The 72,089-nt window shown below is 39.7% G+C and overlaps 1 protein-coding gene and 1 long non-coding RNA gene across 3 annotated transcripts in view; one reads left to right on the forward strand and one right to left on the reverse strand.

Moving 5' to 3' along the window:
• Positions 1–6,331: 6,331 nt before the first annotated feature.
• On the reverse strand, positions 6,332–54,752 carry CA8 (carbonic anhydrase 8). The gene is made up of 9 exons (XM_061995646.1): positions 54,472–54,752; positions 53,933–54,124; positions 50,039–50,163; positions 28,529–28,624; positions 26,067–26,129; positions 24,554–24,602; positions 21,856–21,968; positions 16,947–17,119; positions 6,332–7,002 (listed from the first exon to the last, which is right to left on the reverse strand). The coding sequence occupies exons 1-8, from the start codon at positions 54,548–54,550 to the stop codon at positions 16,985–16,987; spliced, it is 852 nt and encodes a 283-aa protein (XP_061851630.1). The 5' UTR covers positions 54,551–54,752; the 3' UTR covers positions 6,332–7,002; positions 16,947–16,984.
• Positions 54,753–63,811: 9,059 nt separating this feature from the next.
• Positions 63,812–72,089, forward strand: part of LOC133625353 (uncharacterized) — a 12,157-nt gene continuing 3,879 nt past the window's right edge. Inside the window, exons 1-2 of one of the 2 annotated variants that reach the window (XR_009818679.1) lie at positions 63,812–63,890; positions 71,202–71,689. This is a non-coding gene — a long non-coding RNA (uncharacterized LOC133625353). Of the gene's footprint in view, positions 63,891–71,108; positions 71,690–72,089 lie in introns of both variants that reach the window. The other variant, XR_009818678.1, reaches the window with a different exon arrangement.

Here is a 72,089-nt window from a genome sequence, read left to right on the forward strand (position 1 = left end):
GGGAGATCTCTGACACGACTGCAGCGATGCCAGGAGAGCTGTGCCCTGAGGCCATGGGCAAGGTGAGAACCTGCTGGGGCTGCAGGACTGACCCTTACTCCTAGGGACATCACCACTGCAGACTGACTTACCCCTCTCTTTGTTGCAGGTTACTGCTGTTTCATGGTGCCACATGACCTGCTTAACTGGAAGCCATGGTGGTATCTAGTGGTAATTTGTTTATGTGTGAATTTTATCTCAGTAGATGTGATCTCGACAAATGGCTTAACCTACAGTTTTCTTACCGTTTTTAGTAGAAAACCTACAGTTTTCATACCATTTTTCTTGTAGAGTACCCCATTGCCCACAGATCCCTTCTTGAGCAAGGGGCATAAGGCAGAAAAAACAGATGCCAACTTATGATAGAGAGAGAGATATCTGCAGATATAAATTTTCTTTGCCTTTTATGCTGAGGAACAAACACTGCCTGAAGCTCTATAGTTTGCAGACATCTAGTGGTCAGACAATATAGTGCAATTAAACATCTTTACAGGACACTTGTGAAAATTCTGCAGAGTTACATCAACATCTGAAGGCCAGGTATCTTGGGTCCTGTTGAAAATGGATTCTTTGGCCTTGTAAGTCCTTTTTTCATTCATTACAGCCTAAGTCATGGGTAATTTGAGATGCTCTGGCTTTGTGTGTTTCTCAGACTTCATTTTGAATTGCGTGGAGCTGGGGCGGTCAAATATAAAATGCCAAGAAACCAGGAAGATTCAAAATGCTGCAGCACAACTGCTAAATCACAGCCTATAATTTCACACTGAGACTCATGCACTTGGTAATCACTACTGGCTTCCCTGCCAAGAGCACACAGTTCTCCAGGTCTTTTGTGATTGTTTTTTATTTCTCTCTTGAGTAAACATCTCCTTATGTATGTGAATCACTACATGTTTCTAAGCCATGAATAAATCTTTCCATTACCTTCAGTTTGCATTTTTTTCTTTTTGCTCAGCCACACAATTATCCAAATAAAGAGACCAAGCCTTTTTCTAATTACAATTTAATATAATGAAATTCACTACTAGCTGACCTATAATGCATCCAAAAAAACCCTGACATCTTCACAACATGAGGTTAAACACACATTTTCCATAGTTGCTTTATACCTGCTATTTAAAATACTGCCGACACATGGTGTATCAGATGCAGTTGCATGTGTTTCACTGACTTATCATAGCTTTCATTTGTTTCATGCTCACCACTATCAGATGTTTATATGACAGGCACTTCAGAAAGCACTGTTTTTAGTGTATATTTATATTGAGCCTAAGGAAGGCAAAGAGTTTATGTCTGTGTAAGATCAAGATGTTTTCTCTCAATCCTAAGACCCAAATATCACCTTAAATATTATGCACAAGAGTTGTTTCCATGCTTGAAACTTCAACCTTCTCAAGTGCTTTACTTTTTAAAAGCACAGAGTTTGCGTTATGACTTAATTTCTTTATAGTCTTCCAGAGGCAGGGGAAAGGTAATCCAACACAGGGAATATGGTGAATAATTAGGATCTGCAACAAGAGTTAGTGCCCAAGGACATGCAGCCAATTCCCTAGCACTGGTGGGAGAGCAACAGGACAGCAGCAGTGTTGGGGAACAAGGTTTGCTGGACAAAGTTTACAGTCACTGTTTTGGGAGCTTGTTGTAAATGAGTCAAGTCAGTTTTATTCAACCCAGAATGGACCACTTCCAACATAAGCGAGATCAAACAGAGAAGGAATATTTTGAAACACACCTCTGCTAGAGAAAAGGACACCTAAACACAGTTCTTTATGCTGGTCTTGTTTTATGTTATCTTTAAATGAGGTTTTTTTCTTTGTTGTTCAAAGCTTAAATGGCTCATTGCGTACTTTATAGGGCAAGTTCTTTTCAAGTTTATCTAATATTTCTTCTCATTCCTTCTTATTCCTTCTTATACCCCATCTTCCCTCATTTGCCTGACATTTAGGGAGGAGGAGGGACTCTTTGCATCAAGACAGCTCTGGGAAATGCCAACTAGAAATGAAGAGCTTTCCTTGCTCCCATACACAGCATAGTAAGAACATTGGACAGAAGTGCCACAGATATTGACCCAGTGCTTAAAAACAAACCCTGTGATAGAAGTCACCCAAATTTATGAGAGCAAAGACTTAAAAGACGACCTGACTACTGAGTCAATGTTGGGTTTTTGACTTCACAGATAAGGTTATAACAAGTTCTCCTGGACAAGGACCACATATGTCAGTGGTTAATATGAAGTCTCTAACATGGCTGATTGCCAAGTCGTCTCTCATGCCTGGCATCATATGGATAGCCAGTCTGTGATCAGAATTTTCATGTCATATAGGGGAGAATGTATTTGCAGAGTGTAAAGATAAGTGTATTAATATGTCTGAAGCATTCAAGCAAATACTGTAAGTCCCATGAGGAAATGAATGATTACATTTTCAGAGCGAGTCTCAAACAGCACTCGGTATAAAAGACTTGGGGTGGAATAATGAATAATAGGAGAGAAGAGAAGGGAACTGGACTTTAACACATGTTGATGAAGTAAAGGGAGAAATGCTCAATTATGCAAATATCAACATGCACAATGCTAATGAACTGATGTTAAACACATAGTCTCCATAATGGAATTTATTAACTTTAATTAGACGTTCTAAAATTCATTTTTAATTGTCCTGGTTTCAAAAATATGTATGGCATTCTAAAGATTTGTGTACACACAGATATCTGTGCTTACAATGACAGGTACAACTTCATAAATAATTGTGCACATAAACACTTCCAAACACATACTGCATGGTCCAGCCTCAAGATATGTGGTGAATGGTTCTCCGGCTGCCTGACATTTCAGCAGGCAGCACCAGCGTTGAAAGGAAGAACACAGCTCTAAGCTAACTCCATGGTTGATGATGTCTCTGTGAAACCCAGCCAAGGAGGAAAAGGCAGGACAAAATTTGTCCTCTTTCCACAGTTTTCACAGACTATTTTCTCCTTTTCCTCTGCAGTCATCATTCACCATGGGGTTCCCCCACTTCTACAAGAATGGCAGCTTCTCTTTGTCCTCACTGGAATTGATGTGACAACGATGAAAGGATTAATTTGCACAAGGCCATTACTGCACCACTGCTCTGCCCACTAGTCAGCCTTAGTGCAGGCGAGTGCTGAGCTTTCAGCAGATGCACCCTGGCAGTCTCCGGAGAATGCTGAAGTGAGAAGCTGCCTGTGCTCCCCCTCCCCATTGTTTCTGCCGTCTCAGCAAAAATCAGGTGGAATTTCTCAGTAAATTTTTTTCTTACTTTACATTGCCCTGTTACTAAGATCTTTTACCTCTTCAGCAACAGTAGCCTTCAGTTATCCTCTGGAATTCAGGAACAACAATGACTCAACCTTTAGGAGACAGAGAGGGATGCTGGCCAGGGACCACTCTTGTTTCTTCTTAGTGTCTAACCTATCTCTTGCTTGTTACCATACCATGCTTGCCACTGTAAAGTCTGGGATCAAGCATATCCTTTAAGCCACAGCAATTTATGTCTCCTCACCTTCCAGGTGTATTTTAGAAACAGGTTTAGTTTTTGTTATTGCTCCACCTATGCCTTGAATTTCAGGTGAAGGAAATGTGGAGGCCAGGGCAGGAGGCAGCCATAGATAGGGAGGCATAGTACTCTTCAAGAGGCTCTTCTGATCTGAACAGGCAGGAGCCCAAGATCACAGCTCAGGAGGGAAAAGTGTATAGCATCATAGTTTGAAGTCAAGCTGAGAACTTAAAACCTCCAAGTTTTCCTGGGAGCTCCAGAAAGCTACAGAGGAACCTAAAGAACATGTTGCCTGCAGAGGGAAGATAATCAACAGTAGACATCCTGTCCCAACTCACCTGCCTTCTCTCAAGAGCTGGATTTTTTCCCATTCAAAATACCTCCCTGAAGTTTACCAGAAGGCTGCAAAGACAGTTTTTGCCTCATGATGCACATAGCTGATTTTATTTATTGATTTCCTGATCAAGAATTGTGTAACTGCTCAACACTTCTTGGAAACTCATAATTCAAATTTCTAATAAATCTTCAAAATTACATGGAGCATCACACACATTAATACTTACCTTTAGACGTACTTCCAGTGCAGACAGCAATCTGATTCAGGATAATTTTAGCAGCTGTAGGCTCAAAGAGGAAATTATTAATTTAGGGCCTTACACTAGCCTCAGAACACCTTTACCAGTTTTTACAATTTCTTAAAAATGTTAATACCTAAGCAAGCATGTGGAACTCTGGAGTGGCAGAGCCTCAGCACACTCTATAAAACCTTTCATAGCTGCAGTGTAACTGAAATAAAACCCAGACAGACTATTCTGAAAATCCCCACCAAAACAAGACAGACTAACTTAACTTGTCCCAACACACCAGGAATGTGGGTTGACCAACTTGTAATTTGAATTAGTACATTTTGTGAATGATTTTGTTGTCAGAATTAGAACTAGTTCTCAAGATAAAGTAGTTACAAGTATTTTTACCACTGTATTTTTTTTTCTTTCAAAGCCAAGCCCAGAAAAAACAAAAAATCTGACAAAATGCTGTGACAAATTTACTAACCTCAGTTCCTCAGCAGCAGTATTTACATGTCTAGAAGGTCACTGCAGAAAGCGATGCAGGAAAGCATAGCAAACACAGGAAGTGAGCACAGGAAGGGGAATAATGGACTTTTTGGTGGAGACATTACATCATTTGCTTTGCAATGCATCTGTATTTCACAGTCAGAATAATATCAACTAGCTCCAAGATAAGGAACATGTTTATTTAGAGAATAAATCTAATTCAGATTTCATCATAATGTCAATATTTGCCATATTAGTACTACAGTTCCTCTCAGTTAATACTCAGTAGTTAATAATGTCGTGCGCAAAGGGAAAATATCTTCCGAATTAACTGTGCACATAACTTGGGAATTGCCAGGTTCAGAACATGGTTCACTTCACTTTTGAGAGGTTCCTTCATTCCTAGGTGCAAGGAGGTGGGAATAGGTCTTCAGCTGGCAGATTCCAGTTGACTTCCACCTCACAGGGCTTTGGTTTGGGGTGCTTTTTTTCAAGCTTTTAGTAACAAACCTGACAACTACGACAAATTACCAGGCTCCTGACAAACCCTGCAGGCAGTCCAGCCTTGCTATTGTAGGTCACTGCAGTAGACTTTATGGAGAGAGTGCTCCCAGCCTTATGGTGAGCTGTGGACCAGCAGGAGGCCAGGCTCTGGTGGCCACCACATCAGGATTGGGCTCATGCTGCAGCTGCTTGAGGTGTCCTTGCTGAAGGAAGAGGGGCAGCAGCCGGGACAGCTGCTACATGGACATGATGGGAGTGCTGGGTGTCAGAGGGGATGCATGGTTTTGGCCAGCACTGAAATCTCAAACCCCTTGACTAGATAACGGGGTTATACTTCATTAACTGTGGGTAGAAGGTGGAGAGACCTCCTTAAAACATAATCCTAACAAATACAAGTTTTTATAGGCCCGAGGAGCAATTTTCCCACCTGCCATTCTGCAAGACCAAAATAAACAGATGACTTCATGGTGAGCTGGTGGCTGTACATTTCCTATGCATTTATTGCAATGCATGCTGTCAAGGGCACCTGTGTAGCTCCAGAGGAAGGATGTCTTTCATCAGTACATGGAGTTATGAACACATGAGGTAGCCAAAAGTATCTACTATGCCTCACCCAGCTCAGTGTGGTGTGTGCTTTTGTCCTGTTGTTTCCACTGTCCCTAATATACACTTAAATGACTCAGAGAATTCATAACTGATAATTCAGCAGCAGCTCTGCCCATAATCCCTGATAAATTGGATTAAGCTTGCCTTCAGATTGCATTTACTGTTGCCTAATGATGACTTTGTGACTGATGACTCACGGACCCTCTTCAAGGAAGTAACCTCCAGTTTGTGAACCCTCAGTTTGCATCTCCCTTGTGCCCTGGCCTGGAGCTTATGATCTGTGCCTCCAGCATTCTGCCACTCACAGAGGTTTCCGTGTAAATCTGTTCTTCTTGTGCTAATAAACCAGACCTCACCAGCACTACCAGGAATCAGAAGCTATGAGCTTAGACTACTATTCCCTCATCTGTCCTCTCAGATGTATCATGTGTGGCCCAGTGTGGCAATCCCCATGCTGTGCAGCAAGCTCAGGACATGCAGAGCACGTCCCCAGATCTCCATCCTCAGCAATGTACAAAACAAATGGATCTGTCATAATTCACAGGAGGACAAAGGCTGACCATTTTCTGCCTGAACTGAACATTCCTTCACAAAGTCCCGTGACTCATCAAGTGGAAAATAATACAGATGATTCTGTTTATTTTTATATCAGGTAATGTTCCTTATTTCAAAATTCTTCTTTATTTCAGTAAGTTTCCTAGTAATGCAAATGTCATTCAGTTTTATCCACATAAACCGTGTTAAGTGCACAGGTTTCACAGAAAAGTGCTCCTTTCTGCCCAAAAATTAATCCTGAATTTGTATAATACTCTCTGTGAATAAACAACATTATTAGCTTTATAGAACACATTTCCCCTCTACAGAAAGGATGGTTATTGAATGCACAAGAGATGATATGGAATACAGTTAAATCTAACATTCAAAAAACAATGATGAGTATTTGTACATATTAACATTCATACAAAGCTTAACATTGGTACTATTTGGATCACAGACCACTACTGAATGCTACGGCAAAGAAACTATATAAGCAATGATAATTACCATTTTAAAATAGCTAACAGGGTGAATAGGAAGATTTAATGTGTTTTCTTCTCTTAATGCACAGCCCCATTCCCAGAATCTCACTGGACCGTGTGGACAGGCCAACTGTCACAACTGTCTGTCAAGGCTGAATTAGATGGAGACAAACAATACAGGCTTTGTGGTTCAACTGAAGCAGCAGCCTCAAAAGTTTCCATTTCTCATCTGAGGGCACTGTGGGAGCATTGTCTTCCCCCTCTCTGAAAAGAGAATGGAACAATTATGTTACTGAAATTCCTCCACAGTGGGTCTGAAAGACTGTTTATGTCCAGCCAGGGAGACAGGGAAAACTAAAAGCTGGGATTTCATGACAGCAGGTGGGGGCAGTTTCAGGGTATATACTTCAGTGACATAATGGCCCTAATTCTTGTCTTTTAGGGAAAAGCCAGTGCTGGAAGATTTACTAGCAATGGAGGAAATGGCAATAAAAATGCAGAGTTAAATGCAGTGGTAAACTTAATAACTTGAAACAAAGCTTTACAATTGGCTTTCCGAATCAATCAGGTAATTGATTCTAACATGGAGAGCAGGGCAGTAAAGTAGAAACAAAAATACACTAGTCACAGAGAATTTTTTACCACTTACTATTTTAGGGGCCCTATCAAGTTAAGTGCTGAGTACGCAGCTCTCATGGGAGTCAAGTGGGCTTGGGAGACAGAAAGCAATCCATCCAATTTGACCCTCCTAATAGCAGTAATATTCTTATTCACTAGCAGCAGAAATAAATCAGTACTTGGTTTCATGCAAACACATATTCATGTCCTTCAGCGTAACATTAGGAAATCAGCTGCTCAGGTTGCCCCAGTGCTCTCAGTTCAGAAGTGGTACATATGAAAGCACCAAACCACTTCATTCTGTTGTACTAATAATCTCTTTTTTCCTGAGGTTATTTTAGTGTTTACTATTTATCAGTACGTACACACAGAAAATGCATAAAGGAATCTGTAAATGCAAATGGTCACCTGGGGCTACAACTGCTTGCAGGAAGAGTTAACAAATCTCTAGAGTCCCCACTCTTCTTCTTAAAGAGGAAGGGAGTGTAGAGACTGTCAGTCACCAGCAGTGTTGTTAAGAAGTCAGTGTCTACCTATGAGACAATCTGTGCCATCATTTTCACTTGCTCCCTGGTTATCATCCAATACCCCCAGAAGACAGGATGCCTGGCAGAAGGACCATTTGAAGAACCTTCTACCAGCTGCCTTCTAAGGGAGGCTATAAGCCCTCGATAGAGCAGCTTGGTTTAGCCATGGTTACATTCTATGTAATAGCACTGAGGGTTCTCAGTTCTTCCTGAGGTTTGGTATAAAGGTGTAAAAATAAAATAAAATAAAATAAAATAAACCCAAACATAGTAAGAAGCAGCCATCTGGAAAAACTCTTGTCATGTTTTCCAGTGGGCCACTGACATGAGAGTGCAGGAACCAACTCCTCCCTGAAGTGAACAGAAAGGTTCCTCTTGCATGGACAGAAGATAGTGGAAGTAAGACTGAAAATTGGAGAGAGGAAGTCCAAAAGAAGCCAAAAATGTTTTAAGGTTCCATGCACGGAAACTAATGCTGTGACACAGTGACACTTTCTCAATCTCAATTAGTGCTAGACTAATTAAGAAAACTGTTTTATACACTGCAGTGAGTACTATGTCTCTTCGTTCTTGGATAATCCCTAGTGTGGTGTAAGGGTGATTGAGTATCTAATTACTCCTTAATTGAATGCACATTTTGTACATTTTTCACTAGCTCAAGCTTAATGCTTTTAGTCCAAAAATCAAAGTCAATGAAACTAAGTTGAACTGGGATTTGGGCAGCTATTGTATTAATGTATTACTTTTGGAAAGGAGTCTAATTACGAGCCAGTCTGAAGATTTCCGATGGGTTTGCTACAGAAATATCTAACGTACTGTCTGAAAAAAAGACTGACTGTATATGTTGGTAGTATTGTTATTCATGTTTACCTTTTATTCCTGTTTAAGGGTAATTTTTCTACTACATAAATCAATAGCACTATTCTATAATATATGTGGTCAAGTAACACATTGTTCAGGCTAAAGGCTTATGTAGCTACAATACCTGCTTCTCTCGCTCTTCCAAGTTTTTGGAAACGCAGTATTTGAGCTACACTCATACAAACGGGCATGTGTATTATAATGAGAAATTTGCTAGACAACCTGCTTGTTTACAGATTATATTTCTGCCTCTGAAATTTCCTTTGCTTGGGTCAAATCCTACGTATATTAAATAGAGTCCCACTTCTTCTGTCAGAGTCCTCTACAGATCAGACAGTCATCATCAAAAAAAGCTTTCAGGATCAGTGCTATAAAGTGTAAAAATCTTAGAATTCTGAGAGCTATTAGTAGAATAATCGTGTTTTTTAAAAAAATAAAAAATATTCACAAGGTCAAGAAAAATTCAGAAATCATCCTCAGAATGTAAAAAAATCACTGTGTTTCCAAGAATACTTATTTCTAATTCTCTCCTATAATAATTGTATGTACTTAGAATCTTCCCAGAGAATAAATTTTATTGTACAAAACTGAGATAAATGCAAGACTGTAACTTTAACTCACAAACGAGGCGCAGTGTCAGAAGCAAAGACAGGGCAAAGCTGGTACATTTTTCAGACAAAAGGTCTCAATGTTCCCATAGTAATAGATAGAACACATTTAAAAAAGAAGATATAAGAAAATTTTGGTGAAAAGGATTACATTTCCAAGTCTTCCAAAAGTGTTGAGAAAGTTCAAATAAACGGACTATGAAGAAACAAAATAGGATGGCCATTATAATATGCTTTTCCATCTTGATAGGGAGGAAATAAGATGCCCCACTGCAGCAACCTGGGGTCAAAATCACTACACAAGATCTAAAACTTTCTTCTACTAAGTTAAAAGTAATCATCAAGAGATTAAAAAAATCAAAGGATGTGTGTGGCAAAATCAGTTTAACAATGACTACACATTAGCATTGTCCTATACCTTTCTAAAAACAGCTGCTGAAAGTACGGTTGGGCCTGGATTCAGAGTGTATCTGAAAGGAGTACTGACTGCCTTATGAATCCTTAGCTTTCCTGGAATCCTTTGCATTTTTTTCCATGAAAAGGTCACAACTTATTGAGTCTACATCTAGTTCTGTGAGCATTTGACAACATCTAGCTAGGTGAATCTTTGTTTCTCTTAAGCTCTGCATAAAAATCTTTTACATTAAGCTTCAATTAATAGCACTGCTCTGTTAAGAACTGTGATGTTAGTCAGAAAATGTTCTAGCAACAGACACTGCTGGTATTCTCCTCAAGTGACAACTGTCAGTGGTAAAAATGTTTGCATACATTCATTGTATTGTTTTCATCCATATGAAATAATTAGAATTACAAATTCCAGTAAGAGTAAGGATCTGTGACTACTTAGATCTTCAGTCTCAATGGAGTAATAATGTTTTGCTTCACACACTCTGTGTGATTTCATCTAGGTAACACAGTGCATTTCCACTGCCTAACACGGGTAACCACTGAAGGAGGAATGCGTATTGGAGGCTTCTTTCTCGGTCTGTGTTTGTCTTTCTAAAATCCTTGACATTCCACATGTATTATTCTGGAGTTTTAAAAAACAGATGTCGCTTTGCCAAAGATGATTTAAGCCTCCTACCATTTTGCCTGCCTCACTACCGATTTGCAGCATTTTCCCCATAAGTGAAAATAACATGGTAGAGATTCAGTGTGTGTTCAGACTCTTGACTTTTCCCTGTGAGGGGCACTGCTGGCTACAGTATCACTTCCCAAGTAGCAGTGTACAAACCATACATGGTTTATGGCAAGAAGCTCAAAATAACAAAAAGCTGATGATAACAATCATCAACCCTCAGCAGCAGGAAAACAAGTTAGGCTGACATCACAGGGTTCACTTACAACCTCAGTGCACACCTCCCTGCTATTGCAACAAAGCACTGGGAAGCAACCTGAAAAGGCATCATCTTTCACCCATTCCAGAAACTCTTGGTCACCTGAATGCTACAAAAGTTCTGGCATACTTCCAGTAGGTCTCCAATAACGGCTGACAAGCCACAGGTGTCTGGCCCTCTGTCCTACAGTCAAGTACTCAAATGTAAGAACATTCTCAAGTACTCTGAAGTGGCAGCAGAGTGTTGAGCATTATAATAAGCTCTTAAAAACAGGAGAACAATAGTTGGTTTCGTTGATAACATGAAGTTGATTTTCTTTCAAAGACTGAAACTTCACAATTAAACCAACCACCTCTTAAGCACAAAACCTCAACTTTGCTGGAGACAAACAACTGTTGAAAAACCACTTGCTTAAAAGCAGCATAAATACTCAATTTCACCAAATATAGGAAACCGATGTTTGCATTTTTGAAGAACTAGTGTTAATAAACTTTATGTTGTTTTGTTGTTTGGTTTTTTTTTAAAACCAGGAAAAACAGAAGAAGGATTGTAGTAGCCTAATGGTGCACAGCTGCCGAAAGCTCACTCAAGCTCTGGAGCTACACAGTAGAGAAGCATAGAGTCCCCAAGTGTTGGAACTTCTGCAGAACAACATTTTCGTGAACTTCAAGAACTGCAAAGCCTGCTAGCAAGCTGAGAGTAAAGACATATATTGATTGGTCACATAAACCTCCATTCAAATGCAAAGCTCACTGAGATCTTCTTAGGCAAAGAAATAAGAGACCACAGCAGCGTGCCACTCTAACTTCCACTTCTGAAAGGCAACGCACAGTTTCTTACTCACTCTGTATTCAAATTCCCTTTGTATTCTATAATCTAGTTACCATAAAATGTGCAATGCCACAAAGATGGGGGTGCACCACCACCTCTTTAGCAATAGCTCATTCCCACTGGCAACACTGACCCCCTGTTCAGTGCCCTACAGAAAGGGCAACACAGTTTTGCTTCAGCCACTCACTAAGCACACTAGATACAGTCACCACATTGCCCTCTCTCCCTACTATGAATATTGGTATTGAATATGTCTCAATATCATGCAGTCAGTCTCTGGAATGCAGTCACTGTTCCTCCCACCCTAAATTACTCCTTCCTGTTCCTCAGGCCTAGCACAACCTTGCTGTTTTAATGATGTCATTTATTTTTCTTCCTCTAATATTCAATGTAGAACTAGGAAAATGGTAATTATATTAAGAATGGTTCTCAATTCAAATTAATTTCTGCTATCATAATTCACAGGACACTGGATAAACTTGCAGCTACTTACAATATGAGGTCTACCAAGGGTGTATGTGCATGTACAAATGTGTACTTGCATCTGTGTATAGAAAACGCAATGCTTTTCCAGGAGTTTCTGAATCGTTCAGGAGAACCAGACTAATGTATATGGGCAGATGGAGGAGGTATAAGCCATCATCACACTTGGAGGACAATTTTTTATTTACAGATAAAAAATAAACTGTGTCTCTGATGTGTATTTTTGAGACAACACACTGGAATGCAAATTCTTTCTTTTTTTAAATTATTCTCAGTGGAAGCTATATTAAAGTTATCACTTTCAAAAGAAAGTATTATTTCAATATTATTTTAGCAACGTTTTTTTCAGAAGTAGGTCTTGCTGCCCCCTGTCAAAACAATCTACTTGATTTTAATGAGTTCTATACCAGGCACTTACTTGACCTGTTCTTAGTAAATGGGAGCAATGCTATTTAACTATCCTACTCATGGAATCATGCTTATAAATCCTGAGCTATAAAGGGATGAAGACATGTAGGCATTCATACTGAATTCAGTACTACTGTGAATTCAAGTTGACTTTGATAACTGCAGGAAAGGATGTACAGGCTGTTACACAAGGGATGTATTTCAGCAACAGCCACATGACAGAGTTCAAGTACCAGGCTATAGGAGAGAGATGCATTTTTAGCAGAAAAGCAAAACCAAAAGAGGTCAACTAGATAGCAACAAACTTATTCTATACCCTATTAGAGAGAGCAGTGAAGCCATTAAGTTCTGTTTCGTTCCCCTGAGGGTTCCCTTCAGAGCCCAACCAAACTTTGCTCTAGAATTGGAGGGGAGTATATCTGGCTTTCCCACAATAGAAGAACATTTGAAAAAAAAAATAATCAGTTTTTCACTTGGGATTACACACTATATTATGTTTGTGTCAACTCTGCCTTCAAAATACATGTCCATGAGGTGCTTAGGGACACGGTTCAGTGAAGGGTCTGGCAGTGTTAGGTTAGTGGTTGGACTCAATGGTCCTAAGGGTCTTTTCCAACCAAAAAAATACTGTCACTCTATGACTTTGACAAACTAGCACAAACTGCATCAAAGATCAACATATGCCATTTGATCATAAGCCACATAGGGTTCAGTTCCATCAAGGCTGGAATCAAGCCTTCAGCCTTGTTAGCATGGCCTGCACAGCACCACATTCTGATTCAGTCAGAAATAATTAGACTGTTCAAGCAACCTTTTCCTACTCCTGTGTACACTACACTCACGGAAATATTTGTCTCCTTCCCTCATCTCCCTATGTAGATGCCATTTTGCAAACTACCACCTCTCCATCTGCTACTGAGACTTCGTAGCAATAGTCATCTGATGTCAGCAGTCTCAGCTTAAGGACCATTATCCAAGGACAAATGAGGGAAAGTGTCTTTTTGGAGGATACCTGATGTCTGCATGAGGTGCTACTTTTCCTCAACAACTTCCTCCTGGACAGAACTGTGTGAGAAAACCAGTACAAAGTAGGTAGGATTGTTTTCTTCTTTTCTCCCTCTTTGCATAGAAGAAAAGTGATTAAAGTCACACAATCTAGGGTTTTTTAACACTTTTCCAGTTCCTCAAACGCAAGAGCAAGGATATATTGTGTACCCTTGACTGGTTCAGTGCTATTTGTACTGATGCATTCCAAACTAAAAAGATGAACTGGCCAGATGAATTTCTGATAAATAATTCAATCAGGTGTTCAGAGAGCCAAGTGACATTTCCTCTGTGGGCTACACAATGCCAGAAGTCACAGTTCTTTCTCAGTGCCTGAGAGTCCATAATTAGCATAGCTTACAGTGAGGGCTATCATTTTACATTAAAAAATCCATCATTTGGGAATTAAAACTGCAAGTTATTTTGTGAAGCACGGCCAAGATAAATCTTGTTATTTTAAACAAATCTTTGTAAGTACTGACAAATGTAATAAAATTTCAAACATGAAAGCAAAGGGGAAATTTTTACATTTCAATTCCAGCATTGTAAAGGAAACTCTTTCATGCTTAAAATTCAAACTCAGCGTGTCAAGTAATTTCACTGTTACAGACTTGAATTACCTGCACTGGCCTGAGGGCATTATTCACTCTCCAAGAAAAATTGTACTTTAATATTGCTATGATTTTCCCAAGTAATTTTTATGCAGAAGCCAGGATGAATTTGAAACATCCATTTCAAGATTAAAGTGATGACATTTGGTGACTGCAGAGAACCATGTAATTGAGAATTGGGCTTAGGGATGTGCCCAAAATTAAATATGGGAATGAAAAAACATTAATACAGGGACCAATGTTTTGCTTTCTTTGCTAAACTTTTAGGGTGCAGATATTAAATAGAGTTATAAAATACAAATAAACTCTTACTTCAGAAATGTTTAGTTGCATACCCTGTATTGAATCCTTATTATACGGAAAGACCGTGAAAATTTGGTCAGTGTCACATGCAAGAGGAAAGATTATCCTCCCACTCAGTTTTAATGGATCAATTTTTGGAAGCAAAGGATTATCTGCTGGCTGATCATTTGTTAAATTCACATGAAGATGGGGGCTGGATCCAGAGTATGCTGTGAAGAGGTTTAACTCCACAACAGAGTCTGTCCTGAACTGAGGAGTCCTATCATTGACCCAGACAGGGAAACAATTTTATGTATAAATAAGTGTCCATACCCAAAAGTGTTTATCAAAGACCTTTCCGCAGCATGCTTCTAGGTGAAACCTTGGATGAATTGCTTCTTTTTTGAGCCTATGGCATTGAAGAAATACGCAGACAGAAAAATTGATGCTTTTAGATACTGGATTCTACCAGTAAAATAGGGTAACAGGGAGTACTAAATATTTTTATCATTCAAATAAAGTTTATTGTAGAATAGATGATTAATAATTTTATTATGTCAGCAGGTAGTAGGAATTATTAAAGAAAGCAAGCAAACAGATTAATTCTTTTTTTTGAAGATTTCCCAGATTATCTCTTAATATCTGTATCAAGGTGGGGCCGTTTCATTACAAAATCAACCATAAATGTTGGTGTCTCGACTTACCACTTTCAAGGTAACTAGTTATCTTGGTAGCAAATTTTCTTAAACTCTCTAAGAAACTTGCTACAAGGTTTTTCATTATAGTAAAATAATGATTCACTGAATATAATGAGGTTCAGGGGTAACTTGAGCATTGAGGGAAACTAATAACTTGTAACTAATAGAGGCTCGGAGAACATCACATGGGAGGTTTTAACAACTGAAAGAAGGGTAATGCAGGTTCACACTGATATTTGTTCTCACGCATTGAATCCAACAACATCCATAAATTCTTACTTTGTCAGCCAGTGAAGGCTGAAAACATCACTGAGGACAAGAAATAGCAGCTAATTTGAAAAATGAAATATTAAAAATTAGCCACAACAGAGGTTAATTAGTTTATTCTTGTATCTGGTTTTGCCCAATATTCACTCTTGCTGAGAAAGAATCGTGTTGTAAAGCAGGGAGAAAAGATTAAAAAAAGCCAACAAAAATTTAAAGGCCTCCTTCCAGCACTAGTACCCTGTTTTTTAAACAAATGACACTAGGAAGATTCACCAATGACCGGTCTTCTAAAAGCACAGTAAGAAATCAACCAGTGAACCTCAGTAACTGGGAACATCTAGCACATAATCTAGGTAGGCACACTGTGCTGTAAGGTACAAAAAATTTAAAGCTAGAAGAAATAAATGTGATCTAACTGTGCAAGATCCACTGCCTACTGACATTAATACAAATATTTAAATTCACTAAATTGTGTATTAGCCACTAAAGGACAGTAAATAAACTATTCCATCCACTAAAGAACCAATAGTAATCAAACTATTAGACCACAGGATAAAACAGTATACTGTTGTAGTGGCTTTGTGTGGCCAGGTTTTGGCAGCAGGAGGTTACAGGGGTGGCTTCTTTAAACAAATAACTGCTAGAAGCTTCCCCTGTACTGTCTCTGGACTAGCCACTGACTCAGGCCTGGCCAATTAGTGACTGAGGTAACCTCTCTGTGAATAACATTGGAGAAGGGGAAGAAGTTGCTCTGCAGATGCAAACCTGCAGCAGCAGCAGGAGGGAGTAAGAATGTGAAAACAACATCTCCGCAGACACCGAAGTCAGTAGAGAAGGAGGGGGAGGAGGTGCACAGGCACTGGAAGAGAGATTCCCCTGTGACCTGTGATAAATACCAGGTTCTGCCCCCAGACCCCATGCTGGTCATGGTGGAACAGATATCCACTCACAGCCCATGGAAGACCCCACGTTGGAGCACATGGATGACCAAAGGAAGCTGTGACTCTGTAGGAAGCCCATCCTGGAGGAAGTTCCTGGCAGGACCTGGGGAGCACACACTGGGCCAGGTCTGCTGTCAGGACTTGTGACCCTGCGGAGGACCCACGCTGGAGCAGTCTCTTCCTGAAGGACTGCTTGCCCTGTGGATGACTCACATTGTGGCAGGGTGTGAAGAGCTGGGCCACATGGGAAAGACCCATGTTGGAGGACTTTGTGAAGAACTGTAGTCAATGGGAAGGATCTACGTGGGAAAAATTCGTGGAGGACTGTCTCCCGTGGGAGGGACTCCACACTGTAGCAGTGGGAAGTGTGAGGAGGCCTCCCTCTGGCAAGAAGCAACAGCAAAGTCTGTCTGTAATGAACTGACTGTATCCCCCATCTCCCATTCTCCTGTGCTGCTGGAGGGGAGGAGGGAGAGTCCTGCGAAGAAGGAGGGGTAGGGAGAAGTGTTTTAAGATTTGGTTTTATTTCTCATTTGCCCTACTCTTTTTTTTATTCATATTAGCAAAATCAACATTTGTAAGAATATATCATGACATGAGCTGAAATTAACTCTGTGTTTTGTCCTTTCACTAAATCTCCCCTATGAAAATTATTTCAATGTTTTGATTTTTCTGCTGAATTTTTTACATACCTGAACACAGATTTATTTTTGTTGCTCATCCTCCTCTGCTACTGAAATGCAGCCCTGATGATTCTATCACTAAGTGGCTGAGTTGGTCTGAAGTTGTCTCCTAGGATTCCATCACAGCCTTCTAAAAGTTCAGCACCCTTAACATGTGTCCTCAGTCTACGGAACTCTTCTATCTGAAAGGCAGAAAAACAGACAAGAAGAAGATGAGATACATTCTTCACTATGGGACTAATGATCAAAATAAGCCTTGCCCAGCCACTTCTGCAGCTTTGAAACTTGAAGTGTTCAAGTATCATATACTAAGGTCAATATACATCATTAATAACACTTCAAAACAATTGTCAGCACTGTAAAATATTTAACATATAGAGAAAAATCAGAACTTTTATGTACATGGTTTGGCAAACTTATCTTTAGCTTTTCTCATAACTTCTTTTAGGATTTATAACCTTCTCAGGTATTCTAGATTATACCTTATGAATTAACCTCACAGTTGTGACGCGAGAATAATCATTCTGGTCTTCTTCAAAGAAATACATTTCAGGAATAACTTCATCAACTATAAATTGGTTCTAATTTCTTCCAGTCATTTCTTTATTGTCTGAAATTGTTGCTTCACTTAAATAAAAATTATTTTCCAAACCAGGAGAATTCTGAACAGACTCCCAGATTTCAAGAAAGTATGTTGAAATTTTATATTGAAAAGTATTTTTTTTCCAATCAAAACAAAGTATCACTTCAAAAGTTTTGTAGATATAGGTGCCAAGTGTGCTTAGAAAATCAAATACAGTCAAAATCAGTATAAAACACTTCAATCAATCCAAAATGAATATGCTTCCAGCTTATAGACTCTTCCCAGATTTTTCTAAATCTAATCTGGTGTAGGGAAGAACGTGAGCAGTATCTATCTCCACCCTTGGTATCAGGATCAAGCTCTAGGTAATCAAAGAACTAAGAAAATCAATGAATACCTCAGCAATACTATACCTTTTTGTTCAACAGTGCTGTTTTTAAGAGTGGTATTTTAAATAAGTAGTTACAACTACTACCGAAAATGGTGTTTGTTTTTTCTTTGGCATATCAACAAGCCATCTTAGCTAGACACACCAAACCTACATTAAGGCTGACTCCCCTAGCCTGAGCCTTGACACTTGTCCTGAACTTGTGAAGCCTCACTACCAGCTCAGCTGTAACTTGAAACCAAAGACACAGAAAGCAAAATGAAGCCTGAACTATTTAATCATTTTATCATCTAAGAAATTATAAAGAGTTAATTTCTCCATGAAAAAAACAAAACTACAAAGGATTATGGAGAGAACGCAAGCATGATTCCAGAATTAAAAGAAATAAGGTACTAAACAGCAGGTAATGGCATTTTTGTTCTACCGCCTGCAGAGAATACTTTCTTACTGCAACCTGGAAGACAACTGCCTTCATTGTTGTTTTCCACTTTACAAAGTTAACAGACACATTTCTACCAAGTAAAACCATTGAGTATATATTTTTTAGAATTTTGCAGGAATGTTTTTACCACTTCATTGTATTCTGATTCTGAATATTGCTTTCTGCCTCACTTAAATATTTGCTGAAGACTAAAACACACAAAACAAAAAAATTGCATATTTTTTCTACAAGCACTTCTTCTATATGAGGAACAGAAGCATTACAATTCCGCTTGAAAGCTTCACATGCCTCCGTGACACCTTCCAGGAACACAGATCTGCTTTCCAGTGAACAGAACAAACCCCTCAGAGTGTTTTGTTTCATAGACAACATAAATTTTGCACAATTCCCGCTTCAGCTCCATATGCTAGTTACTATTTCTGTCTTTTAGGAGGTCTTGATTTTGAATGAGGTAGACAAAAGGACTGGAGACCTCACTATTCAATACAAGACCAGTTAACTCTGACAGTACAGCAGAATGACAGCCCCTTGCTGCATCATTGTTTAAAATCCCTACTCTGAGGGGCTTAGACAATGTGCTTTTTCTGGGTTTCAGTGAACCATGAAGTACATTATTCACAAATGTCCAATTTTTAAAAAATGCAATGGAGAGAAGCATGAGCAAATCTTTTTCAATTATTTCCTGCTCTTTACTGGACTAACAGGACGAAGTTATCCATTTTCTCCCATTGCATTTCAGCAGTGTACATGCACGGACCCAGTGTCTCACAAAAACAGTCAACATATCTCTTTCTGGACTCTGTATTTCATCATAAGACAAGCGAGAATGATAAAAACCACAAAAGCAGGGCAAGGTGCAGCTTTCTAAACAAGCCTTTCTACTGAGGTTGGTAATAAAACTCCAAGAAGCAAAGGCCTTATTCTCTAGGGGAGAAACCGCCTGCACACTCTAACTAAATCACAGAAAGACCTGTGAAGGATAAGGCTCTCTGACAAAAGTGTAGCCTCATGTCAAAGAAAGCTACTTCCAGTCAGAAAACACCACTGGACTCCAGGAAAGTGTATCTTGCTGCTGCAGCCCTGGCTTGCTCTTTTGCTATTAATACAACCAACACAATCAAATCCCAGCTGCTGAAGCATATGGAGATGCATATGGAGATTAATCTCTTTTAACTTGATCAGTACCAAATCAGCTTCAAAGTTGAACTTTACTACCTGTAAATGTCTTCAGGAGAAAGAGAAGAAGGTCCTCTACTTCACACTATTATGCTTGTGCCAAGAGATATTTCTCCATTGCTTCAATACAAGCAAATGTGAAAATGTATAGATGTGATCCTGAACTAGAATTGCAGTTTTATTCATTTTTTCCCCTTACAACCTACAGTTCATTAAGCTAATCAATATTGCTATGTTAATTGCAGAAAATGAGAATGTATCTTGTCTCCAGTATATGAACCAGCTTCATCAGAGGAAGGAAATAAAATCTATTCCATATCAGACAGTGTTGTTCTTTATCATTATATGCTATTGACACTCAGAAGTTGAATCATTTTATGGCCTGAAAAATGAGAATGGAGAGCCATGAATTTGTCTCTTACTGGTTATAACCATAGATGCTACTAGTCTTTACATAAATCACTTGAATTTTCATAGCCATGTTCATTAGTATTGCACAGAAGAAAGTTCTACAAGTTAAAGATAAAAAATACATAAAAACAATGTATTCAAATCCATCAGAAATGCATTTGCACTGAAATCTATGCTTTAATATTACAAGAAGGCTTGATAAAAAGGCCTTTACCAGCCTTCCACAGATGACTCGGAATGGTATTTGCTATATCACATCCTCTTATTTTCCAGAGACAAAAGCCTTTGCATTTCTAATCCATTCCAATCTCCCACTCTACTCTAGTGTCACATCTCACCTGCACACTGTGTTAGTGGCAGGGAAAAAGCCCTTCAGTGACTTGTGCACCTTTTATCTTTGCAGTGTTCTTATTGGATTGGTTTTATACCAATCAAAGTAAGGCAGCAACACAAACCAGCCACCCCTCGCCTAAAGAAGGCCATGGCTATGAAACACTCTTTTCCCAGACTCTTCTGGAGGCTTATCCCCTTCACACCACATTCCAAAACCTTGTCTTCTTGTGGTAAATGAGTACAAAATAATAACTGAAGTTGCACTTCTGTGCTTCATTCCTCTTTCATTCACCCTCTCACTGTCTCCGACCACATGTGGATGACTTGAACTATGCCCTCCTCTCTGCATTGACTGGATTAAAAGGGAACAGAGACTACAAAATCTGCAACTAGTATGAAATAAGAGCTCATTAAATGTCTCAGTGTAATAGCTAAGGTCTTTATACTTCTGATTAAGTCCTCTTATTTATCCATATCATATCTGGACTATTATCTGCCAAGTTGCAAATTGCCTGAAAAGTTATTCTGAATCTAATAATGCCAACAGAGTTCTGTTTCCATTTACTCAGTAGCAAGCAGCCATTAGACTTATCCTTTCATAAATAAATAACAGACTCACAATGGGGTGCATTTAAGTTGCAGTTACCATACAAATAAGTTTATTGGGAATTATTATTTTTTTCCTATGATTACAACTAGAATTCAGTTTTCATTTAAAAAGAACACTGCCAATTTCAAATCACTAAAATTGTCAGAATATTGTGCTAGGATTGCTAGCAAAATTTTAGATTATTAAAGATGAAACAATTTAAATCTGAATTTGTCACCTTTTATACTTTTTCCCCCTCTGTTTGCACATGCTTCAGAGCAGGCAATGAAAATTAACTGGTTCAGCTTCAGGGATTCTAAATAGTATCACCTAAATTAAACCCCCATTCTGCCAGCTGATATTCACAGATTGTCAGATAATATTTATCAGGAGGTTTTTTTTTTACTGGGATTATTTGTAGACAGATTTGAAATGTTTTCTTCAGGAAGGCTCACATGACCGTTAGATATAATAAAAGAATTTTTTAAAAGCTTTAAAATAGATAGGTGTGAAATTAAATTTAAATAGGTAGTTTCCACTTGACATTTATTATAAAACAGGATTTTAAAAGAACAAGGTAAGTTAAACATAGTTCAATGCAATATAGCTAGCCTGTACTATGTGAACATTTTTCATTCTCCAGGACATAGCGTCTCCCTGAGCTTTTTTGATCCTTTAACATCAAAAAGCAGTGGTATTTGAAAGCTTGCAATTACGAAGAACTGAATTTCGTTTGCCCATGGACTTCTTCCTTTTTCTTTCACTTAAATAAAGAATGATTTTAAATGCAGATGATAAATGATAACAAGGTTTTTCATCTCTGACCTTTGCATTGCTTTCAGTGACTCAAAAGGCTTAACCTTTACTTGAAAAGCCATGTACTGATCTAATGGGATCTTCAAGGAGAACAGATATAATGTCCTGATATATCTATTTGCACGCTATAACCTTTAGTTCATAACCATATTCCAAGGTCACTTTAAGCACAGCTGTTACCTGCACTTGGGAAACAGTCAAAGGATAGCGAAATAATATCCAAGTGACACCTTCACTGCAGGGCGGAATGGTTAGAGAGCCTTCATACACCCAGTAGTCACGCAGAAGAGGATCTGAAATTAAAAGAAACGTGGAATTTTAAGGACATTAAGGAAGATAATTGTGTCTTTCAATTCTGATAGCCTGTGATAGCGATGAGCTCACTCATATGATGAAGTTAGTATGCGGTAAGCTACAGTGTGAATTTATAACCTGCCAATCACTGTCCACTACTTTCTCATATGAACATACAAGAGTTTGTGGTTGTTACATTACCATAACTTTCCCCTGCAGATGATTATTTTAAAGATGAAACTGCTACTTTAGAGATATGAAAAATAACATGTGCACAACTCCTTAAACTAATAGAGTAAATAAGTAATACGGTGGGAAAGAACTCCTATTAGTATCAAAAGCAAAAAGAGACATCTCATTTTGAAGACAGAGGGGCTGTGGTGACCAAATTTTGACTTCTACACCTAGGATATGTTTCAAGGATTATATTTTTTAATAATGAATCAACAAAAACAGCTAAAGCCAGACTTTTCAGTTCACAAGTCTTGTGTTGTATTTTTTGAGATGGTGTCTCCTAGGTTTGGGAAAGTGAGTTGAATTTCACAGGGGAAAAAAATCAAAGCTTTTTAAGAGTTAGACTATTTTAGTAAGTTTATCAACTTATTAATAGGTTTAAAAATATTAAACAGTTGTCTCTCAAGAAAACCTCTCAAGAAAACAATGGTTTGTCCAAGTTTTAATTCTACATGCATCTTGTTTGATTTTAATTATTTCAATCTTAATTCCTCAAAGACTCCAGTCACATAGTTTCGGAAGGGAGACTACATACAGCTTTCCTTTGCTGCCGTAGGTCATACTCTCAAATTACTCCCTGACATAGATTAAAAGAAGTATGGAAAGAAAACTGCCTGACTAAAAAAGAACAAACCTAGAAAGGAACTAGAGACAAAGGGTGGTTAACTATGGCATGGAGAGCTAGGGGGAAGTTTGTGAACTGCTTGACAGGGACAGAATGGGAGATCAAAACCAAATAAACTTGCCCTGCTGACTTAACCTATTACTGGCATTTCACTACTAACTCAGAGGAATATCAGTACAATTAAACATTGCTAATGAAGCCTGTGATTGTCAGTGAATTGAGTTTGGTTTCTGGGTGTAATTTTCTTTCTCAGCTAGGGAATTACATAGCAAATCCATTGAAAGCAAGTTGCATTATCAAACGCTCAAAAGTTATGAACTGCAAGAATTAATTCAGCCCGTCCTGTGCATACACTGGGACACTGTCTTGTTATATGATCGTGTATGTCTTGGCTTAGAGAACCTTTAATCATTTTTTTGCAAAGATGGAGCACTTCCTTTTGAAAAACACCTAGTGACACTGGATTTCTCAGTACAATATGTGGTCCTTGATCTTCTTTCTCCCATGCTATTCAAATCCTGCTTGTTGAAAGGACTACTTTTTCTCATTTTTTGTATTTCTGACACACTCATTTCTTCAGTGTCTGAGTCCTTCACAAACATTAATGAATTTCTTTCAACATTCCACTGTGGTGAGGAAGGACTGATTAACCCCACACTTTAAAGCTGGGGAACAGGCACAGAGAAGTTAAGGTCAAATGCCTCTATTCCTTTGAGGTGTTCAACGTGAGATGCTTAGACCCTGATTTCTCAGAGTAGTTAACTTTCTATAGCACTTAATGTAGTCAGAGCACTGCTGCCATTGACTTCAGTTGGAGGTGTAAGCATTCAGCACTTCTGCAAATCAGACCCCATGATCTCAAGTCGGGCACCTAGAAAATGAGGAATACATAGTTAGAAAAGACTTATGAAAATTTTAGTTTATGTGACTTGATCAGCATCAAACAGGCAGGGGTCCTGTAAAAAATAGCTTATGATCACATAATTAAAAGATGTTTTATAACATATAGGCATGAAGGGGGACAGGCAGCCTTAATTCCTGCAATTCCTAATTGCTGAGCACTTGACTTTGCAACCTAGACAATATTCTTTTGATATCGTTAATATAGCCTAATGTAGAACAGGACCACTCTGGAAAATTAAAAACCTTGCCACTATGACACAAAATTTAGGTCGGAAAGACTCCTTGCAGAAATATTTGTCTTGCAGAAAAAATTGTCTTGCAGAAATGCCCTTTTTAAAAATTTACTCTTTAACTTTCAGCTATATTAAATTCACCTCCTATTGTCACTACTCCTTGTATGCTATACAACTGTCACTGCATTATGGAGTTGTCTTCTGATGCTGCCAAAAAGTTACTTTGGTAAGTGCGTAGCCCTATGCTTCCTACTTTATGCTTAAGTATAGAAAGGAGTACAAACAGGAGTAAATGCAGCTCTCTACTTCTAGGTGGGATGATAAAGCATCAGGAAAGCTAGCCACGGTATTGCCAGCTGTACATAGACTGCAGTATTACAACCCACTCACACAATGAAGATGTGGATTTATCATTATCTCCAAAAGGACTTAGACCTATCCCTGTCAGCACCACGAGGTGCAAAATGCATTATTAACTTGTAGGACACACTCTCAGGCTTGCAGTTGGGCTATGCCTTATATCAAGATTGTCTATGCCTCTGCAATTAGCTAGTAATTCACACACACAAAAGTAAGCAAAGCAACATACCTGGCAATAAAGAGTTGGGATTAAAACAGGGTATTGTTTTGGACTTTCCCTGAAAAAAATAAAATAAAAAAAAAGAATAGAAATCGATCTCATGTCTACTTTCTTAATAAAATGATGATGGAAAAGTAAAACACACTGCATATTCTTACAACATTCAGCCCTGAATTTCTGCACCAAGCAATCTCATTAATAGCTCCCATTTAATCATCATCGCATTTGCCCTTGCAGCTACACAAATGTAGTTTTTTATTCTATTTTTTATTTTACTTCTAAGGCTATCTCAGCAATTTGTTAACTTTCTGCCTTTAGTACCTGAGCTCCATCCGGGTCTCAGCCTTGAAATTCTCTACATGAAATTCGGGGGTCCCACACAAAATTAGTTAAAAAACAAGGGTCAAAGCAAGCTTTTTCTTGACTGGCATGGAGAACACTTAATAAAGTAAAGCTGGTTCCACATATTTAATGCAAGAAAATTTTATGTATGTCAAAAGTATGTTTGACGCTGATCCTCTGCAAAACAATACTGTAACACACTCACAATGATGAGGCCTCTCATGACCTTCTTGTACTTGGCTGTCCTTCCAGTAACCACTTTCATTACTGGAGTTTACTATATATTATATGACTGAAGAATCTTCAGCTCCTAAAAATAGCTTCTAATTTTTATATACTTCATTATCCACTGAAGTGAATAGCTAACCTCTCCAGACCAATATGAAATCACAGAATGACAGAATCACAGAATCTTCAGGGTTGGAAGCAACCTCAAAAGATCATCCAGTCCAACCCACTGCCAGAGCAGGAACACCTGGAGTAGGTCACATGGGAACTCATCCAGGTGGATTTTGAATGTCTCCAGAAAAGGAGACTCCACAAGTCATCTGGGCATGTCTCATTAATATATCTCAAAATCCTTTAAAATGAAAGTTAAGTAGGATTATTTCTATGTTACAAAGACCATGAAGCAGAGAGAAGGAAGTAACTTGCCCGAGGTCATTTAAGATGGCATCAACATTCTGGAGAGCACTCAGATCTCCTCAATCCTGTCAAGCTTATTACGTGTCGTTCGGGATGAACACGCATAACACATCTGACAAGAAGGCACTGTGTTTTTGCTAATTTCCCACTGCAAGTTAATATGGGCACACAGTTCACCCAGCCTTTTCCTCTAAAAATTAAAGCCAGTTTTTGGAGATATTGATGCTGGCTTTCACTAAACATGTTGCAGTGCCTGCATTCACACTGACTCCATGATAATCACTGAAAAGGTAGTATTGGCAATCAGTTACCGGTACAAGAGATCAAACTTTCTGGCCACCAGAAAAGGAACTACAAGGACTGTATATTATCTGAAAACTGTTAAATGCTTAGGTTCAGATGCAGACCACAAATGATGGCTTTCACACATGGTTTTAGTACAGACACATTTGAAACCCTTCACTTGTCTTCCTATATAGCCCCTTCATTCACTTTCTGGTCACCAAAGGAGGCATTTCTTCAGACAATGCCTTACCTTGTACTGGATGTCCTGGAGAATTTCAGTTACAGACTTTAGGCCTACATGTTCTTTTCCTATCTGGAATACAGCAAGCAAAAACAAGTTTCAGTATTTTGCTACTGAAGCAAAACAGAGGTCAACCAGAACAATAAGTTCTATAGTTGTTTTTGGTCAAGCTACACAACCTGTTTTAACCAAACACACTGCTACGTGGCAAGTCCAAACAATTAAATCACTGTAAAGCCTATAAAGTCAAAAGTAAATGGTGTAAATAACTTTAAAGCAGAGGCAGAAACGCACAAAACAAGAGAAAGAGTCACAGTTAAGTCTGGTAAGTTTTTACTAACCCTATTTTACATTATATGATGTCTGTGGAGTCAAAATCAAGCAGTATTATGGCACACAAATGTCAAGGATACCATTTGTTCTTACCAGTTTTTGTCAGAAAAATACACAGTGAGCAAAAAGAACAAAATGAGCAAGCATGACAGATGCTTTTTGAATTTGTCCCTGCAGAGTTTTAAACCTGGCCCAAGGTATCTCTGAAGCTCAGGGGAGTTTTTTCCTGCCTGTAGAGTACAGAATGACAGGTCCCCTCCCTTACAGCATCTCTGAGATCCTGCTGGTGAAAGCTGGGCTCCTGATAGCCTGCAGCCCTGTCTTTATCAAACACCTTTAAGGCACAGAACATGGGGCTTTCCAAATAGACCCCTCAAGCAAATAGAGATACTTTTTTTCCTATGAACTGGTTTCAGCTGCTTCTGATTTAAATCACTCATTCCAGAATGCTAGCTTCCATCTTCAGAACAACATTGTCAAAATAGGAAGACTCAAAACAACCTTCTACTTGACTTCTTTGTCCATATGTACACATAAAACGTGAGGAATGACAGAGCATGAGTGAGAATGGGAAAGCTAGACCCTGAAAAATTTGTTTGCTTTTTGTTTCTCTTGGAATAGCATGGCACATTAGTCACTGGAAAGAAATACTTGGATGTCAACAGAAGTTATACTTTGTTATTTCTAGGCATTTAAGAGACTTTTCCTTCGTTTCAAAGTGGGATATCAATTTGAAACCTTTGAAGTGCATAAAAAAACATTGAAATCACTTCAGAGATGCTGTTTCAAAATTAGTAATCACCGGGGGCTGTCACTTAAATCAGTGAAAATAGTTTCACTGACATTAAAATGATGTATTTGAGAACTGTGGTGCAAAACTAATATATATCCATGCCTTTAACTATAAAACAATGGTCACTAAATTTCCTCTCCCCACTCCTTTAACAAACAGCATCAATATTATTATTCTTTGGTCGATTGTAATTATATCTTATTGTATTATATCTTAATTATATCTTATTGTATTATATCTTATTGTAATTATATATTAGCCTTTCTTAGCTAATGAAAAAGCCCTTTGGAATGCTTAAGAACTCTGATGAAGGTGAGAGTGAAGAAATGGAAAATGTATCACTGAAGTTTCAGATTTATTTAGGAACTTATATATAACTTTATAAGTAACATGAAGGTTACTTCTGATGGAATTAGAAGGTGACTTATATAAGCAATTTTCAAACAGCCCTCTAGGATACAAAACTGAAGACTTTCTAACTTCCATTTTTAGCAGTTCTATCTGAATGTTGGAGCTGTAACCAATGTACCTTTAAATTCAAACAGAAGTAAAACTCAAAGGCACTCATAAACTCGTTATGATATGTGACAAATTAATAATATCAGTGTGAAAGAAAATCCATTTGATCTAAGCACGAACTCTAAACTTCTTCCTCAAATCCATTTAAATAAAACAGTTTGCCACTTCTCATGAGGAGGATGAGAAGCTGGTGTCTGAGGACTAAAAGTGAAAATCTTTACAGGATGCAGCCCTTGAAAAACCTTCAACAGCAATTAGGTTATGGAGCTAACTTCCTAGCTTGCATTACACCTTCTTCCCACAAAGTTTTAAGCCTCCTCACTGCAGGCTTTTATGAGGTTCTATGGCAAGACTCGTTACTCTTTCAGACTGGCATATGAAGAAGTAATACCACTCAACCTCACATTTGTCCTGTGTGAAGAAAAATATTTGTCCCTGTGTTCAGAAAAGCACAATCCTACTACCAGTTTTTGCCCGTGCCAATGGGTCAGTAGGCTTTTTTTTTCCCTCTTTCCTCCTCTCCTCTATGTATTTCCTTAGTCCTCAAACAGCAGGCCTCAGAGGAATGGAGACTGGATGTCTGCTTATACTCAGGAGTCACAGAAAGATGGTTAACAATGTATTATCCCTTCCAACATCCTGTTAAGCCAAGAATTTATCACATACACAGAAGACACAACTGAGCAGTATCATTTGGATAGAATGATAAGCAGTCACACATTGTTTCATTTTATTAAATCATTAAAAATGAAAGAAAATGGAAAGGAACTCATTCTCCTCTGACAAATGATAGTACATAGTAACAAGTGCCACACAGGAAACTTACCTGCACAAACAATGCAATAATAGCTATGCCATGCTTCTTCCCTACTGCCTCATCAATGCTGCTGTACAGTGTGGAGTTCCAGTGCATTAGATGAAGCTAAAACAAAGCAGTACAAACAGACCAACAGAGAAACATGTTTCATAATTAAAAACCACCAGCAGTTAACATTAATTAACAAAGCCTCAGCATGTGTGTGTGTGTGTGTGTGAATGTACGTATGTGCATGCCTATGGCTGTGCATGTATATCTAAGTGGATCCCTACCATAAACACCAGAAAACCCAAGAATAAAAATGGTCAGCTGCAGGGAATGCAGTTTATAGCAAGTTACCAAATACCTACAAAAAAAGGATCAATAACTATGATAATGATGTTAATAATGACTTATGAACTCCCTCACTTTGAACACTGAAATAATGTCACCTAAGGAATAATAATGTCACCCACCAGTGTTGCCTCTCAAACAGTCAGCTCTGTTCCAAGGCGGGAGTATGATTATGGACATAGGCTGTCGAAACACATATTTGACAAGCTGACTGTACTATCTTAATGTCAATTGTCTCACATGTCACCTCCCAAGATGAGTCACACAAATGTCAGTAGTAAGACCAGGAAAAGTTATTTTAGGAAAGGTTAAACACAGAGAAAGTCAAGTGGAGAAACCTGGCTGGAGGAGCATCTTAGAGACAGCAGTGAAAGGAATGCTAAAGAGTAAAACATGAGCTCTCAGCTGCCTTTCTCTGCAAGGCAGCAGGGCCTGCAGGAGTTAATGCATGAATAAATGTCAGGCAGCAGACACCAGATGATAAAAACAAAGTCTGCTCTGGTGAGATGTCACAGCATGACTTGAGAAATGGTGTTTGAGAAAAGTGCTGGAAGACAGACCAGTAAGGGGTTCAAATGGGAGAAAGAAAAAGGAGGAAGGAAGGAAGGAAGGAAGGAAGGAAGGAAGGAAGGAAGGAAGGAAGGAAGGAAGGAAGGAAGGAAGGAAGGGCAAAATCTACTGAGAATATGGATTTCAAATATGACTTTTTCTAGCACCATTGCTGAAATATAGTCTCTGTGGCTGGGCCTGATAACATTGCAGAGCTTCAACATCCTAAGCAGAGCAGCTTTGAAGTTTATCTGCCAACAACTTTTGCACATTCCACAGATATACCAGATAAAAAAATACAAACTCTTAAATTTAATTCCCATTGTAAAATCACGATCAATGTTTTGTTGTCATGTGTCTCAGAAGTTAAAATATCACCCTGTTATCTAACACTGTTTCTACCTTCAGCAAAATTTCATTTTGTATTTTATTTCTACACAGCAACACCCTCTGCAAAATGTTTGTTGCCTCTTAAACAACAGGAGTTCACTCAGACATTTCAGCATATCAGACCAGTTCCTCAAGCAATCACTCTCCCCTTACTTAATCCTCAATGAGAATCTTGGGCATTCTTCTTGATGGCTGTCATTTGAAAAGTCAATACAAAACTTTAAATTAACATGTTGTAAATTGAATTAGATTCTGAATTATCATACAAATAATTCTATTCATGCTGATCAAAGCCATTTGCTGTGCTAAAAACATAAAACATTTTTCTTAAAAATTCTAATAATTCACTTGCACATGAGAACACTAACACAAATGTACTTGCCCGTGGCTACAGAACTCCTAGACATATACACGCTCCCTGTTAGAACTCAGCTATCTGTCGCCCATGGATTTACATATTATCTACAAAAAAGCCTTTTTAAACATTTGATTCACCTTTAGTTTGCAGAGGAACAAAACCAATGGATCAAATAATGAGATTTCAGTCTCCAGCACTCACGTTAGCACACACAGAATTGGCACCACGCAAGAAGATTAAGTGAAAGCAGTGCTCTTTCCCAGAGACGAGCCTGGCATTTACATCAGCTATCCGCCAGAGGGGGCTCAGGGAGTCCCACGAGCCTCGCCAAAACCGTGACGATAAGAAGGAAACAAGGAAGTCAACCGGTTGGAGTGGGGATGGCAATGTCCTTGGTGCGGCGGGACCTGCGCTGCGTGGCACTGGGACTCGGCTGGCTAGCAAAGTCAATGTCATTTGTCCTCTGGTGGCGGCAACAACAGCGCTGAGGGTGATCGTCAAATGTAAAGACACCATGACTTTGACTGTGTCAACAGGCAGGTCTTTGCTAAAGCTGCCGTGGCGTTCAGCATCTTACACTGCTCTGAGGGGAAGTCTAATCTGACGCTTATCTGCGTTCTGGGGGGAGGGGTGGTTCTGAAGATCTGGAAGGAAAATGATGAGCCCCAGCAAAAGGGAAATGAGCAGGCGCTTCAGAACGTACTAGCAATGACCCCAGCTTATTCAGAAACAAACTGCTGCCCTGTCTTAGGCAGCAGGCTTGTCAGGGCAGAGACTTTCCTACAGTAAGGCTATAGATGAAGTAGAAAAATGACACCAAAACCTCTGCGTAATACTATAAAACATTAAGACGTCTGGAATTAAGTTTGTGCAGTGGCATAAGCAGCCTGACAGGAAGAGATGCTGACAAATACACTTAGCAGCTGCGTGAACAGACCACAGTGCAAAAACCCTGCAGCTGGAACTGCTTCCCAAGGAACATACCTACTGGCCAGCATCTCTTCCCATATCTCCAGGGAACATGGGGAAAGCAAGTTAATTTTTAGCTACACATTTTAAGAGTATCATTAGGTCTCTGCATCCCCTCCAGGTTTCCTTCCTTTCCACCAGCTCAATAGAGGTCAGGATGGTCTCCTAAAAAAAATCCGTAACTCAAAGACAAAAAAGGCTACTTCAGGCTAATGCAGACACGCCTAGCCTAAGTTCATGTTTAGTAATCAACATTACTAAACATAGTGAAACAGGCAGCAAGCATTCTGGTCCAAAGGTCTCTGAGGTTCTGCTCAAGGATGCTTAAAATACATAGTAGACTCCTTGGAATGAGAACCATCATTCTGTACTGGGTCAATAAAGCCAAAGATAGAACAGACTTCTGATCTGGGTTTAAGTTGCTCCTATATTACTTCCTTAGAGGTGGCTACAATTACAGTGGGTTAGTAGTCTATTTTGTACACAGCAGGCTGTAAACTTGCTGTCATAAACACTGTTATAGCAAATAGTGTCAGCAAGTTCATACATGGATTAGACAAATTATGGACAAGTGCAAAAACAGACTAAAGAGAAAAGGTGGAGATGCTGCCTCTAGCACTTCTACTCATAGAATCAGAATCATTTCAGCTGGAAGAGACCTTTAAGATCATCGAGTCCAGCCTTTGTCCCAGCCCTATCAACCACTAGACCATTTCCGTAAGTGCAACATCCAACCATCTCTTAAATACCTCCAGGAACAGTGACACCACCACCTCCCTGGGCAGCCCGTTCCAATGCTTGATAGCGCTTTCAGTAAAGAAATTCATCCTCATATCCAGCCTGAATCTCCTCTGGCACAACTTGAGGCCATTTCCTCTTGTTCTATTGTTTGTTAATAGTCCTATTACAGTAGATAAGTGCGGAGTACAACAAAAAAGTCGTCAGGCTCATGTGCTCTCCATATTCAGCATTTGTTACTGACACTGCAAAAGGTAGCACACGGGACGGACCACTGGCCTGGCCCCTTTATTATGTTCTCGTATTCTGAACGAAGGTGATATTCAGAATAGCTAGTCACAAAAATGGTTCTGTCATTAGGGATTTACAAACTGAAATTAGACAGACAACCTAATGGAAAACAGTAATTAATATCATAATATTTCCTAAAAACAGACCGACAGGCCTCATATCTTCTGCTTTAACTCTGATAAGCCTTGGCATGGACACTGAAATGAATAAACAGATGTCAACATACACTTAAATGGAAGTCAAATCAAATAAACTCTTCTACAGAGCAGGAAAAACGTAGCTCAGATGGAAGCTGGGTAAGTACACAAAATAGTGATTCATAAAGAGAAACACCAGCAAAGAAGTAGTAAGGCCTGAGTGTTTGTAGTAAAGTGTTGATTTCAAATTGTGGTTTATGCTGCATATTTGTGTGGTTCTCTGCAGCTGATCTGCCCTTCCTTTGTTTTTTTGGTTTTTTTTTTTAGTATTTGTAATATCATACCGGCTGAAAACATCAGATAACAAGTTTAACAAAAAAAGATGGCAAAAAGTCTACAAACATTACAAAATGTGAACTCTAGAGAGCACAGTCCCCAAACAATATGGTCTGTAACTGTTTTTAATATTTATGTGAATCAGATGTGCACAGAGGAAAGATTTTGCAAATCTTGAAACTGTCAATATAATGTAACGTTCAGGCACAATGACAGCTTCATACCCATGCATCTGTACCTTACAACAGTCAGAAAGGCTTATTAGATTAACACTCTGTATTTTGGCAACCTTCAGGTTTACATTGATTTGAGACAGCAACATTAAAAGTGCACGCTCACAAGGGGTGCCAGTCTCCAATATGAACATATTCATGTGGGTTTTTTAAACAATCAGCTGCAGTGTATTGGCAGCTTACCATTGTGTGATTTTCATTTGGAGTATAAACAAGCTGCACATGTCAGCATGGCAGAAGAGGCTCTGCTCAGCTTGTTAGCTAATGTTTTGATATTCAATAATTATGACAGTTCTATACAACCAAAATGAGACAGCTATGCTGTTACTGATTATTGGTGGCAAACTTGGCATGCCACACAGTATATTTTCCCCAAATAATTAGAAAGCTGTGAGAAACTCCTCAGCACTCAAAAAATGCATTTTTCTCTTGGATAAAAAAAAAAATAATTTGGAGCACTTTAACATCCCAGCTGTAAGAACCATAGCAGTGGCTCCCTTAAAATCAGATAAAATGAAAACTTCAGAAGGCAAATGATAATGAAGTCCTGATAAAGTTGACTTGTTCTGTGAGGCAACTGGAAGGTCTCTCCTTCATAGGAAAGATTAAGAAATTATTCCAGGTAGCAGAGTAAACCCAGCAGAAGGATTATTCTATATGGAACAAATTCTGAGAATCTTCTTAATTTTCATACAGTCCCCACTAAAGTAAAAATCTACCGGTCTCAGTCCTAATGTCCTTGCTCTGGAAAAACCGATACTGACATTAACATGGGGGCCTATCTCAAATCCAGACTTTCTCAAAACTGAGTAAGGATCTGAAATTCTATCTTTAAAATCATTAAATAAATGAAAACCCTACACTTAAATCTATTCTTTGCTCTACCACAGAAACATCTTTTTATCTTTTAAAACGCTTGACATGCCAGATTTTTATACAGAATGAGCCAGTTTCTCTCAATAAAAAAAAAAAAAAATACAGATAATTTTTTCCTCTGTTTGGGGCACTGTCTGCTCTGTGGAAATCTGCAGGGTCCTGAGCTCATTGAGAAAAAACCCTACTTTTTAAGTTCTGTTGCTGACCTTACTTTATTCCCAGCTCACACATAAAAACATATAATGGCAAGACAATTTACACTGGAAGTAGCCTCTGAAGTTAATTTATCTCCTGCCTCCCTTCACAGCAGCACCAACTTCAAAGTCAGCTATTAATTCAAAGTCAGATCAAGTTGCTCAGGGCCTTGTTTGACGAAATTTTGCCTATCTCCGATGATGGAGATCACGCAACCTTTCTGAGTAACCTGTTCTGGGCTTGACTTCCTCCACAGTGAAGAGTTTTTTCTCATATCTAATTGCGATCTCTCTTCTGGCAACCTGTCTTCCTTTTTGCGCTTTCTTACTCTCCAGGAGTGTCTGCTCAGGAACTCAAGTATGAATCGCCCATTATTGCCAGAGTCAACACCTAGAGTGATTCCTGAGGGATACCTCTTTCTCAGACCCTCTTAGTCATCCATCTATACAAATGACCACGTTTCACTTAGGTTTACCCAACTTTTGTGATGTAAGGAATGTTGCTGCTAGCTCTGTCCCTTACTACAAGATGCTAGTGTGCAACTGTTACCCGAGTGTCAGATTAAACATGAGACAAGCTCATTCCTTATAGGAAAATACCTCTGAAATAAATCACAGTTAACCTTTTGTTATGATATATCTGATTAACAGTAAGGGGAGAAGAAGGACTCTGCTCCAATGTTTCTGCACCCTTAGATGATCATAGTATTACGTATTTGCTATAAACCTGCACAATTGGGACTGGCTTGCTATCAGAAAAAGAAGTTCGTAGCCTAGAACTGCTTTCTTTATGAATCCTTACTGCTTAACTACTGAAAGCCTCATTTGTTATTGGGATTCCTGTAAAGCACTGTTTGATGTGTGATATTTCCACTGGAACAAAGCACAAAGCCCACACCCCACTGGAGTCAAGGGTAAACATGCCATCAGCAAAACTCCCTGACACCAGAACCAGACCCTCCTGGAGACTTACGTCTGATAAAGCCACGGGCAGCCAAGGCAGCAGGAGGCAACGTGAGATACTGACCAGCCTGGCTATAGGTCCTGCCTCAATCTAATCGACAACCACAGCTCTCACTGCAAAAGGTTATGATATGGGGGATCCTTCTGTTCTACAGGCTTCTGATTGTGTCCAGCAGAAGACCATCATTTTTAAATAATTCCTCTTCAGATCTGCATGTTAAAACTATTAGGACATCAGAGTGTGATATTACTGTCACTAGACTTGCTTGAATCTATGCTGCTGTTGCAATGGCCAAAAGTTGTACTTTTTCCATACTTTATACTCTTTGCTAAGGAGCTAATTATTACAAAAGCTTCTTTCTTCAATGCATGCTGCAATCTTGTGAAAGCTTTGTTTCTTAGTCAGAATTAGGTTATACAACTATTTCTTGTTAGCTGTGCAACTAGCAATTACAAGCTCCAGAAAATTCTGCTTAGTCTAATAATATTACAGGACAAGAAGGCATCTAAGGATGAGAGATATGCTACTGCTCTTGTACCTTCCCAACTCTTGTTTCAAGTCATAATACAGGTTGTATCTCAAAAGACTAATAGTGAGGTGAATACTGCATTATCACATCTTAACCAGAACTGCATCTAAACATGTTATTCTTGAATTTAGAACATGTTGCTTTTTGTCATATTTCTGTCACTGCTGAGAGAGTGGAGCTGAAATAGTTTTGATCCCACATAAACACTACCTCAGGAATGAATCTACATGTCTAAGGTAAATGAAAAAAAGCTTTAGAGCTGCTCTGCTAAAGGCTGCAGAGCTAAGAACTGTTCTGGACTTACACAAGTTTGTTAAGAGGCCAGTATACTCCAGTTTCATTCACAGCATGCCATAAAAGCTGAGGAGGGAACAGTACAAACGCGACACTCTGGCTACCTAACTAGGGTCAGCATCAAGTCTTTTTCCTGGTTGCAGAGGGATAAAATGAAGCTGAGGATTTTGGCTAGTAAAAATGGAAGGCAACACAGTCTAGTTGTACAATAATGATGTGAAATTTCAACCACACAAATATTCTATAGACAGCACCACAGGAGGACAAAATGTGGAAAAACTGTGTCTTGCTGTTACACAGGTGCTCAAGAATTTATGAGTTGATACTTGACTTGGCACTAAATTGTTTCAGGAAGCAATTGACTAAGCTGTTGGCAGCAACCATAATATACAGTAATTAAGTTCCAAATCCTCACAAGGGGACCCAACCAAGGGTATGACCAGTGCACAGAACTTCAAGAAAGGTAATTAAAAAAATAGAAAGTTAGTTATTAATAGCCTGAAGGAGAGGTTTAGGAAATTAAAGTTAATGGAGTTGATACAGAGGAAGTTTGAAAATATCTTAGAAGAAGCAGGAGTACATGTATATACGCTATGCTGTTAAAAAAAAAGAAACAAAAAACCATGAAGTAGCAAAATATGCATGGTTAAACATTACAGTTCAGTCAAGCTAAATATGCTTCCCTTGAAAATCCAAATGTAAATAAAAGAAAATGACTAGATTACGAACTCTGGGCAAAACCAAGAAGAAGAGGATGAGGAAGTAGCCACGGGAGTGAGGTTATTAAGCACTGTACTGTTTATGCTTGGAGATTTGAATTTTTCAATGCTTCTATTCTGGTTAGGTGCCAAGATGCCACTGAATTTCAGCTAAATTAAATCTTCTTCAATATTTCATACATAGATCCTTGCCATTAAAAAATGAGTTAAAGGGACCCCTGTGCCTATCTTTGAAAGCAACTTTAATTTCAGCAGTACCAGAGACAAATGGAAAGCAGCACCAAGAAACACAGATGACAACATTGTTAGGAACAAAACCCTCCAGATTAATATAATGTGGTAGAAGGGCTAGCACAGCATCTGCTGAACTTCTGCTTCTTACAATTTATTGAAAGTGTTCAAGATCTAGCAGGTCTAGTCTGAGGGTTAACTATCAGGCTCCAACTATGTACAGACCAAGATGACATTCCCTAAACAAAGAAGTCTGTAATCTAAAATCAGAGAAATTAGCTGCAAACAAATCAAGTTGAATCAGAGTACAAAGTGTCCTGGATACACTGTTTAAACAACTTTGCAGTCACAGTGTGAGATACTGCATGTCTCAGATCAAAAGCTAAATTCACAGCTAAAACATGCAGAACCAATGCTTGACTGGGACATTAGGGTAGTTAAAAACCCTTGCTGACTGGTGCACTCCTCTACACAAACATTTTAGAAAGAGGGTAGAAATGTAACGTGGCTATAAATAACATTATTTTAGTTGGATCACATAAGGAAATGTTGCAAAGGTATCTTCCAAAATCTATTCTCTTTCCAAAAACCCAATGAAGCAACAGCAAAAGTGGTCTAGGCAACTGTGCAGCATATCTTCAGGTGTGCCATTGAAAAGTTAAGGAATGTTGGCACTAATTTCCAGCCTCTCAGAAAGCTCTCTTGCAGTTGCTGTGGCAAATCACTTGTACTAAAGAAGTATTTAATATGGTAAACCATATTGAAAAAGAATAATATAAACATTGCAATCAGGAATCTATTCCCTTTCAACAGTCTAATCACATGCAGTAGCTTCTTTTCATGCAAGACAAAAAACTACAGGTCCCTTGAAAAAATGAAATTGATAGGTAGCCTTCTCTGGCAGGGGAATTGGACTAGATGATCATTCAAAGTCCCTTCCAGCCCTTAAGATTCTGTGATTCTGTGATACCGTGACAGCAGGAAGTATTAACATTTATGGAAAGACTCAAAAATAGCTACAAACAGTAAGTCAAAGACAAAAGTAATTGTAACCATAAAAAAATCCAACTGAGTGCTCTTCTTTCTGTTCTTCTGTTCAAGAAGACAAAAAGGAAAAAAAAAATTAAAAAGAAAGAAAATTAGTTTAAACTTGATTTGAAAAAAAAAGTAGTCAAATCTGTGTCCTCCTTCCAACCAGTAATGGCCTGACTCTTTAGAGAAGCTTCATTCCCACTGTATGCAATATTAGGAAACAGGAAGGGGACACCAGCAGGATGACATCAAGCCAAACACCACAGCAATTCTCTCAGTGGTCACAGGGAGTCAAGACATAGGCATAAACTATCTTCATGGTTAATGCAACCAAAACATCAACATCTTTACCTATCTCAAGTTTCTGCCAAGGATGGCAATCTGCAGGAAGCTTTGCAAACTCCTCATAGACCTCTTTTCCTCAGGCCTTGAACAGAAAATCAAAATATCTCCTTAACTGCCCACAGAAGCTGCTAGTATGCAACATTAGCTTGCCTGTTTCTTAGGAAATTCATTGGCAAAACCAAAGGGTATAGAGGAAACTGAGGACTCTGGAATTTGTAATTTGTATGTATTTACTTTTTCTTCCCATTTGGAAGGACAAGTACTGCTTATTTCTACTGGCATGCACAGGAGATGAAAACAAAACAGGAATTAATCAAAAAATACCATCTTTACAATTGTAATAAGTGTATATGGCTAAGCACATGAATGAAAAAGGCAAATATCCTTGTTTCTAGTTTGCTGACCTTGAGTATCTACCTAATCACTATGAATTAAAACCTATACAGTTATTACTGTCAGATTCGTAGGCTCTTCATTGTGCCAGGCTTCTGCTCAGTGTGTAAAGAAAAGACTACCACAGAGCAGGTTATTGTTCTCTGATATCACGTCTGGCCCCCGCAAACATGTAAGCTGAGGTGCCCTGGGTCTGCCCTTACCCATGCTAAGAGGAGCAAATAATACATCAAGTCTTTATTCTTCCTTCCCTTGAACTACGAAGGCTAGGAATGAAAAAGCAGTGATTTTGGTACAGGACTCTCCAGTTTGCTTTTGCTCTGGATTCTTGCCAACCTGAGTGGGTATATGTGTATGTCTGAATGTACTTTTACAGCTCCACAGTTAGAATGAGAAAAGCTTAAAAAAAGGACTGGCTGAATAGCTGATGATATTACAGATTAGCAATGCCATCAAGAAGACAGAAAACACAAAGTGCTACAGGTTAAGTATTTCACTCTGGGAGTGTTATTTATATGACTACGCATTTAATACAAGCATGTCCAATTCCACAAAGTGTTGGCTGCAATCTGTTGCCTTGGATTTAAAACTGAACTGCTTCTATGTAGAAGGATTTAAATCACTGATTTAATTTTCAACAATAGATTCCCTAATGAAGGCTAAATAAAAAGGACTCCTTCCCTACTGACTTACTAAGTTTTACTAAGAACTGATTTGAATCCCACAGGTCTCTGTGTTTGAAAGCTAAGTTTCTCTAGAGATATGAGAATCAGCAGCTGCACATTATCTCCTTCAGCCATAATCTTGACTGTCCTCCAGTAAGCAGTTCCTCTTCCATACTACACTCCTCCAGGAAACTCAGGGTTTCTTCTGTGATGTTGGCTAAGTTTCCATTGAAATAATAACTTTGTCACACATTTGCAAGTTTTCTCTTGAAGTACAAGTTTGCAAATAGCATAGTGCTGTTACAATTTTCTCCTCTCCCACAGCTCCATACACTCTCCAAATTTTGTTAAACTTTAACTGTTCCACAGTTCAGTTCATTATGTGGCTTAATGCTGGCACAACGAGAAGGCAGGAATGACCACTGAATCTCATTAGTGACAGTCTAGTTTCTGGACATCAGAAAGCCCTGTGGTTAAATTGTTGAACTGGCATCTGCAACCTAAGTTAAGTTTTTCAGTACTACAGTGTCTGAAAGTCTTATTAGAATTCAAGCATCTAGGAATCATGAGTCAGTCCTCTTTCAGTTCTGAAAGAGGACTCACGTGTGTCCACAGCCAAACAATTTAATCCCTTTGAACTTGTTTTCTACCAGTTTATTGGCAATAGCAGAACTTGTCTCCCTTGCACTATTGCTTTAAGGATTACCTTATTTGTGCTTATAAAGCACTTAGGCGTGACAGCAAATTCTTGTGGATGCCTTCAAACGTTTTCTGCTCTTAGATCATTTTGTTCCTTTACCTCTTAAGAATCATGTGTGCACCATTATCACAAATAACACAAAATCTTGGGTTTAGAATCAGAAAGCTTTTATCTCTCTCTTAGAGTATTCACTCACGCACTGGGGCCAGCCTAGGGACTGGTCTTCACTCAAGCACCCAGCATGGAAAATGACAAAATAAGGAATGTCCTTTCCCAGCTTCTTCCACAAGTGACAGCTTTTAGACAGAAAAATAGCTAGGTCTCATAGTTTAGCAAGGACCTGCTTTTGCTTGGTAACAGAGGGAGGGGGCTGCAGTGCAGACCCTGTAAAGAGTTCTCGGACTTTCCCCCAGCTCTTGGGTTCAGACCCACCTCCAGCCCAGCTGGCCCAATCTGGTATCTCTGCCATCACTATTTAAGGACGGGAATTTGAAGTGCTTGGGCAGATGTGGAGGACTGGTACAAGATAGAGGCAACCACGCAGACCCCACCGTCAGAGAAGGAGGAAGCAAGAAGGAGTGTCAGGCTGGAGAACCCTCTGCAAGAAGGCAGGCTGTGCCCCTACAACCCATGGAGTGCAATGGCAGAACTGATAGCCACCAGCAGCTCCATGTGAGTGCGCCCAGACAGGTGAGAGACTGTGTGAGGAGGCGGCCATGGCACAGGCCGTGCTGGAGAGCCTGCAGGCTGCAGAGCAGACTCACGCAAGAGGCAGAGAGGAGCTGCAGCCTTTGGGATGAACGGACATCAGAGTGGCCTGTGCAGAGCTGCTGGAAATGTGATGTACCCTGTAGAGGAGCAGAGTGAAGCAGCAAGGAGCCCACCTGCCCTGAGGAGAGGCAAACAGCAGAAACCATTGAGAGCAGACTGATTGGAACCCCCATTCCCTGCCCCCCTGAGCCATTCAGCAGAGGAGGAGATGAATATACCAGATTCAGGGCTCTGAGCCCACAGGAAGAAGGGAGGAGTGGGGAGAAGGTGGTCTGAAAGGGCTGGCTGTGCTCTTCATCATTGTACCACTCTGTGCTGTTTTGTGTTTGTTATGTTTTGGGGTTTTATGGCTATGGTTTGGCTGGTGGTGGATTAAATTATTTTCTGTTTTCTTCCCACAGCTGAGTAGGCTGGTCTGCTTTGTCCGGGGCCATAAGAGGCAATTACGTCCCTCCTGTCCTTTAGGAATTCTCAAGTCTGTGGTACTTGAGTCTAATCGTGGTTTTTGTCCCTGGGTGGTCCTAAACCATGACTCTACACCTAGCAGTTAGGACAAAGTGCCAAGGAAAAACAAACAGGAAAACCAAGGCACCAGGAAACTTAAGCAAGATTCGAGCAGAGTGCCAGCAATGATCATTGCAAAAACCAGAAAATTATACACAACTGAAAAAAAACACGACAAAGGCACCCTGCCAAGAAAAAAGCCAAGGAGAAAACTGGAGCAGCCATCTCGTTGTGCTCTTCAGAAGTCACATCTGCTAAGCGGCTACACAAGCTCTTCCCCCACGGCAGAGAGAAAATATAAGTAGCCATCTTCTTAGAGTTGGGAACAGAGTTTGCAATAAGGGATGCCATGACAGCAGCCTCTATATCCATGAGTAAAAGAACCACTACCAAGACAATTGTGTGAAAAACCAGAGTAAGGAGAAGGCAAAGCTGCAATTCTGCACAAGGAGTCAAAAGGAGTTGTATCTTTCTTAAAAGTATGAAGAGGTGACATAGTTTCCATCACTGGCAGGAACTGCTAAGCTCTATTTCATTCTAGGTTACTTGTCTGCCTCCACAGGGATGCAGCAACACCAAACCTGTAAGTACAGGCTCCAACTAAACCCTGTGTCTTAGGCCAGCATGACTGCAACAAAATTTGGTGCAAAATATCTATTACAGGCAAAGCACAAAGACTGACTGCAACTTCTGGCTGAAATAAACCAATCAGCTGAGGTCAGACGGAACAGGGAGCCTGGAGAAAGGGGTTCTCCTCCTGAGTCACTCCTAATTTTCTTTTAATACTTATTTCCTTTACCCAATTTCCCTCTACCCATGACATTTCTTCTTAGAAGAGTTATGCCTGTTCTGCTTTATCATTTGTAGTTTGGAGCATTTACTTCTTAAAAGAATACTGAAATTTTCCATCCTGGTAGAAGTTACAAATCAGAGACTACTGCAACTGCCACCTCAAAAGAGCTGTAGGTGCCTATGAGCCACAAAGCTTCTCCACACACAACTGGCTGTAAATAAAATAATGCTTAAAAGAGAGACAAAAGAATACAGAAGCTTTAGTACAGGCCGTTAATGCCATTCTTCTTTAACCTGATGTTTGGCAGCTTGTACATCTTCCATAATCCAATACATACATGTGCAGCTTTTCCACAGAAGCAAAATCACATTTGCTGCCTCTGAAGACATGTACAGTTCTTTCACAGCACTCAATGGAGCATTTCTGAGGCACTAGCCAAGCTAAAGGCACGTCTGTGCTAGCACATCAACCTATCTTTGCACCTGCTTTTTTCATGAATCGACAATACAAAGCACATAGATGTGTTCCCTGAAAATGTGACTGAGCAAAACGAGGGCCAACCCAAGCTCATATTGACAAATTACCTAAAAACAATACTTCAGAGACCACGTGTGCCCATTTAGGTCAAACTAACCCACAACCACAATAAAAATATAATACCAAGAGAGCTTAGCAACTAGAGGTTAGCTGCTCATGTGTGATTTTACAGTCATAATAATTTAGGTTTCATCTTCTTGCTGGTTTTCTGTTTCCCAGTAAACTGAGAGGGGATGGAGACCTCCTAGCTTTGTACCACTACAAAAAGCAAATAGAAATTACATCAATATGGAGACAACAGAGTATACAGTACACAAAGAAATGAAGAAAATACTTAAAATACCTGCACATACATATGGAGCTAGGATCCCATGTAACACAAGTCACTGACAGTCCTGGAATTTGTGCTAGGACCAATGTTACCCACGGACTGCTGTGTGAATCTAAGTATAATTGTTATGTTCATAAATGGCATCTACACAATGTGTAAAAAATCATTTCTGTATAATTCATTGCAGGTTTGGAAAACAAAACTGAACACATCTACTTAGACATCCGCCTCATTTTCCCACATTTTTGCCCAATTCTGTCCTCAAAAGTGAAATAATGTCCCATGAGCCTATTTGCTTTAAACTACTATTAATCTGTTATTCATAACCTGAATGTCATCATTTTCTTATAAGATATACTGTTTTAATCATGGCTCACAGTATTCACCTGCAACAATTCCAAAACTTAGAAAATCATCCAAGCCTTTGAATAACAAGTTAATTTTCCAACAGAAAACTTGGATAACTTCTAAGGAGAGTTCCAGACCTCAGCACAAAGCTATGTGAACTCTTCTGCAATCCAATCTTTTTGCCTCCTGTTAAATTTGTGGCCATCTAAGAAAGATAATTCTTCATTCATAGGTCTTGTGCCACCAAAGTGAGCAGATTGCCCACATGCAGGTAATCAATTCAATTTAAAACCCTTTCTTTTAGGTTTTATGACTGTGATCACAGTCCTCTGAATGCTACTGGCAAAAATCCACAGATATCAGAACTCCATCAGTTGTGCATACCTGCTTTTCTGTGCAAAGAGAGAAAGGCAGATGTGAAACATTGTGTTGTATCCCACTGTGGAAAATTCTACCATGAAGCTTGTGTGAAAAAGTTTCATCTTACTGTGTTTGAGAACAGGGGGGTTTGATGTCTTGTCCACAGCTGCCTGAGTTGTCATGTTAGTAACCCCTCACTATTTTATGAATTTCAAAAGGTAGTTTCATTTTATATTTTTATGGCTGATGAATTAAGTGTATTTATGGTATGTTAAGGTAAGGAATCTCTCCATTTAATAGCTGCTAGCTGCAATTTCACAGCCTATTGATTCAGGTGGGTTTTTTTCAATAATAATTGAGTAATTTTTAGTCAACATTAGTATTTACCTTGTGTTCCTTTTTTGCATTTAGCTTTCAATTCTGTAGAGTTAACCATGTTTTCTTCCCAAGAGAGAATGAAATGAGACAGCACTTTTTTCTGCAGTGTCCAGCAACAGGACACAGGGTAATGGACATAAGCTGGAACAGAGAAAGTTCCACTGGAACATAAGGAAAAACTTTTTTACTGTAAGGGTGACAGAGCCATGCAACAAGCTGCCCAGGGAGAGTATGGAGTCTCCTCTGAGGTTTTCAAAACCCAGATGAATACTGTGAGCCATGATTAAACTCGTCTGGACGCATTCCTATGTGCCCTGATATAGGTGGTCCTGCTTGAGCAGGGGAGTTGGACTAGATGATCTTTAGAGGTCCCTTCCAATCCCTAGCATTTTCTGACTGTATGAGTCTATTAGGAACTACTGCCATTACAGATTAAATCCTGCTTGCCATTTACACCTACCCAGTCCCACTACAGTTTGTAAACCTCTGCAGAAAAGAGATACACTTGCATGCACACTCTTTTCCAGACCTCCTATTACAATTACAAATACTTTTGAGGGTTTTTTTGTTTTTAACCTAAAAGATTTGTTAATAAGCTAATGAAAAACTGATTAAAACAGATGGCAAGATCAAGTAACACCGGCAAAGAATATTAAACATCATCAAACAATAAATTTATGTGTTGAAAGCAAGACATCTCCTCTCAAAAAATCTCAGAAAGGGGATGCACAGTGTGCAGGTACCTGATCTCAGAGCAAGGCACAGAAAAATCCTAGCACCGAAGCCTGTAAAGATTTGAATAGAGAAGCATAATGTTAACAGCCTAACATGATACCCTAAAGCTGTAACTCTGTTTGATGAGGTCCTTAGACAGGCATCACTTCACATGAATAAAGGAGAACTTAGTGGTTTAAATCAGTTTGAGAATAGGATGGTTTTTGTGTTACATTTAACTTCACTGTAGCAGGTTATTTCAGTAAGTCTGAAAGAATCTACAGAAAGAATTAGTCTGCTCTTCATTACACAACAGAAAGGAACATGTTTTTTTCTGTACAGAATCAATTCAGGTCCTTCAGGCAAATGAATTTTCTTCTGTTCTACTCAAAAACTGTAGGACAGACCATAATACAGTTTTTAATCTACTTGTACATCTTGGAAACATTTTTTAAATGATTTTCTGCCAATCCTCTTCTACTGAGAGCATTCACATGGTTCACAGCTAACATAATCCTACATTTTAAAGATGATGGATTACAGAGAATTATCCTCCTGGTTACATTACATGTGGTGAAAGGAATCTTTTCATTTTCTCAGTGGCCCAGAAACAACTGTTCCCTTATGGTCAGATTGCGTCTTTGGTCACATCACCCCTTCAGTAACTAAGAGACACCTTTAATGCATAATTTTCCCTGTTTCCCTTCACTTCAGAAGCAGTGAAAAATTTTTTTTCTCCCATAAAACAGCACTGATGTCATCATATGGTTCACTCTTTCCCATTGTCTTTCTTGTGTTTTCTGACAGTAAGTTGACTTGGCTGAGCACTGAAATAACACTGTGTTTATGCAGAGGTCAGGTACAATGAGATTCCATTTTCAGTTGTCGCTATTTTAACTTAGTTAACAACAAAAATAAATAGCAGTAATTTGCTGTTCCTGTCCTTGTCTATCTCTCTGTTACACATCAAAGGTAAGAGAGAGAATCAGAGTTTCATCAGATCTTCACTTGTCCTTTCACCTTCTCCTTTCCACACTCTTGGCATGAAAGAAGAGAGATGTCAAATTGTTACTCTCTTTCTTACACCTAAATCATGTTCAGGTAAGTCACACGTGTAAGCATGAATTTTACTTCTCTGTGGAAATGTGTACTCTAAAACATAATCTAATCTTTGGTACCTTGTCCCATTTGCTGGAGAGAAACAGTCTATCAATGATAACACCATCATTAAAGATCTAGCACAAACAGTGGCCAAAGTAACCACGGCCAAAAGGCAAAGCAACTCTGTTTATATGCACAAGTACTCAGTGAGCAAGATTTCTAGAGAAAGTTAAACAAATGTCTCTTCAATTTCTGTCCAAAAGGCAAGAACAGTCTTTATGCTCTTGTTCTCATGGAACAGAGAGAGGAGTATTGTACTGATAGGTACAGCCCTTTGCTTTTCCTTTGTTTAAAAAGACATGTTACAGTATGTACCAGACACATCCTGGGCTGCGTTAAAAGAAGTGTGTCCAGCAGGTCAAGGGAAGTGATTCTCCTCCTCTGCTCTGTTCTGGTGAGAGCCCACCTGCATACTGTGTACAGCTCTGGGGCCCCCAACATAAGGATAAGGACTTGTTGGAGCCAGTCCAGAGGGGCCATGAAGATGACCATAAGGCTAGAGCACCTGTCCTATGAAGACAGGTTGAGAGGGTTGGGGTTGTTCAGCCTGGAGAAGAGAATCAACCAGCCTTCCAATACCTAAAGGGAGCCTAAAGGAAAGCCAGAGAGGGACTTTTTACAAGTGTATGTAGTGATAGGACAAAAGGGTAAATGGTTTTAAACTGAAAGAAGGTAGACTTAGATTACATATTAGGAAGAAATTCTCCACTGCGAGGGTTGTGAGGCACTGGCACAAGCTGCCCAGAGGGGCTGTAGATGCCTCGTCCCTGGAAGTGTTCAAGGCCAGGCTGGATAAGGCTTTGAGCAACCTAGGCTAGTGGAAGGTGTCTCTACCCACAGCAGGGGGCTGGAACTAGATAATCTTTATGGTCTCTTCCAAGTCAAACCATTCTATGATTCTATGACTTACCTTTGACAACTATTTGTTGCTTTGTCTTGCTTCCCTAACTGCTCACAAGCACAGATACTATAGTGAAAATAATAACACTGGCATATTACTATCAACATTCTCTTTTCTTTGGTCAAGGAAGGCGGAAAACACACCTTTGCTGAACTTCATACAATAAAAATAACAACAAACTCAGCCCCCAAGCAACACAAACATTTTTTGACAGTGTGAATCATTTCAAGAAGCTGTTCCAGAGGTTACATAAGCTTAGTGGTCTAACTTTTCACCATGAACCTATATAACCTAACCATATGCAAAGGCCCCAGATATCTAGTAAGAAATAACAGATTTTTCAACTAAAAGACACAGGATATTACCCAACTAATAGAGGACATTGTCTAATTTCTGTAAAAGAAATTATGATATCAAAAGTGAAGGGACTAAGAAAGTAACTGAAGAGTGTGCTTCCAAACTTTGAAAAGTAACACACTTTTTTAAAGTCATCCTTTACAAAGATCATTACACTGATAATCTGAAGCTGTTCCACAACTATTTGGTTCAATGTAATAAAATAAAGCCTTACAGCCTTCAGTTCTAAAAAACTCAGGCTGCTGCTCTAGTTAATAAATGGTCTTATATAGTTATCTCAGATAGATCTCTTCATACTCAAAGTTGGTAGAACTGCTCGTGTTTTATGATAGTGTAATAGAGAATATAATCTACGGCTAGTTTGTTGGGTTGTTAATGTACCATCTTAAACCAAGCACTTATTTTTTCACACTACTGCTTTTTTTTTTCCCTCAACTTTCTTCCAGAAAGAGAGGAGAACTTTAAATCCTTATCATTTTGTTTGCAAATCATTTCTAGTTTCTTAGGAAAACGTCCTAGTAGATTTGCTCCACTGGCAGAAGATCCAAACTTTCACACCTGGTGCTCAACCTACTTCTAGGCATTTGTTTGTGCCCAAACAACTGCCAGCTTATTTCATATTTAGCTCAGGATGAAAGCATAAACTACACCAGATGGCTTGTATATAGCCAAAATATACACTCATAGCTGCTTGTGTCCAGTAATTAAAAAAGCCCAGTGAAAATCAAGCACAGCATGCATTCAGAATACAGTGATTTACAACAACTATATAAAACAATGCCAATGTTAAAAAGTTAAGAAAGCGAGATTTCCTGACCAAAAAAGATAATTAGATGGGCCAACCCCTGGAAAGGAAATAGAAAGTCTTTCACTCTGGAGTCGCAGATGACTACTTCATAAACATTTATAGCAGTCACAAGCACCTGTTTTATTACTGCTCAAGTGTAATATTTGATTTGGACCATCTGAGATGGATTTAATACAGCAGATCTTTGTGCATATAGCAGAAGAAAATAAAGTTCATCTGTGAAATACACTGCCCCGCACTTTCTTACAATATGGGGCAGAAGACGATGAACTGGCTCAGCCAGCATACCTGTGTGCAACTAACCTTGGATATAACAATCTATGCTGTCATTTTCTGACAGAAATCTCCATAAGAATCTGTTTGAAAAATTAAATATTCACACTGTATCTGAAGTGTGTTATTTGTCAGAGATCAGTGTCTAGCTGAAAGCTGGTCAGATGCAAGAGACAGGATAACACCAGCTTGCTCACCTCCAGGTGATGTTCTTCGGCTGTGCCAGAATTCTGTTTGTGCAGCTGCCGTGCTGTTTTTAAAGTAGATGAAGAATGAAATCCCTTCATGACTGATTAAGTTTGTTGTTTTGCATCTCTGGATCAAGAGTATTTTTTCCCGGAGTGATTTGGAGTAAAGATTTCTGAAGTTTCTGCAGATTAACAATAGACTGTTCTCACATGCCACCAGGACTATTTGCGAAGAGATTCTTAATAAATCAGGAGACAAAAGACCCTGATATAGACTCCCAAGTATAGTTCTTGACATAGTTCAATATTTCTTGATTACGACATGCTGGATCAACCTTGAAGAAAAGCACTAAGGAGAGCTGTTTCATAATGAACTATCTACTTCCTGCCTCAAGGGAAGACCACAGTATCCTGAAAGTCTTATTTCATGCCCCTATAAATCCTGCTGTATATATTATTCCAGACAACCAGGATGCATAGGTGATTCCTCTGCTTTCCCTTTGGTTGATGAGTCTTTCCCATTCAAGTAATTCTCAGTCTGAAAAGAGCAGCTACATGGACATGTGACATTCAGGGACACGGTTTAGTGGTGGACTTGCTAGTGTCAGGTTCACAGTTGGATTTGATGATCCTAAAGGCCTTTTCCAACCTAAATGATTCTATGATCCACCTCAATTGAACCTCAAAGCCCCTATGACTTTATATATGGCTTTTTAGATGGACAAGTGCAAAACAGCAAACAACAGAGACCAAAATCTGACCCACAACTCTTAAAAGTATTGGAACAACCCTAAGAATTATATTGGTGGTATAAATCCACAAGCTTTTTGCACTTAGCTCTGCAGTTGCTGCTGTAATCATTTTTATATCCTTTTCCAGAAAATAGTTCTACTCCAGTAGGCTGTTATTCAAGAATATAACACCACAATAACAAATTTCCTAGCATGGGACTACACATAGAAAAATGAAACAGAGCTCCAGGCTCATGAGTGATAATGATAAATAAATACGGCAAAATTAACACAAAGAACTCTCAAACAATCTTAAACTTCTTTAAAATCAATATTGAACAACAAATGCAACAAAAGACACAAAGCAGAAGTCACCAAAAATCAGTTCGGTATCTGTTAAAACTAATATTGTTCCAAGGCATTCCTTGACAAGCGTAAGCAATGGGACAGTGGGAAGTGAAGTAATACGATGAACAGCTGCTGGAGGGCAGGAAAAATAGGTCCCAGCATTTTCAGTTGCCTAAGAGCCCAAACTGACACCTCACAAACAGCTGAATTTTTTCAGACTGCATCATCACTTTGCTTGTGTTTCAAGGTTTTGACATTCACTGAGATACGACAGAATGTACCTAAGAACATCACATAATCTGCAACTTTCAGGTATGTAAGGCTATATCATGAACAAATTGTCCTACGCTTACTCCAAAACTATCTGAGCTGTTATTATTCACCATGGAAATATTTCCAGTGGCTAGTTCTCCCCATCTATAGCAACTAATCAAGGTGACATATGAAGTGTTGAAACGTTAGAATGCTAACAGTATTAAGACAGAAGTTAATGATTCCGCAAGTTAAATTTATGACCAATTAATCATACAAAGCGATGAGTGCTGGAGGCACTCTATTCCAGATGCATATCCTGATTTACCTACACTAAAGCACACCTCAGCAAGATAGTTTTGTGGCTGAAACACAAAGCAATAAATGCTGAGCTAAAAGAAACTCTCTTTTGAACTATCAGGAACTCAGGCTATGAAATAAAATCTTTTGCATTTCACAGGTGCTATGCAATTCAGTGTCACTCTTACCTCCATGGGAAAGGCCTTAAAATTAACTGTGTGTTCAGAACCACGCTGGTTTTCTCTCCCCCAGTGAAATCGAACATCATGTAGTTCAAATTCATGTCCTCGAGGTAATGGCCCTCCTATTAACACTGGGAAAGAAGACAAATGGTAAGAAATTTGTCCTTTGAAGCAGACAAGACATGGAATATATTCTCCAAATACAGTGGGGAGATCGTTGCAAGCTTCTTAATTAGCAGAGGTACTAGAAAGGAAAAAAGTTGACAGACTTCACATCTTTATTTTTGAAGTACTATGTAGGTACAGAACAAAAATTCAGGCAGTTACGAACAACAGTGAAACTGCTGCCATGCTGCACTCTTTGTTTTACAAGGCAGAACAGCTGTAATAAAACTCTGTAACTTTATCCATCAGAAAGGTGAATACATTCATTGCTTTTATCAAGACAGTAGCTGTGTGCTTTAAACAGGTGGTGGGGGTTCTGAATTGAAGAGGTAACTGCTTCCAACTTGTCCAAATGCTTAATCTCCATGACCTGTATTTGTTATGAGTCACTAAAACTGATAGGAAAACTTCTAATTGCCAGTATTTTGCTAAGTAAAGATGTTCAGTCATATACCACCTGTCAGGCTTCTGACAGACAGAATGCCTCCAATATCCAGATATAATCAAACCTACACACAGGAGCAACAACGTGCCTCGTTTACTTAATAACAGCTTCTAGGCAGCCATGGCTTTTTTTACTTCAGTTTTTTAAACATCCAGAATTTCTCAAAAGAATCTGTCCACAGCTGCACTCAAAAAAATTATACAGAAGTTCAATACTTCTGCATTAGTAGAGACTTCCACCATGCAAGCAGTTGTACCTGTGAGGCCCAGTCTACTTTGGAACTATCAATGGGAGCATTTTGTTCTGGGATTTCTGAATATGAGTCAGATCAAATTTTACTCCATAAGCTGCAGGTAATTGCCTGCTGAAATCATCGAATATCACTAGGCAGATCAGGGTTTTACTTAAGGGAACTCCCATTCTTCCCCAGAATTCATAGCTTACATTTCACAGACTTTGAAAGAATCTTTTACAATCTCTAATAATTGATAAGGATTATTCACTTGTACAACCTACAGCTTTAGGGAATTAAAGTTCCATAATACAAAGTTATTTTGACAAACTAAACAACCTTAGTTTGGCACAGAAGACATAGTGCAATAATAAACCATAGTTTAGCAACTGAATCATACTGCAACTGTAAAAATACCAAACCAGAAGTACAGAGCTATAAAAAACCTGAAAGAAAACTGATCAGTTATGGTTTTCATAAGTAATTACATTGGAGAAAAAAGTAAAATATTCCAACTAATCCTCTTCTAAAAATTCTTCATAACTAAACTAACAAACAGCCACTCGGGTCTCTAAAATGAAACGTCTTTAATGTAGTTACAGATCCAGATTTGTTTGTTAAACTTGCTTTATCTATATTCTATGCATACATATATCCCACAGGCAAAATCTACAAATCTGCTGAACATTGGGGGAAACAATCAATTGAAGAATTTAGGGAAATCTGAACAAATAAAAAGAAATGTGATACTTGATTGGTGCTACTTCTTAGGAAAATTAAGTATTTTCACTGCTTTAAAATATTGCTCCCCGAGAAAGTGTGACTTGGATAAATGTTCCCTACATGACATAGTTCTGGATCTCCAGGAGTTTCAAAAAGCTTATTTCTGAGGCTTAAGTTGTAACATTGATCCCTTCGTAAAAGTATTTCAATGCATGAAGTATGAAACACATTTAACTTTGCTTCGCCTTTCAGCAACTCTTGATCCTCATTAGAAAATGATTCTGAAACCATCATCCACTGTGCAATCCACTACTTGCTTAAGTGATGTCTCTCTGTTAGGATATCCTCTAAATCACTTTTCAATATGCAATTCCATTACACAGTTGGTCATGCTTCTTCCACCTAATGCATAACACATGTACAATGATCAAACTGGAAGCAGTCTGTGACAATGTTTGCAATTATATAATGAGAAGGATTTGGGAATTCCAGATGGAGTGTATGTCCTGAATTAAATGATAAAATCAACCACCAGTAATGGCAAAGTGATTTTTAATATGTAATTTAGTCAGTATACTTTTCTCCAAAAAGAAAAAAGTGACTGTTAACATTACAGTAGATGAGGATCTCTGGCACATTTATTGGACAGTTTAGAAAACGTTTAGTGCTCCACAGTTCCCATTAAAATAATCTGGCTAAATGGATTTGTCATCAGAGATCCCCTGTGAGGAAAAGAAGCTGCAGGAGTTTCCAGAGTCCTTGAAAACTAGCCAGAACACTAGGTCAAACACAGCTTATTAACTCATTTCTCTTCGTTCTAGGGATAACAAACACTGTCTTCCCCCCAAGAAAATGAGAAAACTACCCCCAGTTTACAAACACAACGGGAAACTGTGTAACATGAAACCTGAGGAAAAGCTGAAACTAAATCAAGGTTTCCTAAATCATAACTTCTTATCACAGCCATAAACTTTAGCTCCATTAAGCAATTTATGACATTTCAGGATTCATCAGGCTGGTGTCACACTGCATTCAAGATCAAAAAGAAGTCTTTCCTTCTTCTAAGTCTCCACTGGTTTTGCACAAGCATTTAGGTGTGCTGGTCCCATCTTACTAATTACTGCCACTAAGTATAAACCTCCCTTGGGACAGTTAGGGCTGAAGGAGCTACATTTTGGCACGTCAAGAATAATCTCATTTGTGGCCACCTTCACATTTGGATTTGGGAATTCTCCACAGGAGAATTCAAGAACTTCCCTGACCCTGAAGAGAGAACCTCACTCCTTGGGAAAAGAGCTCTGCATCTGACAAAGGCAGTAAAACTTACCGGAAGTACAAAATTTCTAGTTTACTGCAAATCTGCAAAATTCTGTAGAAATAAATGTTCTGTGTTGCAATACTACTAAACTAACAAACTCTTTAAAAAATTCGGTGCAAAACTGAACTAACTCCCTCATTATCAGCACAGCTGTAGCTCACAGGAGTACTGGGATCTCAGAAGGAAACAAAAGTTGGAATGTCTCATAGACTTTCAATATTCATCTGTTTAAATACCCCCAAAAGTCTGTTACTATTATTTGTTCAAATTACTTGGTTGCTCATCCAAACACATGGTAAGAGCTACCACAGTGCTAGAAAGCACAATAGACTTTCTCTTCTCCCTACTTTCTTGACAGTTGTTTTCTTCATACAGAATAGTTTATCTAGATGAAAGGTCTGAATGAGACACTGTAATTTCACTTTGGTTTGACTTGTTTCTCGTATTATTTGCTACTAATTTTCTCTGATGGATGACACCAAAAAAAACACCCCAAACCTTTAAGAAATGAGGACTGGTTTGCTACCTGCTCTTCAACAGCATCTATCTTACACTGTCCCCGATGCTGTAGCTAGTATTCAGAACTCACTTAAATTAATGGGAAAAGCTCTTTTAACTTGCATGGTCTTCTGACCAAGGACAAATATTGCCAGATGTACAAAGCAGTTTGGCATTGCTCTGTCTTAGCCACAGTCTGGACTGAGTCTGAATGCAAACATCTGTGAGTGCCAGCGAATTAGGTGTGACACCAACACAAGAGGAAATTCTGGCCATGTTCTGAAGCAGTCTGACTGTCCGTCCTGTTGGCAATGAAACCTGCAGCTTCCATGGCAAAGCTTGCTTTTTTTCCTACTGAAGTCACCGGCAACACTCTCACTGGCCGCTGCCCTTGCCGAGAGAGCGCAACCGCACGCTGCTGGGAGCAGCTGCTGTTCCTACGCTTCGGGACAAGCGTATTGCGAGTCTAAAGGCAACACGAGCTTTACCGGGGAAAGCCAAGGCCGTGTTTCAGCATACCTGATTTTGACTTCATGGCAATCTGAATTGAATGTCCGTCGTTGATCACTTCGCAGTCACGACATACTACGTAGTTTGGCGACAAACGCACTTCCAAGAGCGAGGGGTCGTATTTAGCTTCTCTCGAGTTCAAGTTAATAGGCGACTGGTACTCTCCGTTAGCATCAGGAAAGATCAGCCCCCACTCCACTCCTGAGGCACAAGGGAAAACCATTACGGGGAGACGCGGCGCGGCGGCTTCCTGGGCCGGCCAGACCCTCCCGCCCTCGCCCAGCACCCCGCTGCTGCCACCGGCGCGGGGAGGGGGCGGCGGGGCTGCTCCGTGGCGCCTCGGCCCGTGGGCCCCGCCGGACGGCTCCCGCCCGCCGCCGCCGCCCCCAGACCTGCGGGCCGCTGCTTCCCCGCTCGCCGCGGCTCGGCACGGATGGGGGACGATCCTCCCTCCGCTCTGCCACCGAAATGTTCCCACCGCCACCTTCTACCGCTTCCCCGTCCGCGACGAAAGTTTCTCGTTGCCGCAGCCGCCGCCCCCTCCTCACCTTCCTCGTAGCCCCACTCCGGAGCGTCCTCCCGCTGCGGGAAGGGCTCGGCGCCCTCGACCGGGCTGCTGTCAGCCATGGGCGGGAGCCCTGCAGCGGCCCGGGCTCCCGTCGGCGGGGCGATGAGTGTCTGTATGTGTCTGTGTGTGTGTGTGTGTGTGCGGGTGAGGGTGCCGGCGCGTGTGTGTGTGCGAGGGGCGAGGCGCGCTGGCGGCACTGCGCACCCTGCCTCGGCCCGCCCTCCGCCCCGCCGCCAGTGTCAGCGGCGTGCGGCGGGGCAGGGGCCGGGGCGCGGCCGCCGGGCGGGATCGGGACGCAGTCTCTCCCCTGGCGGGGCAGGCGACGGGGAAAGTAGGAACCGGCGGAGCGGGGACAGGAGAGCGAGCGGCCGCGGGAGCCGCGGGCCGGGCTGCTGTCCTCCGTGAGGTGCTGCTCTTGGATCCTCACTGTGTCTTTCTCACCTTCCTTCGCCGGCTGCTCCACTCGCCTGGGTGGGTGGGCTGTGCCCGCAGCTCTCGCTGCCCCTGGAACTGGGCTCAGGTGGTCTGTGCTCCCAGGCACACCTTGGGAGGGCAACTTCAACACTGGGAAGGGCAAAGCCAAGCCCCTGGGAAGGAACAGCCCGAACACTGTCACAGGCCAGGGGCAACCAGCGTGGAAAGCGGCTTGGCAGAAAAGGTCCTGGTGCGCACCAGGTTGGATGTGAATCAGCAATGTACCCTTGCTGCAAAGAAAGTGAATGATACCTTGGATTGCATTAGGCAAACCAATGACAGCAAGTGAGGGAAGGTGATTCTGCCCCTCCACTCAGCACTGGTCAGGCCACATCTGAGGTGCTGTGTTGAGGTCTCAAGTGTCCAGTCCAAAAATCAATGTAGAACTACTGGAGGGAATCCAGCATAGGGCCATGAAGATGGTTAAGGGACTGGAGCATCTCTCCTGTGAGGAAAGGAGGAGAGAGATGGGGCTGTTCAGCCTGTAGAAGAGCAGGCTCAGTGGGATCTCGCTGATGTACAGAAATACCTGAAGGGAAGATGCAAAGAGGATGAAGCCAAGCTTTCTTCTATAGCACTCAGTGCCAGGACCAGAGGCACTTTTTATGACAAGAGTGACGGAGCACTGGCACAGGTTTCCCAGAGAGGTTGTGAAGTCTCCATTCCTGGAGATATTCATCAGAGCACTGTCCTGAGGAACTTGCTCTGAGTGTCCCTGCTTAAGCAGGTGATTTGGACAAGGTGATCTCAGAAGTCCGTTCCAATCTCAGACATTCTTTGTTCCTCCTCTCCTCACAGCACCGTGTCCCTCCTCTGGAAGGGTTGAGGCCCTCCATAAGGATACGGGAGCCACTGAATAGCAGGGATGCCTAGCTCTGTCCCTTCTGTTCTGAAGGAGGGTTTGAGGCATCCATATTCTTTACAGTGACCCCTTCATTTAGGCCACATCCAGGAGTGTGGCTTCACTTCCTCCTGTGGAATGTACAGGATGTAGGGTTTGAGGAAAGCCTGTTCTTACCACAAGGATGCCTCGATTCAAAGTCATGAAAGGATCCTTCCTCTTTGCCAACAGCCACGTGTAGACCTAAAAATTATTAATTTTATCAAAGGAAAAGAGATCTCTGTAATAGAGATCCCCCCCCCTACACAGTGGCCCAAACACTTGCAACATTGACAGCAAGGAAAGGGAGTACCTGGCACTGGCAGTATGCAATCCCTGACAGCAACCAGGAAAGGTAGCAGAAGCAGTCAAATATAGTTGCTAAAATGGTTAGTGGAAGTGCCCTTTGCTTACCGTCCTTGTCCACTTAAAGGCAGTGGCCAGATCTCCTTGCATTCTGGTATTCCCAGAGAATAACATCCTGATCCTGGGCTGTTGATCTAGATGTGAACTTCATCGTGCTTCAGCGTTCCCAAACTCAACAGCAGTACCTGTGATTCCTGTGCAGTACTAACATGGGAGCAAGAATTATCATGAGTGTGAAACTGAGATGAAAGGAAAAGAACAAATGAGCTGGGACATCATTAGTGAAAGAAGAGAGTACTGACTCATGTGTGCAAGGTGAAAAGAAAATAGGACAAAAGAAGTAGAAGGTACTTGGTTGAGGTTTTTTTTTAAGATCAGAATAGAAACACAAGTTTCCTTCTGCAGGATCATTAGTTACTATCTTCACTATTGATGACTGAAGGGAATAGATGCTACTCGAACAAACTACAGTTGTGGTACAGCTTGAGGCAGAAAATCCCACCAAATAGACATTTTTACTCAGTGACCTGATATCAGTACAAACAGAAAACTCAGATCTTTTAACATAACTTGTAGTCATATGAGACATCATGTTGCATATGCATATCCTTCTCTGATACCAAACTGGCTTTATTGTTTGTTGACTTTTATCCCCTAATGACTTCTTAAATACACACTAGTTGTTTCTATTAATATCAGTCCCTTTGAATCATTGCTCAACCACATGGGGAAATAACAAACATTCCCCTAAATCATCACATATTCTGCTCCATCTGACTGGAAATTCATTTACCTCTTCAAATAGAGTCTCATGTTTTAAAAAAACATAGTCCTAGGAGGCCAGATCCATTGCCTTGCTGCTTGAAGCACAGTACTTCATTCATGCCCTCTATTAAGTTCTTTCCTGCAGTAGCTTTCCTGTGGGACATCTGTTCTAGAATTTCACACCTCTGAGGGGCAACATTATCAGACCCACAGGTTCCTGTTTTGCAATAAATGCTTCTCATAGTTTTCCACAGTTTTCATGGCTTCCTCTCATAACTGAACTTAAGAACTAAGCAACTTATATTTGTTGCCCTTCCTTTTAACCCTTCCATTCCTTCCATATTTTTCAAAAAAATTAGGCATAATATAGCCTTACTGAATAGTTGTCATTTCTTTATTTCCATAGGTCTGCTGAGTTGTTTTTTCTCTGCAGATATATTATTTCTCCAATAGGATCTGTCAGGCATAGCATGATCTAACATCAGATTAGATTCCACTAAAAATCCCTACAAGTTCTTCAATGGTCAAGTGCAGAAGCAGCAAAGGTCTTCAAGTGTATGTCTCTACAATGAAATTGAGCATGGGACAGAAGCCCTCACATTTAACTCCAACCACAATGTGCATATTGACCTGACCAATCTCTGTATAAGCCAACTCATTTATGGACCCAGCTTCAAGTAAAAGGATTGAGAGAATCAGATGTAGACAGCAGCATGATATCGGCCTTGTTCAAGATCAGTGGGATTTGATCTCCTTTAATGATGTGGGCACTTTTGAAAGTGTTCTGCTCTGTCAGATTATTTTTGTTCCTATGTAGTATATACTGACATTACCCCATGCACTGCCCTTTGCCATGTATTGATGTACTGTGCAGTCATCAAGAAACATTCACTGTTGTAGCACCGTGCTACCTGATATAGGTGTCCCAAGACATCTATTTCCACTTCACAGTTCTCTGCTCTTTAATTAAGTGCTCTCTTTGTGGTGATCACATGGTTTATGTTAGCCGTCTGTGTTCCAACTCTCTCTTAATCTTATATCAGTCTTCAGAAACTTTATTATTACTGGGCATCTAAAGTTTATGTTTGTGTAGAAGCTCCCAGTAGCTGATTATACTGTGAAAAGATGTTAAATATATAACCATAATACAAACATACTCTTTATTCTGAAAAAATGCGTTACTTTTGGTGTTTGCTACATTGACTCAGCATACTGAAAAATCTGTGAGGACGCATAGCTATGGCACTCAAGATAATACCAAATTGATGGGAAAAAAAATAGGAGAGGCCCAGACAACATGACCTTCATAATTAACATGTCACCTCAGCAGCAGAAGCAGGCCTTTGAGTCTGAGGCACATGCTGGCTTCTTGTTAACTGGTATTAATGATCACACCCTTCAATGATACCAGGAAAAGAAATGCTCATAGATCCAAGACTCAAAAGTTCCTCTTTAAACTCAGAGGACAGCAGTTCAGAAGCAGCAGAGGCTCTGACATTCCTTTTTGTGAAATGAGAAACAGCATTTTGAAACATTTGGTGTAATTCTTCATTCTTGTATTTCTTACATCTAGATGTTAATATTTGTTATACAGTTAATGATTTTTTTTCTTCTCTGAACACCTTAAAATGTATGCAATGGGAAAATTAGACCTGTATCCAAATTCCATGTCCAGAACCTGTGAAATTCGTATGCATAAATTGTAATTAATGACTACAAACATTTTTTTTAAGAGGTTATATTTCAACAACTGTACTTGTTGCTTTTGTCATTCCAAAAGGGGAGAGTCCAATGCAGAGAAGTGTAGTAAGAAATCTGTAGGAAAAGAAAAGTAAGATTCCATACAAGTTGTTTTAAACTGTATGTTTCTATGTGCAGTATTCTTTGCAGGCCACAGAACTGAAAGTTATTTTTCTGATTCAAGGGATCATAAATTCAGACCATGAGATGATAATTTCCTTTACTGTTGATTTTTTTAATTTTCTTGCTGCCAGCACAGAGTAGTTGAGAGCATGCAGGACTTAATAGTATGATAAGGAGAGGAATGTCCTTTGGGATATTAGTATACTCTATTTTGGGGAATTTAGAGTCGTTTATGCTTCTCTAAACCAGATCTCAGTTCATGCCAAGGTGTCCTGAAAGAAAAGGCAATGTCCATATAGCAAGACAGACAATTGAAGGTATCAGGAGCATCTAGCTTTTTCACTGAATAGGGCTTCCTATTTTGCTTCCTGTCTTGGACTATGAGCTTGACTAGCAATCATCTCTCACGTGGTCTTTTCTATCTTTATTTCTTGCCAGGTTACTCTCTCAAAGAAGTTTGATTCTTTTCCAAATTTAGAAGTGTATGCATTTGATTGTTAAAACACAAGCTTATACATAAGAAAATTGAAAACCTCTCTACACATTTTAAAAGGAACTGGTTCATTATAAGCAATAATATTCCACTATTCCTGGAATAATATTATTTGCCTATCATTTTTTTCTGCAGCTGAAGTCATGTGTTATAAAAAGGAAAAGGATGTTTGGTAGTATAAATAGTCCAAGATGTATGAATTCTGTGTTTCAGAGAGAGAGGTAAAAAGGGAGAGTCTTTTCAATAAAGGGACCATTTATAGCAAAGAAAAAACATTCACAGTGAAAGACTCCATCTGTTTAAAAATCAGGTTTACGTTGGCAAATACTGTCCTGCAAACATTGCAAAATATGTCAGCTGGATCCCAATTTCTCTTACATACACACCAAAGGGTGGTTTCAGTGGTCTTATGTGTTTTATGGTCTATAAGTGTAAATTTGTGCTCCTTGGCTTTGGCAGCCAATAGGATAGTAAGCTTCTCCTGCACACACTTCACAAGTTTCACTTTACAATATGCGTGTTTTGGGGGCAATTAAAAGATTAACATGTTGATCCAGAAGTGTACACCAGTTTTTCTACAGTACAGGTCTAAAACTCTTATGTGCAAAATTCTATCTGTAAGAGTACCCCAAGAAATGAAGCGAAATGGGAACAGGCTAAATATTTCTAAACTGTTGAGCATAAGGTATGTATTATTCCAATGTTCAAATGCGTAAAGGAAGACTATTACGCCTGCCTATGAGAACTTACACATACAGCTAGAGGACACTAAAACTTTTTTAGTTTCAAGCTCTTAAAAAAAAAACCAAACAAAACAACCCCACAAGGAGAGGAAGCCATTCCTAAGAACTAACACTACCACAGTGAAAAGGCAAGTGAGGAAATAATGAAAAATATAGTGTAATTAACGGCACACTAAAAAAAATAGAGAATAATCTAGTGTAGTGTCTTGGAGCTTTTCTTTTCCCCAGACAGTCCTGGAAAAACTCTGTAAAAAGTTATAAAAAGTGGTGAAGACAGCAGGAACCGCTGATGAAGTAAAATAAGTACAAAAGGAAAGTGAAATCCTGCAGACAATAGAAGAGTCAAAGGGAAGTGAGGTTTGTTTCCCCTAGTAGGCTAAAAGGAAAAGAGAGATAAAGGATGAAATAAGATCTCTCTGAAACATAGAATGCAAATGATAATAGAGAGCCCTGACATGGCAAAACTGCTGTGTAAATAGTTCTTTATTTCTTTAGGAAGGAAGCTGAACTAAAGACACACTCAGATCCAAATTCAAGGAAGAAGATGGGATGCTCACAGGAAAAATCTGTGATAAGGTGATGATAAATATTTGTTTACCTAACTGTAATAATTTCAAGTCTTTAATGTTCAGTGAGATTCCTGAAGGATTATGAGCTTCATCTAATACCTAATGCAATGAAATGGCTCTTTGCCAGCAGAACTGATAGACATTACATCCGCTACTTGGAAATTAAATGTTTAAAAAGAAGCACTGAATCAAGGAAAGATGCAATACCTTCTACAGTTTAAAAGAAAAGGGGAGAATGAGCTAAATAATGAGCCTGAGCAGTGTTTCAACCAGAATAGCACAAGCAGCTGTAGGCTTAAAGGTGTTGGCTTTTCATCTGGGAAGCTCATGAGAAAGGGGAAGCACTGATCAGGCTCAACTGGCAGGGAGATAACAACACATTTGATTCTCCAAAATGATGGCAAAGGAAGAATCAGTTCTTCATTCATTATACTAAGCTTTGCTTATCGATGTGTAAATATCCACAGATGACAAAGTGCTCTTGTGCCCAGTTCTGGTAAAGCTATGAAATCATACATTCAGAGTGAGATCTTGCTTCCTGTCTCACAAGCTCACAGTTACTCAGGTATTAAGTTAATTGCTTGGCTATCAATAAATAATATCTTGTGTTTTGCTATAGTATATTTTCCAGAAGTGCATGACTTGAAGACATCAAGCAATGAAGGATACATTACTTTGACAGTTTGTTCCAGTGGTTAAACCCCTTCAGTGTTAACTAGTAGGTACCCAAGTATAATCTGAATCTCACTTTAACTCCCTGGTTCACATTTTGCTTGTTTGCTTTGACTGAAGAATATTTATTGCTTTGCATTTTCTAATGTACTCATCTGCTTCAGTCTAGACACCTCCATCTGGTCAAAACAGGATGAGGTCATTAACACTTAATAGAGGGTTAGGACAAGATATGTTGTTTTTAGCTTTTTTTTCTGGACTTTTCCATTTTCCACATTGAAAATACAGACATTAGAATTCTCCTGTACAGCTCTGATTTTCACCTCTGTGTTCTCATTCTCTGCGAGGGTGACGGAGCAGTGGAACAGGCTGCCCAGAGGGGTTGTGGAGTCTCCTTCCTTGGAGGTCTTCAAGACCCACCTGGACATGTTCCTATGCGACCTGATCTAGGTGAACCTGCTTCTGTAGGGGCGTTGGACTAGATGATCTCTAAAGGTCCCCTCCAATCCCTACCAGTCTATGATTCTATGATTTCTTTTTTATGTGAAAAAATTAACTGTTCACATTAGGTTTTATTTTTCTTTCCGGTTGAATCAGACATTGGAGCTCTTGTTCTGCTGCTGTTTAGTGTAAACATTAAATCCTCTTGAGTCAGGGTATCCAGGAGCAAGTCTACAGAATGTGGACACAGCCTGCATTATCATTTTACATTTAGTTGACCTAAAATGCCATTCATTTGAATGAATGAGTTCTGGTGTTCATTTTTAATCAAAATTTTGTACACTAGTAAATCATATGCCTTATAAAAATCTGTAATCTCATTTATATATGTTTGTTGGATAAGACACGCTTCCTGTAAAATTATTGTCACTGGCATTCATTCTATTTGTTTGCATCAAGCTTTTATGACTGTAACACCAGATCAATGTTTTTAGTATTTTTTCTGGAACTGTTGTCATGCTAACCAGAGAGTAATTGTCTAGATCATCTCATTTACCTCTTTCCTTAATATCTGAGTATTTTAAAATTTTAAGGTTTGTGATACTGGATAATACTAGTTAGCTATTAATAAACCCCAAAATTGTTTACCCACACATGGTATAAGAAGATCAGATTCCTCTCCAAACATGGAAACCCCAAAATATTTATGAATATTTTATTTCTTTATCATGATTAACAGTTCCACAGTCTCAGCCAGTAATTAGTCTGTGTTTCTTTTCTTTCTAATGTAGTTAGAAAATGGATACTCATTTGTGTGAACATTAGCTGTGGGATTTTCCCTCAAGTGCTCATCAATATTCTTACAAGTCCACAATTTCTACTTTTTATCAGTATTTACTCCTTTTTCCAGTTATTACAGTTTTGCTTTCTAATTATTTGTTCTATTCACCTCTGAATCAGCACCAGATTCCAAGTACAGAGGCACTTTTTTTTTTCTTTCAGTTGTGACAATTTGTCATATTTTATGACATTTAAAGAGCTTCCCATTTTTATCCAATTTTTTTCCTTTCAAGTCATGCCACTTGTAATCTTAGCAACAGAAAACAAACTGTATTATTTTGATGCATATACAGCAGGGAGGAAAAGGTATGAAAAGAGTTTTGCAGTTTCATAATCCAGTGGTCAAATGGAGATAATAATTATGAAGAAGAAAGAGAGACCAGGCAGTAAATGATAGAGAACAGTGTGAGCTAACACTGCAATGCTTCTAGAAAGACTCTTATCCTCAGTTTTACAGTTAAAAATGGTTCAACTGGAACCTAGAAACATTTCCATTCAGGTTTGGATTTTACCATGTACTAATCATGTTTTAATTTAGATAACTAGAAAGAAGCAACTGCTTTTGTTCTAATTTGATTTTTTGGTCTAGGAACACTGAAATAAAAAAATAATGTAGTAATACCTGCCTTAGATTAGAGGTGCTGTAAAAAGAGTCACTAAGGGGATTTATCTTTGTATCCTGAACCCCAAAAACCTGAGATCTTACATGAATACAGATATATTTATATTCATAAGTGCAAAAGGACTGCTAACTTTCCAAGACACTGAACAACTTCAAACAGCTGACATTAAAAACAAAACTCCTTTCACACACAGAATATGAAATCTTTGTCCAAAATGCCCCAGATTTCCATTCAGTAAGTTATCCAGTGGCTCTAATATTTTATCAGTGTCCATTCTATGACTGTATGAAATCCATCTGTATACAGCAGCTTTATATAGAAAAAGAAAAATAAGGCATCAGAGAGGAATTCTTCACTAAAGAGTTTGACATAAAGCTTTTTTATTCTTTCCTATAAGATTTTTTATTTCACAGTCTCTTCCCTTCTGTTCAAGAATCTGAAAACAGGCATTCTCTGGTTTACACTGAAACATGGGAGTCTTAAAGATCTCTTCAGCTGCTTCCTAATGTTTGTTCCACAGGAAGGGAGTTAGTTCGTAGCATAGTGTGCTTTGTTGTATCAGCAAAGTAGATAAGCTTCTCTTCTTGAAAAGGGACAGAGGAAGAGCACCAGGAGACAGTGCAGTACTTCAGGATTGTTGTGAAGTTTCAGGGAACGAGACAGCTGTCAGGTAAGCAGAAAAGGTCCTCTACTATTTTTATGTTTCTGTGCTGCTTCCCAAACTGCTGCTCAACTGCAAGCACTTTCTCTGAAATAGCTCATTTTTGACTCCCAGCTGTGGGTCAGTATTTCTCATAGAGAACTTAAATTTTCCACTAAATTTCATTATTACTGATGCTTAGAGCATAAAATCTTAGAGCATAAAATCTTATTTCGACACTGAAAAACTCTGTCTTGGTTACGTTAACATACATTTGGGTGTCAGGTATTCCCCCATGCAGAAGATTGCCCATCTCTAGCAGTTTGATCTGGACTGCTGTCACATTGAAGGAGCCAGGAGGGCTTTTTGCTGAAAATCTGACACTCCATGAGATTTGGTTACCTATACACTTTGATTAAACAACAGTTTGTTCCAGAGAGACCTTGTCATATGAAAGGGCAGGCTCCTCACCAGTCCCCACACGTTTTTGGTTTTGGCAGACCCCTCCTTGGAATTCAGGGAGGCAGAAGATACTTTTCAGGTTGAAAGGCATCATTTATAGTTTCTTGGGACTTTTCCTAGACTGCCTACATTAGCAATAAGTAGAAGGCCTGCAGCAATGTCTGATGGCACTAAATCAAAGCATTTACAAAGCTTGTAAAAGTACAATTCTTCTGTGAGCTTCCTGTGAGCACTTTCTCCCCTACGCTCACATTTCTTGTGGTGTCTCTGTTTGTGTCTGAGCTTTTGGCACATTCATCAACAGCTTTGTCAACTTACAAATTATAAACTAAAAGTGTGTAAATACAAAATTAAAAGCTTGTTTGTCACAGAACTTCTTTGCTAGAGCAGGGCACTGAAACAAGTTGTTCCGTGACAGGAGAGCTAGAGCTTTTTCAGTATCACAGGGAAAGTGAAATTCGTGCCAGGCAATGCAGTGCATCAGGCCCAGGAAGCTTCAGCAGTGTACAAGAAAAGCTTGTCCTTTCATAGTTAAAATCCTAGAGACTCTACAAAAATCCCTGTGATGTGTTGTTTAAAATGAGGTACTGAAAGAGTGGCAAATAAAAGTAGGCGTGCTCCACTAATGAGGGTAAATTGTGCCACCTCTTTACAAAGAGCATGTTTCCAACCCGCGTCAAACCCGCTCTGCTGATAGATGTGGAAAGAAAGGGAAGAAAAGCTATGGCACTTTTTACTCCTTTCTACTCACCTCAGTCTGGCATCTCACAGAGACTAATAGGGTCTAATCTTGCCCTTATTTAAAAATGACGATGTTTTGTATGAGAGTTGGATGCCTAAGGGGAAAATGGCAGGATTCAAATTCTCACCACACATCCAAGCGTAACATGCTCTCAGATTACATTGCTGTTCACTTTAACAGCAATAATATGATTGGTAACACAAGATTGTAGCCTTCGGGAGTTAAGACTCTGTTTGTTATAAATAGTAATATTCTACAACTACCACCTCAGGACATTTATATCCAGATTCAGACAGTGCTGCAATGTACAGAGAGTACCCATTTGTGGGTTTCCAGTTCCTAAGAAATTTAGCAGTTTCAGTAGCATTCAACTGAGGCAGACTTTTTTTTTTTTCCTAGTATTGGGCCTTTGTTCTTAAGTACTTTCTCTGATAATTTAATAAATAATTCCTCATATCTTCATGTTTAAATTATATTTCCATACAAGTCACATCCCTCAGCGTTGATGAGAGTACAGCAGTGCATGCTGTAACTTCCGAAGAGCTGGCACCTCACGCTTCACTAGCAGACACATATCTAGCACTTATAAATGCTTTTCTAAAGATATATACAACACATCTCCTGGTGACTTACTCACTTCCTGTTTCTCTTCAAAAGCATCTGAACGAGGCACTCTGCACCTGCTTTCTGCTTGTGCCAACATCTGTTTCTAAGTGAGAAAGAAAGCACAATGAATGTTAAGCCAAAGAGACTGACTTTATTTATGATTGCAAAGATTCTTGGCTTGAAAACTCAGTTCAATTCCAGTGCCTTTCACCTTCCGTGCTAAGCAGGAAGACAAAGAGATCATTCATGGACACAATACATGTAACATGGGTCAATCTAACGGCATTAGAACAGTTCAGTGAAACATTAATGACTTTAGAGTGATGACAGCACAACAGTGCTAGGATCTAATCTGCTCTGTGGTAAGTGGTTTTCATAAGTAACCTCAAACACAAATAACCAATCAGGACTCTAACTAAAATCTTTTGTTTTCTGACAAAACACAGTCAATTATTTTTCTTTTGAAACCAGTAGCCATTTATTTGTTTGCTTCGTGCCACTATCCTCAGCAGCTGCTTGGAACAGAGATCCAGAACAAAGCCATGTACAGAAAAATAGGTGGTAGGATGTTGTACATAACACCATACCTTTAATCCAGCATTATATTCACATCCTTTTCTTCACCATCATACCTCTTTGCTGTCATGTATCTGTGTCTACTCATGTATTTGGATGAGGTGGGCATATAAGGTATTAAACCAAATATTAGCAAGGTTCTTGAGTTGAGAAAAGATGTGAGCACTCACTGTTTACACAACATCTTATCCTGCTTCACTGACATATTAAAGGTTATTATAATTGACTGTAATGAGCATGGTAATGGAGGCAATAGCCTCTGCTACAATGCCCATTTCCAGAGTCCTGGAGAGGAAGGTGTTGGTTTTGAGGAGATAAATACATGGAGGAGCTTCTCTTCACAGTCTACCAAGAATAGTGGTCACACATTGTTCACAAGATCAGTAATTTCATTGTAGACGTTCCCTCATATGAAGAACTATGAGTTCTGCACTTGAAGCAAGACAAAATAAAAGTATTTGCAGTATTTCTTAAATGTCTGAGGTTTTAAATATATCCCATGACATTTTTCTGAAGAAATAGGTGTTAGTCCTAATGCTATAAAGATATTCTAAATCACATTGTCCCTTCCTAGGAAAGTGAAACAGGCAAGGAAAGTAAAAAGAGGCAAAAGTATCTGTCTATAGGTCTTCAGGGATCTTCCAGACTGAATTTCATTTATTTCTATGAAGACAGGCCAGCATAGGAAAAAATGACAGTAGGAAGTGACGATACACTGCAGATTGTGGTGTTCCTACAGAATGGATAAATACAGTGAAGCTTGCCTTACTTCAGTTTACTCCAGCAATAATACCAGTGAAACCAAGTGGTGTTGGGTGCAGTGCAGAGCAGCTAATTGCATAAATACACAGAGGTCTTGGAAGACTGGTAGAGCACAGCAAAAGACTTTGCGATCACTGCTCAAGTCAACGTGATGGAAGGTAACTTTCATAGTAGCTAGAGTTCATTAGTACACCAGTTAGATCTACAACTGCAGTTCAGATGCACTGTAGCACTTTTTTTTACTCATGGAAAATGTGGCTTTAAGGACATTGTCATGAGAAAACAACTACAGATGCAAGGCAGGACAGAAGTGTATCCACAGTTTTATTTACTCCTCAGACTGCTCATCAATTGATTTCAGTGGGACTTCTCATGTCAGCAGGGATTGCTGGGAGGAGAAAACAAATCTGTCCTTTTTCTATCTGAAATGCTTTGAGAATCAAATTTGCAAAAAAAAAACAGAAAAGAAAAAAGATTATATAGGATTGATTGCCTTCATTAGCCTAATTTCAGTAATATTATTAGCTATAAATCACAAGACAGTTTCTTATGAAATTACATTCTTATTAATATCATAACATCCTCATTCCTCTACCAATTATCATACTCATTTCTTGTATGCTGAAATCCCAATAAAATTAGCTAACTGGAGACAAATAGCATGGCTGTATCTTTACCTCTTACACATGTCCTACTAGCTAGTTTTTATCTTGTCTTTCTTTTAATTTTTTGCTGTTGTCAAATTGTATTGCAGAGCATAAAATGTTTTTTCTGGTCTTTACCATATATCATACATTGAAAATGCATTAGGAAAGATATCAGCTACCTCAATTTGCTTTAAAATGTTGTCTTTCCATCATAGTCACTGAAAACAAGACTCATGAATGCATTAATTCTAAACAGAGTAAGTGGTAGTTCCTCATTTACTCAAAATACAGGACAAAATTTTCTATTAAAAGGATGATGTGTAAAGAAAAAAGTATAGTTTGCTTTGTATGCTTGACGTTCAAAATAATTAATTGATGGTGATGATTGTAATGATAGGAAGATGAAGAAAAATGACCTTGTCTAATTGAAACCTGGGAAGAAAATGAGTTTTCCTGAACAACAAAAAAAACCCCTGCTTTCAGAAGCGGTTTTCTCTCTACGGAATTCATGCAAAAGTCATGCTGTTATATATTCCTTCTATTCAGTACCTAGAAGGCTGGGGAAGATTTTTTTTTTTTTTTTCCACGCCTATTCCCAGCCCTACTCTATTCCCTTTGTGCTTTGTGGGATCAGAACAAAAGGTCTAGAAAGTAGGCTGGAAAAATCAGTTGCTGGTTCTCCTTGAGAGAAAGGCTCCCCAGCTGCCGCAGCACCGGCATAGTCAGTTGTCCGTCACCAGCAGCTCACTCCTACTCTCCAGCACACTGGACAGACCAAGGTCATAAAGCATACTGTGCTCCTTACCTGGGGATGGGACAGCCCAGCCTTTAAGGTGTGCAGCTGCTGAGGAGCAGTAAAGCATCCCACATCTATCCCAGAATCAGGTGCGAAAAGGTCCATGATGTCTCCCTGGGTGTCAGGATCCCTTCTGCACCTAAATCCTGCAGGTTTACATGTGATTTCTTTCTAGTAGAACTTAATATCAGCAAAAAAACATGATTGGGATGCATCAAGAAGAGCGTGGCCAGCAGGTCAAGGGAGGTTCTTCTCCATCTCTACTCTGCCCTGGTGACGCCTCATCTGGAGTCCTGTGTCCAGTTCTGGGCTCCTCAGCTCAAGAGGGACAGAGAACTTCTGGAGAGAGTCCAGCACAGGGCCACCAAGATGATCAGGGGACTGGAGCATCTTTCATACGAGGAAAGGCTGCGGGAACTGGGGCTGTTTAGTCTGGAGAAGAGGAGACTGAGGGGAGATCTTATTAACATTTACAAATATCTAAATGGTGGGTGTCAGGAGGTTGGGACATCCCTTTTTTCTATAGTAGCTAGTAACAGGACAAGGGGTAATGGGATGAAGCTGGAACACAAAAAGTTCCATTTAAACATAAGAAAAAACTATTTTACTGTTTAGGTGAGGGAGCAGTGGCACAGGCTGCCCAGAGGCGTTGTGGAGTCTCCTTCCTTGGAGGTCTTCAAGACCCGCCTGGACATGTTCCTATGCAACCTGATCTAGGTGAACCTGCTTCTGCAGGGGGGTTGGACTAGATGATCTCTAAAGGTCCCTCCCAACCCCTACCATTCTATGATTCTATGACTGTATCTATGGCTCTAACATGAGGCTTCCTACAGAGATAGTGCTTTTTGTTTTATTATAGAAGCAATGATTTCACAGAACAGCTGAGACTGGAAAGCATCTCTAGAGATCTAGTCCAAATGCCCTGGTCAAAGCAAACTCAGATAAAGCATGTTGCTCAAGGCCATGTCTTATTGGGTTCTGAATATCTCCAAGGTCAGAGACTCTACCACCTGTCTGGGCAACCTGTGCCAGTGTTTAAACACTCTCAGAATAATAAAAAAAAAAATCTCCTGTTTAAGTGGTACTTCCTGCATTTAATTTGCCCCATTGCCTCTTGTCTTGTCACTAGATATCACAGAAAACACCTGGTTCCATCCTCTTTACTCACCGCCATCAGGTATTTTTTCACATTGATGAGATCTCCCCTGGGCCTGCTCTTCTCCTGGCAGAATAATCCCAGCTCTCTCAGCCTTTCCTCATAGAAGAGGTGCTCTACTCTGTTTAACATCTTTGTGGCCCTGTTCTGGACTCTTTCCATGTCCAAGTCTCTCTTGTACCGGACAGCCCAGAACAGGATGCAGCACTCCAGGTGTGCCCTCACTCACATTGAGTAGAGAGGCAGGATCACCTCCCTCTGCCTACTGACAACGCTCCTGCTAGTGGAGCCCAGAAGGCTGCTGGCCTTTGTTTCTTGGGTGCATTTCTGGTCCATGTTCAACTTGGCAAACAACCCTCAAGTTCTTTTTATTAAAGCTGCTTTCCAGCTGTTTGACCCCACAGCCTCTACCATTATCTGGAGTTGTTCCTTTCCAGAGGCAGGACTTGGCCTTTTCCTTTTTTAAACTTCATGAGGTTCCCCTTAGCTTGTTTCTCCAGTCACAAACAGCAGTCATCCCTCCTAGTTCTGTATCATCAGTTCAGCCTATTTTCAGTCTAGCTCACTGTCCTTTTACCTAGTCTGTACTTAGCAATCAATTTGGCAGTGAGGATGTTACGGCAGACAATGTCAAAAACCTTGCCAAATTCAAGATAAACAATATCCACTGCTCTCCCCTCATGCACCAGACTATTCACTTTGACATACAAGGCTACCAAGCTGATTAAGAATTATTTTCTCTTCCTATGCTGACTATTCCTAATCACCTTTTGTATTTCATGTGTTTGCACATTGTATCCAGGGTTATTTGTTCCATCCCTTTACCAGGAACTGAGGTGAGGCTGACTGGCTTGTAGTTCCTTTCTGAAGAAAGGAGTGGCATTTGCTTTCTTTTGGTCCTCCAAAATCATGCCTGATGGCAACAGACTTTCAAAGATTACCAAGAGTGGCCCCTCAGTGACATCAGCTAGTTTCTTCAGCAATTGTGTTTACACCAGGTCCCATGAGTCTATGTGCATCTGAGTTCTCTAAGTGTTCTCTAACCTGGTCCTCCTTCAACAGTGGTAATTCTTCCTTGTTCCAGATGTTTCCATGTGTCTAAGGTACCTGGAATTCTTGAAGGCTGGTCTTTCCAGTAAAGATCAATGAGAAAACAACACTGAGTACATTGACCTTTTATGTGTCACCAGGTCCCCTAGTCTTCCTTTTGCTGTTAATGTACTGTAGAAACCTTCCTTCTTGCCCTTCACATCCCTCGTCAGATTCAACTCCAGATAGCCTTCGACTTTCTTAACCTTATTCCTGCATACTTGGGCAGTGTCTTTGTCAGGAGCTTCTTGCAGGCCTCTGCTCACCTGTGTTTCACATCCTGCATGTGGAGATGGACCACCACCTCTCTGAGATAGTCTCACAAGGTATTCTTCCAAGCAGGTCCCTGAACAGGCCAATATTTGCTCTGCTCATGTCCAGGGGTGTTAATCTGCTATTTGTCTTCTCACAGGATCCTGAGCTCCATCACTCCATGGTCTTAGTGGTGAGGGCTGCTCCTGAACTTCACATTCCCAAGAAATTCTTCTGTTTTTGTAATAATCAGGTCTCGCAGAGCATCTTCCCTCTTCATCTCCTCAGTCAACTGTATCAGGAGGTTGTCATCAATGCACTCCAGAAACGTCATAGGTTGCTTCTGTCCTGCTGCATTGCTCCTCCAACAGATATCAAGGTTGTTAATGGCTTCTGTGAGGACCTGGAACTAGTGAATATGGGATTTCTTCTGGTTACCTGGAGGAAGCCTGATCTGCTTCTTCTACCTCATCAGGCAGACTACATCAGACACTCACATCAACGTCACCTGCACTGGTCTGCAGCCAGCCTAAACCTCTGAGCTCTCAGCTGTCTTGTGGCAGATCTTCATGCACCCCTACTTCTCTCTCAAATGCAGGGCAACAGACCCTTCTCACCATCCCGTCTTGTCCTTCTCAAAGAGCTTATATCCAGCATTGCAGTGCTTCAGTTGTGTGAGTGGGATTTGCCCATTAATCAGGTTTCCAAAACTGCACGGTCTATCTACTGAAGCATTCAAAGGTGAGCATTTGCATTTTTTTTATTTCTTTGCCAAACAATTGGCAACAAACAGAAAGTCCACTTCTCAGTACCACTGCAAAGTGCATGTGTTATGGTCAAATACGTCCTGTGCTATTGTTGGTTTTGTAACAAAGAAATGTTTCTATCAAATGGTGCTTATCATCAAAATTAAATAGAAATGATAAATGGCTTGCTAATGTTTTTCTGTGAGCCAGTTTTTAAATGGGTCACATTGTTCTTCTCTTTGCTAGCAACCTAAAATAAAAGTTCTTATATCAACAGTGGTTTGCACATAATAGAACGTTATCTAAAGTTGAGCTTGGTAATGTTTTTCTTTAAAATTAAGGCTACAGTAATGTAGTTATGGAAAATTTAGTTTACTTTCTGTTTTTCTATTTAA

This window comes from Colius striatus, chromosome 4 (genome assembly GCF_028858725.1).
Source record: "Colius striatus isolate bColStr4 chromosome 4, bColStr4.1.hap1, whole genome shotgun sequence".
NCBI classification, from domain to species: Eukaryota; Metazoa; Chordata; class Aves; order Coliiformes; family Coliidae; genus Colius; species Colius striatus.

What these genes read in the sequence shown, in the direction of transcription:
- CA8 (XM_061995646.1), bottom strand. Translation starts at nt 54,550, where the DNA reads ATGGCTGACAGCAGCCCGGTCGAGGGCGCCGAGCCCTTCCCGCAGCGG. An exon ending in TCCAGGACATCCAGTACAAG is followed by an intron (nt 24,603 to 26,066) that starts GTAAGGCATTGT and finishes TATTTTTTTCAG; the next exon opens with GGAAAGTCCAAAACAATACC. An exon ending in TGACTGTTTCCCAAGTGCAG is followed by an intron (nt 17,120 to 21,855) that starts GTAACAGCTGTG and finishes TCTGCCTTTCAG; the next exon opens with ATAGAAGAGTTCCGTAGACT.